At 41.0% G+C, this 72089-nt stretch overlaps 3 protein-coding genes across 3 annotated transcripts; all 3 read right to left on the reverse strand.

Moving 5' to 3' along the window:
* Nucleotides 1-8878: 8878 nt before the first annotated feature.
* LOC146983449 (scavenger receptor cysteine-rich domain-containing protein DMBT1-like) lies at nt 8879-17570 on the reverse strand. The gene is made up of 7 exons (XM_085785614.1): nt 17497-17570; nt 17356-17391; nt 16945-17259; nt 11028-11330; nt 10436-10750; nt 10007-10065; nt 8879-8890 (listed from the first exon to the last, which is right to left on the reverse strand). The coding sequence occupies exons 1-7, from the start codon at nt 17537-17539 to the stop codon at nt 8879-8881; spliced, it is 1083 nt and encodes a 360-aa protein (XP_085641740.1). The 5' UTR covers nt 17540-17570.
* LOC146983450 (uncharacterized) lies at nt 13941-15945 on the reverse strand. The gene is made up of 2 exons (XM_085785541.1): nt 15726-15945; nt 13941-15294 (listed from the first exon to the last, which is right to left on the reverse strand). The coding sequence occupies exons 1-2, from the start codon at nt 15943-15945 to the stop codon at nt 13955-13957; spliced, it is 1560 nt and encodes a 519-aa protein (XP_085641667.1). The 3' UTR covers nt 13941-13954.
* Nucleotides 17571-18408: 838 nt separating the features above from the next.
* LOC146983451 (scavenger receptor cysteine-rich domain-containing protein DMBT1-like) lies at nt 18409-59913 on the reverse strand. Its single transcript, XM_085785616.1, has 13 exons — nt 59905-59913; nt 54337-54691; nt 41649-41963; nt 40842-41156; nt 30628-30936; nt 28005-28319; nt 27147-27491; nt 24857-25171; nt 22388-22702; nt 21117-21431; nt 20461-20604; nt 18616-18695; nt 18409-18519 (listed from the first exon to the last, which is right to left on the reverse strand). Exons 1-13 carry the CDS (start codon nt 59911-59913, stop codon nt 18409-18411), a joined length of 3243 nt encoding a protein of 1080 aa, XP_085641742.1.
* Nucleotides 59914-72089: the final 12176 nt, after the last annotated feature.

Genomic DNA, 72089 nt, shown 5'->3' on the forward strand with positions numbered 1-72089 from the left:
ATATAATTAACACTTTAGTCAACTAACAAAAACGAGATGCAAATGTTAGGGAGGGATGAATGGAGAAGAGGTCCATTCATGTTGGTTTCTCTGGAAACAGAGCCACAGCCGCGGCACAGGAAAAGTTTCAAAACAAAACTGGCCTCACTCGTTAGCGTCCTGTGGTGCATCCGCTCCGAGTGCGACAGCATGTTTCATGAACAACACAGAAATATCAGCGCTGGGTTCAGGACGGAAATGAAGAATTGACACCTAGTCAGACTTCACATATGACAACAAAGACAATGCCCAGGACCCTTTGTAAACTGCATCACCAACTTGAAGCATCATCTACAGACAGCTCTGTAGGCAGGCACCATACCAAGATATACATCAATTTGAAACAGGCCACTGCTTGTAATCCAAAAAAGTTCACACTCAAGTTTCCACATGTGTTTCCTGTCCTCCTGTGATTATTGATGATGATTTGATCAGATCTGATCCAGGAACATTTTGGTTTGAGTCCACCTCCCTCACATACCTTGTGTGTGTTTAAAGTACAGTAGTACGTAATTTATCGGTCCCAGACCGGAGTCAACTATATTTTGTTGTCCAGGTAATGTGTCGTGAGAGTGGGTAAGTGCTGTTCCATTCATGTTTACAGCATCTGGACCCTCACACTCTGTCACTAAGAGCTGACGTCACTTCAGTCAGCGAGGGCTCAGGGCCTGAGTCTTTAGGGGGCGGATTGGAATTGGGCCACACAAGTAAACAGCCAGGGCTCCAGACTAACATTTTTCATTAGGAGCACAGTGGCCCCTAATTTAAAATTTTAGGAGAGCAAGCAGAACATTTAGGGGCACACACTTGTAAAGCAAGTATTCATGATACTCACACACAATGACCTGCCACCTGTAATGACAAACATCAGATTTTTTGAGTCTCCCCTTTCATGTTTCACCAGTGTTACAAAACAAAAAGACAGGCATATTCACTGATTGCACATGTGCACCAGTAGGCTAGGTGAAAAATGTACTTGCACTGTCCCAAATTTTAGGGGCAAAATGCACCCATTTAGGGGCAGTCTGGACTGTCTAACAGTGAAACACAATAATCAATAGTGTTATTTAAAAATTACTTTGTATGAGTTTATTTTGTACAATTAACCTTCATTTTTGGCTCTTCACTGAGAACAATTTGGGCACCCCTGTTCTAGAGAGTGAAGCAGAGTTGCAGGGCATGAGAGAAAAAAACAGTCGGGCTGGGCAGGGCAAAACTGTGGGCAGGCAGGTGTAGAGATGTTATGACGGACGGTTCGACACAGTGTCGATCTTTCAAAACAGAAGTAATTGCGGTAAGATGTTTTGAAGCCTTTCTTCACCTACAGGCTACTGATTTACATACTAACTAACACACACACATTATCACATTAGCTGAACAGTTCAGTTAGAATTTAAGTGTAAAGTGTGTGTGTGTGTGTGTGTGTGTGTGTGTGTGTGTGTGTGTGTGTGTGTGTGTGTGTGTGTGTGAAGGCTCCTCGGTGTGTGACGGAGGGTCCAGCCTGTCCCCCCGTGGTGACTGATGTTTATCACGGTGTGATTACGCGGGCCGGTCGGGGAAGCGGGCTGTGAGCCAAACTGAAAACTGTCGGAGTAACGTCAGGTTGTTGTCGGTTGATCCGGTGAATTATCAACTTTCAGGGTTGATCAGAATTTTCCTCTGGATGTAAACATGCTGCAGACTTCCATTTGTAAGCAAATCAGGCAGTGCCCTAATGAATTTTGTCTATTATTATTTTTTAATGTATTATTAGTTTAACAGCTCTGGGCCGTTAAAGTAACTTAAAAAAAAACTTATTTGTGCAATTTTTTGCACTAATATTGTCCATTTGGAATAACATTCTGTTTTTGAATAAAGTTAGGGAGAAAGAAAGAAATGATACCAGTGACATGCTGGATCAAACTGAGAAACAACTCCTCCTCTCGTTCTTCTCTTCCGTACAATGTAAATCAAATTTTTGCCTATTTTTATCCGATTAATCGAAGATCAAAATAATCGTCAGTTGCAGCCCTAATGGTCACGCGAACAGACCTCCACGGGCCGATGATGCAAAAGTAGCCTGGGAGGAGGTTACAGCTATTGTGAATAATGTTTGCCCTGATACACTAGAACCGTTGCCCAGTGTAAAAAACGGTTCAATGATGTAAGAAGAAGGGCCAAACAAAAGCTCTCAGAGCACCGGAGGCAGACGGTGGCCACTGGGGGCGGCCCCTCCACCAGCGTGACCATGAGCTCCGCGGAGGATATAGCATCTTCCACCCTCTCAGCTATAAGCATCGAGGGCTTTGGTGGGATTGAAGTTGGCGCTACTGGTAAGGCAAACATATTATTCCACTAATAAACACAGTCCGTTCAATAAATTTGACTAATGTGCACAACAAATATACCATGCGTAACGACATAATCAGAAGCACCTGTGCGTAAAAGACGCACGTGGGTGGTCTGGCCTTTGTCATGTGAAATCAACTTGTTTTACCCAATATAATTATGATCATTACTCTGGATTACACAAAAATGTGGACACGTTTGATTAACTGTGCATTTACACTCATCTTTATTATATTTATTCATGTAGAGCCAGTGGCAACCCAGCAGGAGGAGGAGGTGGTGGTGGGCGAGTTGGGGGGGGGGGAGTGAGCGAGCCGGGGACACAGGAGGTCGGGCCTCACGACGGCGCCCCACGGGAAGACGCGGGCAGGGACGGGCCCGCGTTCAAGACCATGACCAGCCCTTCCTGGACGTCCAGCAGGGGGGATTCGGGATGCTGGAGAGGGCGCTGGGAACAATGAATTCCTGGCTCCAGGGGCTGGAAACCCGGCTCCAGGGGCTGGAGTCCCACCACCCTCTGCCAACGACCAGCGCGCGAGGAAGAGGAGGAAGCAGGCTGTTCCCAGGGTTCCCCTCTGCCAACGACCAGCGCACAGCATCCCCGCGCGCCAGGAAGAGGAGGAAGCAGGGGAGATTAATTAATAAAAATATGGATAACACCATTTGTTTCATGAGTGATTTTGTTTCTTTAATGCGATTGAGTAAATTGTGACCAAGAATGTATGAACGGAAATACTCACATTTAAGGACAGAGCTGTGCAGCCAGGTGGTCTCTCCTTTCCCGTGCACTCTGCTGCTCTCCCTGCTGATACGGCACATGCAGTTCAGCCTCTCTCCGTCTTAAGTCCTGTAATGTCTCCTCCGTGAGGTCAAAGTGGCATCCATGGCGAAAAGCTATGTTGTGTAGCACGCAACATGTCACAAAGAATGCACTGACACTCTAGGGGCTGTATGATAATGAACCACCCGTACGGTCCATCTGAAACGCATTTTGAGTATTCCAAAAGTACGCTCAATGACTGACCTGGCACTACTTTAAACACGGTTAAAACCACGCTGCCTTCTTGTTGTGGGTGTAATGTATGGCGTTATCAACCACGTTTTAAGTGGATATCCATTGTCACCTAGCAGCCACCCATCCAGAGGGGTGTCCCCCTGAAAGACTGTAGGGACGACAGAATTCGCCAAGATGAATGAGTCGTGCGCAGACCCAGGGAAATTGGCAAACACGTGTGTCACCAGGCAATTTGAGTCACAAATCACCTGCATATTAATGGAGTGTACTCCCTTACGGTTCACTTAAGTGATGGCTTGGGTAACTGGTGCGCGCAACTGCACATGTGTGCAGTCGATGGCTCCCAGCACCCCAGGGAATCCACATTTCAACAAGAAGCCTCGCTTCGTTTCCAGCTGGCTCTCAGGTGTTGATGGAAAAATAATGTGCTCACTTGCATGTCGGACTAGACTGGAAGACACTGCATGTATAGCCGATAGTGATGTGTCGGTCGCGAACGATCCGGCTCTAAGAGCCGGCTCTTTGAAGTGAACGACGGGAGCCGGCTCCTCATTGGGAGCCGTTTTAGTTTTTTTTTTTCTCCTCTGCTTGTTGTAGTGAAAGCCACAGATCGACGGGGGAAGGGGGTAAAAACGAAACTAATCAACCAGCACATCCAGCACGAGCCTGTGGCAGCACCTCTCTCTCCCCCTCTCTCTCTCTCTCTAGCTGGTGCGGGCACTCACGCAGGCACATGGACAGGTAGGGTAGTGACAGTAATAAACAAATGCGCTAAATCGCGCTAATGCGTTCAAATTGCTATCCTCCCCCCATCTGACAGTCTGACCGTCCGACGGAGGAGGGGGGGCATTTGGGCATTTAAATAAGCAGTAAGCAGTTCAAAGGCAGAGTGTAGATTGTGCAAGGTGAAAATCTCATGGAGCAGGCTCCACAAACACATGCACAGGCACATATGTATGCAGGATGTACAGCATTGACAATTTTGATTGATTATTTTGATTTTGATTTTCATCCATAAGTGCAAAAGAAAAGTTAGTCTGGAGCCCTGGACTTTGTTTTTTATAGGCCTACTTTATCATTTATTTTTGTAACACTCTATTCAAGGTTGAGTGTATTCAGTAAATAAAGGCATAAATGAAAATATTTGATATAATGTTTGTTTTTTTACATTAGTAATTAATTTTACACATAGTTTTGCATTATTTTGGTGATAAGCAACATAAAATCTGAAGAGCCACTTGGGAGCCGAAAGAGCCGGCTCTTTTTAGTGAGCCGAGCCGAAAGAACTGGCTCTCCAAAAAGAGCCGGAATTCCCATCACTAATAGCCGAGCTGACAGCGGCCTGACTTATCCCCGCCACCGAGGCCACGGTGTGCTGGAAAGACCCGGTGGCGAAGAAGGCCAGAGCCGCTGTCACCTTTACAGCAACTGGGAGAGTGCACGGGCCACCGGGATGCGCATCAGAGGCCACGATGCGTGTCACTATGTTGACCACCTCGCGGGACAGATGTAATTTGTTCCTGTTACATGAATAGAGTACACAATTAAGTGACAATTACATTTGACTGCAGGCTATTTAATGCATCATTTGTGTGGTCCACCTGCATTCCTGCTCTGACATGCCCAAATAGGTGGATCTTTGGTGATAGATTCGCTCCCTGTACCTCCTCCTCCTCCTTGCAACAATGTACTCCATCTTTGTAGATCACATTAAGCATACAAATTAAATTAAGGGGTAATCACATGAAACAGGTGATTTAAGGCACTGAAGGCACCGAACGTGACTTACATTTTGTTAGTGGCGTCTCTCTCTCTTTTTTTTTTTTGAATTTTCTTTGAAGATGAGAGATGTCGAATATATACTCACTACCTGAAGGCGTGTCTGTTTGTGGTTGGCTGAGAGGTAGTTTGCGCCACAGTTTCAGCTGTGTTAATTAAGTCAGGTCTAGTTTCCATTACGCATGCCGACAGCCTTTGATCTTTCATCAGTGTGACGGGACAATCGATGTAGATATAGATAGATATACGTGTATGTGCTGATTCAGATAGTTACAATAAATAGGGGTTATTGTGATTATTAATTGCATTTAAATGTGCCTGGAACTGTGGAAACCTGCCTGTGAGGTCTTGGTGACGTGTGCGCACTGCGAGCTGGGCAATCAAATTACCACTCTGCGCGGTCTATTGGTAACAAATTGTCACTGCGCCAAGGTGAATCTGTCGACACCTCCCCCTGCTGCGCGACCACTCCCATCTCGGCGCACAGCAGTCTACCAATTTATCAAATCCGCTGTGCACGTTGTTGCACTGGAGGAAAATGCCACTGCGCCGGCTGCGCCAGGGTTCGCCTCGCTGCGCCCCCCTGAGTTGCGCCAGGAAAATAGAGCCCTCTGTGTCCTCCAGCCCACAAGATTTTTACTGAGGTTAAAATGTTCTAAAAGCCTCTGCGTTAAAATGTGCAACTGGATTGTATTAAAAGCAGAGGAGAAATCAATAAATAAAAGCCGGGCATGACACCTACTTCCTTCAAGATGTTTAAAGAGCAAATTAAGCAGAGTGAGTGTGGCATCCTCCACTCCTCTTTTGGGCCTGTAGGCAAATTGCAGTTGATCTATTTCACTCTGTATTTTTCAAGATTTCCAGCCGTACAAGTTTTTCAAAAAAATTCATAATAATTGAGGTCAAAGCCACCGGTCTGAAGTAATTTTGTGTTCCGGGGCGACTGGATTTGGGGGCCGAGACAACCACAGCGTCCTTCTAAATCCTGGGGACCTGCTGTGCGTCTAAAGATCTATTAAAAATCTTGGAGTCAGTTCTCTTGCGCAGCTTTTGAGTAACCGACCACAGATGTTATCAGGTCCGTGACTTTTATTGACCCTTGTGCAATAAAAGGCTTTTTCAACATCCTCTTGTTTTACAGAGAAGTGCTGATTGTCACACAGTTCACGCTTTAGTTCCTGTGTTTCTTTGCTAAAATCGAACATATCAAAACGATTATAAAAACAGTTAAGAGCATTGGCAAAAACAGTATCTGAGCTGAAGGCGTGTAAAGTGACACATGCTCTCTCTTGAGTTCTGGAGGCTGGTGATAGTTTTCATACTGGACCAGGCTGAACCCAGGCTGTTAGAAGCCATTTTGTTCCAGCGTGCATTTATAGCTCTGTTTTGCCTTTAAGATCTCTACTTTGTTGTGTGTAGATCTGATGCTCCCCCTTGTTGAAATGCCCTTTTTTTCATTATAACAGACTTAACAGATTTGTTTACCCATGGCTTATTATTTGGGTATATTTTGACCCTCTTATAGTGGGTATAAGCATGTCTCTGCAGAAAGCTGAGCATGAACAGACAACATCAGTTAATACGTCCAAGTCCTCACATGATTCTTCAAACATTCCCCAGTCTGGACAGTCAAAGCATCCCGAGCTCACAGCGTTATTTGTAGACTCACATCTGTCAGTTACTTTTTTCCCCCATTCCTGTCTTTCTTCTCAGATTAAAATGCAAACAAGTGATCTATGAGTAACTTGAAATAGAAATAAAACACATAGTACAGATAAAGTTAGATATTACACACAGTTTATTTACAGATTTTGATTGACAGAGGAGGTCCGAGATTTAATCAAACAGACAGTACCGACTGGCAAGGTGCTAGATCTTGTTCCAGCAGTATCTGGCAAAGATTAAGCCCTGACCTGAGTCATTTTAGGCTAATTTAAGGAACTTAGACAACAATTCTAAAAATGTTTTAAAATGAATATCCTTTGGTAAATTTGAGCTATGTTAATTCAACACAGCCAAAGAGAAGAAAATAGAAAAAAAAAAACCCCAAATGGTCTAAGTCTAAGTAAGTCTAAAATCTAAAAAATAAGTCTAAAAGTCTAAAATCTGTCCTAGAAGTGCAGATACGTATACAAATGACTTTATTAATCCCCAAAGGGAAATTAATTTGTCTGTCATCACCATTTGCAGATGTCAATTATATATTTTATACTCAAACCTCTTAAATATAAAATTCAAGAGTATATCTGTTCATTGTTAATATTATATAGGCCTACATACAGTATAACTGGGCAGGAGTGTATGAAGCTATTAGATTTTGTATACTCGCCAGGCCTTGCCTTTAAAACATCACAATTTCAGTTATTTATCAGTTTTCCAGCCTGGTATAACTCCTGACCTCCTGAGTGAAAACAAAAGGGTGCGTCTAATAAAAGCTAATATCAGAGAGGTAAAAGAATAACTAAACACTACAGCCAAACAAAAAACACATTAATGTATATCTAACACACATCTAATCCTCCATTGACTATACATGATATTTTATATTGATAATGAACTGCCAAGCCAACACTGGAAATAAAAGGATGCCCTATCGGCTAGCTAGAATTAGAAACATCTGTGTCCAATGTCAAATCTTTGACTGAGCTGATGGACAGTGCTTCCTCAGAGATCCTACTCCGTTCTGTGAACTTCTTAAGCCAGACCTCCTTCAACTCTGGAAACTCTGAGGTTATAATAATCCATCTCTATGCTCTCCTTTGGTTTTGGTTTCTGCCTCCTGGTGGCCTGGAGAGTCATGGCAACACACAGATATGAGATACTGAATCATTTCTCGTTCCAGTTCAATCTACACAAACTTAATGCTTCTTGTCAGATGATCTTCTGGTCAACAACAAAGATGTGTACGGTACCTTATAGATGGAACAGGTGACAGTGATCATCAAGAGCAAACCAAGCAGCAGGGCAGCCTGTCTGATGATGAAAGCTGTTGGATATGACGAAACACAGTCACTCATCATACTAGATCAGACTCCATCAGCAGTGGAGAAATGGTGTTGGAAGAGCATCACATTGTTACAGCATTAACTTTGTATCCTTTCAACTGAGCTACAATGATTCTAGCTTCTCATTACAGTAAATTTCTACCATTTAACGAAACTGTAACTGATTTTCTGGCTACATCTGATCAACTGGAGCTGAAAGTTTGACCTGAAATGTTTTTCTCATGCTGACACAAATCCATCATCTTCAAAATCCACAATGGAGAAAGTGAATGCAGCAGAGTTACTTGACATTTGTGTTTTTCTGAATGAGCCTAAATAATCTTTCAGAATAAATGTTTCAACCACAAACTCAGCAGAAGTTGAAAAAATTATGCTGACTTTCTGATGCCAGACGACCTTACCCGGAGTAATGGAGATACTGGCTTTTGAGAGACTCCCTGAAAAAAAAAAGATAATAAAATAAAAATCAGGTTGAGGCACAAATGTATGCTTTCCGAAACTCCTCGTAGTCCCTTTACTTCAGTGCATGGGATGGAAAGATGAACAATAATTAAATGACAAAGGTACATAGTTTAGGCAGTACTTCTTTTTGAGCTTTACTTATTCGGTTCTAAATCAGGTGTGTCCTTATGAGGCTGATATTGGGCTGAGATTGTTCCCCAGGTGTTGTTGTGATAGATTTAAACTCTTCCAGAGCACCGAGTAGATCCAGCTAATCTGACACCTACAGTATAGGATGCATACAATCTTAGTTTTTTATACTTGTCGTCAGTTTGTGGCAGTAACTTTATTCTTAATGAGGTCAATGTCAGCACTGATACTGATCAGGTGGGTTGAGGTTTAAATCTAAACCAGGCACAATACCAAGCTACAGTACATATTTACAGTGTTTGAAATAGGCCACTGCTTGTAATTACAGTTTTTCTCAGTCACTTTCTCACATCACTATTAACATTTACACAGCAGTTAGTGCATCTCTCAAAACAATTAGTGCAAACTGCAAAACCTAGTGGATAACCTGCAAAAGCGCATCACTTGCTCAAAATGGATAGTTCATTCCTCAAAAGCAAGTATTTATGTAAATGAAGCTGTCAGTGTCGTCAAAATGAGAAGTATTAACAACATCGTTTATGAACAAGATAGTCAAATGGCTTTGTCATGTTTTCATTATGACAGTTTATTCTCTAAGTGTTTTTCAATGCAAAAAAGTCAGATCTTGGTGACACTACCTGAAAATGCTCAAGACAGCACTACACACTACAGTCATTTGAAAGCTACACTAAAGTTACACGTTACTGTATTAGTGGAGTAACTGATACTGAATACATATGTTTCACATTTCTACTGCATATGCTCTTTGCAATTCTAATTTGTTCACAGCATTGTGCAAAAGAAAAATACACTACAGTCATCTATTTACAACAAACATAAGACACCCTTGTGCACAACTGTAAACAATATTGTAGTATTGTAACTGAACATAGAGTACTGTAAATCATTCCTGCACATCCAGATGTTCCTGTCTGTCTGGCCACATGTTTTCATCTACATCACTCTGTCAATTGTAACGATGATTCTAGCTTCTCATTACAGTAAATTTCTACCATTTAACAAAACTGTAACTGATTTTCTGGCTACATCTGATCAACTGGAGCTGAAAGTTTGACTTGAAATGTTTTTCTCATGCTGACACAAATCCATCATCTTCAAAATCCACAATGGAGAAAGTGAATGCAGCAGAGTTACTTGACATTTGTGTTTTTCTGAATGAGCCTAAATAATCTTTCAGAATAAATGTTTCAACCACAAACTCAGCAGAAGTTGAAAAAATTATGCTGACTTTCTGATGCCAGACGACCTTACCCGGAGTAATGGAGATACTGGCTTTTGAGAGACTCCCTGAAAAAAAAAGATAATAAAATAAAAATCAGGTTGAGGCACAAATGTATGCTTTCCGAAACTCCTCGTAGTCCCTTTACTTCAGTGCATGGGATGGAAAGATGAACAATAATTAAATGACAAAGGTACATAGTTTAGGCAGTACTTCTTTTTGAGCTTTACTTATTGGGTTCTAAGTCAGGGGTGTCCTTATGAGGCTGAAAGGCCAATTGCATCACTATGGCAAAACATACAGACATGTCCCTTTACAAAGGCTCCTTCAAATGCAGAAAGTAATGTCATCTCTGCTTTTAGATTCATTGAAAAAAGAAAAGACACATGTGGTAGAATCATTTCAATCAGTCAAAAGTCACCTCTGTATCAGTCTCACCTGAACAGACGACACCAGCGTCCTCACCATGTTTACAGTTGTGTGTCCCAAATCCTCTGTGCTGACAATCACTTAGAGACCTTTCACTTCCATTACAGGCCACATCATCAAACCAGATTTGCCCAGTTCCTTCACCAAAACGGGCTGATTTAGGGGCACTGTGTGCTCTACCACAGCCCAACTCTCTGCACACCACCATGGCATCTTTTAAGTCCCAGTTGTCATCACAGACTGTTCCCCAGGTGTTGTTGTGATAGACTTCAACTCTTCCAGAGCACCGAGTAGATCCAGATCCAGCCAGTCTGACCTGTACACCTGTCGGGCACAAGACAGAACAAAATGTCTAAATTAGTTGCCACTTCTGACTGAATTAATATACTTATGGATTAAATTTCATGCTCCCATGATTTCAAATACAATAAGTGAGTCAATATATCTGACACCTGAACATCCTCACTATGTTCACAGTTGTGTGTCTCAAATCCTCTGTGCTGCTGACACTCACTTAGATCTTTATTCATTGGATTAGTTACATTTTTAGTTTAACACTCCTATGATTCAAATACAGTGAGTGAGTTAACATTTCTCTCACCTGAACAGACGACACCAGCGTCCTCTCTGTGTTTACAGTCATGTTTCCCATATCCGCTGTGCTGACACTCACTTAGAGAATCTTCACTTCCTGTACAGGCCACTTGATGGAGCCAGATTTGCTCAGTTCCTTCACCAAAATGGGCTGATTGAGGGACACTCAGTGCTGTACCACAGTCCAGCTGTCTGCACACCACCATGGCATCATTTAAGTCCCAGCCGTCATCACAGACTGTTCCCCAGGTGTTGTTGTGATAGATTTCAACTCTTCCAGAGCACCGAGTAGATCCAGCTAATCTGACACCTATAGGATGCATTCAATCTTAGTTTTTTATACTTGTCGTCAGTTTGTGGCAGTAACTTTATTCTTAATGAGGTCAGTGTCAGCACTGATACTGATCAGGTGGGTTCAGGTTTAAATCTAAACCAGGCACCATACCAAGCTACAGTACATATTTACAGTGTTTGAAATAGGCCACTGCTTGTAATTACAGTTTTTCTCAGTCACTTTGGTGCTTTTCTCACATCACTATTAACATTTACACAGCAGTTAGTGCATCTCTCAAAACAATTAGTGCAAATTGCAAAACCTAGTGGATAACCTGCAAAAGCGCATCACTTGCTCAAAATGGATAGTTCATTCCTCAAAAGCAAGTATTTATGTAAATGAAGCTGTCAGTGTCGTCAAAATGAGAAGTATTAACAACATCATTTATGAACAAGATAGTCAAATGGCTTTGTCATGTTTTCATTATGACAGTTTATTCTCTAAGTGTTTTTTAAAGCTTCAGTTGGTAACAATTATTCAGTCATATTTGCTGGAATTGTCACTATATTCTGATGGTCAGACATTAAATGAGTAATTTAGGACAAAATCCAACTCCTCTGGCTCCACCTACAGCCTGTAATCGTATTTGCCAAAATCCACCGCGCCCGACGATTCTCCACCAGTCAGGTAGAGGGAGCAGGAGGAGCAGCCAATCGCCGCTCCTACACGTCGTGCTATGGATACGGTACATCTTTTTTTTTTTTTTTTTTTTCTCTGTGGGTGCGTTCATGGCTACTTTGTGTGTGTCTGTGTGTGTGTGGGGCGCTTGGCAGAGGTTCATAAAGGGACCTGACGGAGTATTGTCTTGAAATTTCCGACCAAGTCGCGGAGTTTACTTTCACTTTCGTCAACTTACCAACTGGAGCTTTAATGCAAAAAAGTCAGATATTGGTGACACTACCTGAAAATGCTCAAGACAGCACTACAGTCATTTGAAAGCTACACTAAAGTTACACGTTACTGTATTAGTGGAGTAACTGATACTGAATACATATGTTTCACATTTCTACTGCATCTTATGCTCTTTGCAATTCTAATTTGTTCACAGCATTGTGCAAAAGAAAAATACACTACAGTCATCTGTTGTAAAACAAACATAAGAAACACCCTTTGGGTAGAGCCGTGCACAACTGTAAACAATATTGTAGTATTGTAACTGAACATAGAGTACTGTAAATCATTCCTGCATGTTCCTGTCTGTCTGGCCACATGTTTTCATCTACATCACTCTGTCAATTGTAACGATTGAAACGGATTAAATATTCCCAAAGATATTGTCCTCCTCACTTTGTATCTCTCTCAACCTTATATCATTGTTTGCAGTCACCATTGCACAAATGGCTTCTTCTTGTTGCAGAGTAAAAAAGGGGCTCTCTTCCACCTCTGCAAAGTTGTCTTGCAATCCTATGTGGTGCAGAGTAAAATTACAGTAATGTGCAGTAAGTTACCATGAGATATATATAGGTGTGTATATGTGTGTATATATATGTGTGTGTGTATATATATGAGGAGTTCTTTTCCAAAACGCTATAAATCCATTTTAATAGTTTTCAAGAAAATTACATTTTTTACCTAGACCCACCCATTTTGGTAATATTCAATTTATCCTGTTATAATGATTTGTTGGGTCAGTCTGAACATGTTGAACAATGAATATTAAATAAAACAACAATATTGTTGATTATAAATTCAAAGTTTATTTTATTTTTTTTCAAAACGCTATAAATCCACTTTTTTTTTTAAAGAAACTGATGGTTTATGCAAGCGAAACAAGAGAAAATGCAACACATTATATAAGGGACTCATACTTAAACTGTATATAAATTAAATAAGTGCAAATGCATACAATAAATAAAAGCCAAATAATAATATAAACTAAATAGTAATTAATTACATGTTTCAATATTGTCAACCACAAAACGATCATTTAAAAATAGCATACAAAACCATTAATTAAATACAACAATATAAAAAATACATTTAAATACATTACTTAATAACACATTTAGGCTAATAGACATTTAGTGCTGAACCTGTAAAGTAATGATAGTAATGATAACAATCTTCAATAGGCAAGTTAATTATTAATACATTCAAAGTCATTTTTTTAGTAAAGTGTCTAACGTGTAACAAGTAAACATACAGTATGTCTGAATAATTAAAAACATTCAATAACACATTCATTAAGTCATTCAGTAAAATGTAAATCGTAAAAAGTAGGACCAATGTCCGCTATTATACAAGTCACGTGTGTGAGATGTACTTTGAGTGTGTGAGGACAGAGAGAGATAGTGAGACAGTCAGTGTGTGTGTGTGAGAGAGAGACAGAGCGAGACCTTCACACTTTAGTATAAAAAGTAATGATAAAAATGATAACAATAAAGGCAAGTCATTCAAAATACATTCAAAGTAGTTTTAGTCAATCCAAAAACAAGTAGGACCAATTTGTCCACCACAAAAAAACTATTTATATTCAAGTCATAGGACCATTGTGAGGTGTGGTTTGAGTGTGTGAGAGGACAGAGAGAGAGAGACAGAGACAGAAAGAGTGTGTGAGCGTGTGTGTGTGTGTGTGAGAGAGACTACTGATGCAGGCCAGATTACTCTTCATCACTTAGGCCTGCATTGTCAGTGACCTGACCGAGTGCATCATCATAATAAGCCTGCACGACATCAGAGACACCTATTGCTCCTAACAGTGACAGCACATCGCACTTCTTTGCGGCCTTCACAGAGGTCTGCTTTGGAAGAACCACTGGCTTCAGGTTAGCCCACCGCTTGCCCTGCTTTAACACACTGTGGAAACAATACTCGCCATTGTATGATGTCTTACAGCCAATCTTGTTGGTGCTCAAGTCAAGCATGCGTGCCTCACTGATTTTAAAGCCCCTCTGAGCCTTGACACACTCCTTTGTGGCTGACCTATAATCATATGCCTCCCAGTCTTTGCCATAGACATGAACATGGCCGAATTGCTCCAGGATGGTGTGGTATTCCTGAGGTAGTAGAATTGTGTCCATTTTCTTGATCTTCTGCTCAATTCTGCCGAAGACACGGTCAGCAGGGAGATAACTGTGGCCCCGTACAGGAAAGGTGTGCTCAATGCCCAGGTTTGGAAATAGCTGCCTAAGTTGCATGAGCATGGACACCATGCTCATGTTTTTGTTCTGCCCATAACAAGAGTCACTGAACAGCCGAAGCCCTCTCGAACTGCTAACTCTGTCCTGAAGTTGAACCTTGAGGCAGTCACACAGCGCAGACGCGATCATATTGCTGTCCTTTCTATTTTCGTTCTCCTGCCACACATACAGATGGACGTCATCTTTTACTTGCATACTCTTCTCTCCATTATGCACAACGACACCAAACAGGTAGAGGTACAGCTGCCGCGAGTAATAGGCCTGCCCTACTGGGGTTTTTGGAAGGACCATGTTTTGCATCATATCAAAACAGAGGGTCAAATGATCTTCTGCAACCCTGCCTAACATGTCATAAAACACACGTGCTCTGCGGCGATGCAACATGAAGAATGCAGATTCCCTCCTCTTCTCCATCTCGGTTAGGTTTGGATCGGTAAACCTGATTTTGTACTTGGTACAATCGGAGCATGCATCTGCAGCAGGGTGACCAAAGCCAAGGTTGAAATTTTGTGAGAAGACAGAGTAGTAGAGGGAGTAGCTGGTGTGCTCATGGTTCTGAGCCTCAAAGAGCTCATGCATCTTTTGCACATTCAAGTCACTGGGGAGATACTTGCGGCCCGGTGCTCCTCTCCGCCCATAATGGCTGGCCCTGCAGGTGAAAGACTTGATGTGCTCAACAATGAGCTCCCTTCTCTGTGCCTGCTCCTCACTGTGCCGTGCACCACCTCTTCTCTCTGGGCGAGCCTCTGCAGTCTGGGCATAATATTGAGCCACCCGGGACACACGGTCCTTGCTGATGCCTGTGAAAGTAAATTATTATTAGATTGTCACATACATTGTTTGGAGCCAGTATTAAATAAATAGAAACTACACACAACTATAACTACACATTACTCCTTCCCCCATTCCAGTTTTCTCCTTAGCAGTGGTTAGGAACCTCTTTTCCTTAACATATCACCTTATACAGCTCTATCTCTCTCTTTCCCTCTCTCTTTTTACAGACAACCTACAGTCTCTGGTGATACAGATGCCTATGTGATACAGTTTGTTTGTTTAACCTCAAAGCCATCAACACACACACACACACACACACACACACACACACACACACACACACACACACACACACACACACACACACACACACACACACACACACACACACAAATCTTCGTCACAATGGAGAAACCTACAAGATGATATTTCATTCTTAAACTTAAGTTGTACTCACCAAAAACTTTGATGAAGGTCGCCTTACAAACAGGCACCTTCTCCGGGTGGTTGTTACACAAGAGCCGGTACTTCACCGTCACACTCCGGTTCTTGTGTTTGTTAACGTCCTGGACCTTCGGACGTTTCCTTTTGACATGGCTGATGTCCAGGAGATCAAGTATTGCCCTGTCCTGTGCTACTTTGTCTGGTTTGTTATAAAACAAATCAAAATTCCTCATCAGGTCCTCCGGCGACAGCTTCTCGGCCTGACAGAAACTTTCCGCTGTGGCTTTGTGCTGACATCCGACTGTCGGGAATAACGCCCCGCCGGAGTGACGAGCCTTCTTCTCCTGGTTTTTTTTTGTGGCTTTCTCTGTCCAGTCGGCGTTTTCGACCCCTCGGTGTCGGCCTCACTGGTTCTTCAAGGCCATCAAAATTGTTGAAAGAGCTCATTTTCGGAAAGACTGAATCAGAATCTGAATCGCTCGGGACTGAATGAAAACAAACACCGGCTCAGAGCACCGCCATGTTGGATTGCGTAGAGCGCTAATCGAATTCTGATTGGTCGAGAGAGGACATATCGCGTTTAGGTTAAAAATAGGTTTGGCGCTTATCGCGGTTTGGAGGGGAACTGCATCTTGCGGTGCCTTTTAAACAGGGAAATGTAGCGATTTGACGTGAGACGTTGATGGAGCAGTGAATAGGCTCACTACACAACAAAATGGCGTGACAAACTCATTTTTTTTAAAATTGGCGTTTATCGCGTTTTGGAAAAGAGCTCCTCATATATATATATATATATATATATATATATATATAATGTATATATATGTGTGTGTATATGTGTGTATGTATGTATGTATGTATGTATGTGTATATATATGTGTGTGTGTGTGTATGTACGTATATGTGTGTTTCCCATTAATTAACGAATCTGTGGCGGCCCGCCACAGTCTCTCACAGAAAAGAAAAAAATATTATTGGTTATTTAAAACACCATCTGCACGCAAAATGCGCTATATCGCTCTAATTGCTCCTCTGCAGCGCTATATCGCCCCCCCCCCTTTGGACCAACGACAAAGTTGACACTCAAACTTCCTCATTGTGTTTCCTGTCCAAAATCTACTGCACTGACACTCACTTACAGATCTTTATTTATTGGATTACTCTTACTTATTTATGTTCACACTCCTATGATTCCAGATACTATAACTTAATTGAGTCCATGTTTTTCTCACCTGAACAGACGACACCAGCGTCCTCATGATGTTTACAATTGTGTTTCCCAAATCCTCTGTGCGGACACTCACTAAGAGACCCTTCACTTCCTGTACAGGCCACTTCATCAAGCCAGATTTGCCCAGTTCCTTCACCAAAATGGGCAGATAGAGGGGCACCCACTGCAATACCACACTCCAACTGTCTGCACACCACTTTGGCATCATTTAAACCCCAGTTGTCACCACAGACTGTTCCCCAGGTGTTGTTGTGATAGATTTCAACTCTTCCAGAGCACCAAGATGAGTCATCCCCAGCCAATCTGACCTGGACACCTGTCCGTCACAAGAAATAAAACCCCATAATTTAATGATTTCCTCAAAAAATATAATATACAGTATATAATGTCCATCACAGGAAAATGGACTGACCTCCAACAGGTGCAGGTTGAATCAGCAGAAAACAGACTAAAGGAGAAAAACTGTGCAGATCAGCGCATGAAAACCTAAACAAAATTTGAAGATTATTAAGCACTAAAATTGTTAATTATTAAGGATTAAAACTGATCTTACCAAAGACCACACAATGAAGGTTTCTCTGTTTTCTGCTCATCATGGTTCAGAGAAAAATACTGCGTCATTTATCACTGAACAAAATCAGAGGACAGGAAACTTAAGAACAGCAGAAGAGCAGCAGAGGCAGTTATTTCCCTGAAACCCCAAACGAACACACACACACACAGGCTATATATAGGCTATGTGTGTTTGTATGATTGGTATAGTTCCCATAGCACTCGCATATAGAAGAAAAAAAGACGTTCAAATGAAGCTGAACATTAAAGCTAATGTAAATGTTTTCAGGACCCAAACATAGACAAACTCAAGCACAAGTGATCGAGCACAATAAGATTTATTTAATCTAAGAAAACTGTTTATTACGTAACTGAACTGAGGAACAAGCTAGAACATAGTCATCAGGAAGGAACAAGAATAAGGCAGGAAATGGACCAAGAGACACTCAAAACCTCTGAAACGTACACATAATATCTATTTGGGAAGGAGTGTATAACATTACTAGAGTTTGTATACTCTCCAAGCCTCACTTTTAAAACATCTGGATTTCAGTAATTTATCAGTTTTCCAGCCTGGTAAAACTCCTGACCTCCTGAGTGAAAACAAAAGGGTGTCATAAAAGCTAATATCAGAGAGGTAAAAGAATAACTAAACACTACAACCAAACAATAAACACATCATTAATGTATCTCTAACACATCTAATCCTATTGGTAATAAACTGCCAAGCCAACACGGAAAATAAAAGGATGCCCTATCAGCTAGCCAGAATTACACCTTCAAATTAAAACAAGTTTTTTATTAAAGCAGATGAAACCAAGGAAGATTCCTCCCTGCAGTGATAATCAAAAGGAAACATCTCTGTCAAATGTCAAATCTTTGACTGAGCTGATGGACAGTGAGATTAGCTTCCTCAGAGATTTGACTCCTCTTCAGCTGGACCTCCTTCAGATCTGGAAACACTGAGGTTATAATAATCCATCTCCATGCTCTGCTGTGGTTTTGGTTTCTGCCTCCTGGTGGCCTGGAGAGTCATGGAAACACAAACAACAGTTTGATCTACAAACACAGAGTGCTTCATGTCAGATGATCTTCTGGTCAACAAAGATGTGTACCATACCTTATAGATGAAACAGATGACAGTGAATACCCAGAGCACAAGCAATGGCAGGATGACCACTCTGATGAAAACTTTTGGATCTGATAAAACACACAGTCACTCATCAAATTAGATCACATATCAACCTTAAGATGCTGGAATAGGTCATTGAAAGAGCAACAGCATTAAATCTGTTTCCTTTGAAATGAGCTATAATGATTCTGACTTATCATTAATTTTCTACCTTTGAATGAATGACACAGGGAAATGTAACTGATTTTCTTAGCAGTAACAGTGAGACTGGCTAAATCAGATCAGGTTTGAGCTGCAATCTGACTTAAAATGTGTCTCATACTGACACTGGTACAATCCTTCATCGTCAAAAACCTGTCAGAATAAATGTTTCACCTATAAACTCAGCAGAAGTTGAACAAATGAGCAACATTACCAAGAGAACTGGAGATACTGAACTTTGAGAGACTCTCTGAAAAACAAACACAATAATCAATAATCAATAATGGATGCACACCTTCTCAATTCAAACTCAACTAAAATGGTATTTATGTAGGACATTTAAAACAACCCCAGTTGCCCAAAGTGCTGCACAACATAATACATACAGTAATATACAATCCAGTGCCAGCAAAATAAATAACAGTAGGAAAACAACATAAATTACCAACATAGATTAACAATAAAAGTTAAGACAATACAAAATTAAAATGAGGAAAAAAACAAATAAAAGCTACAGTATGCTACTAACAGGATAAAAGTCAAGATGTCCATGTCAACTTGAGTTGAAAGCCAGTGAGAAGAGGGATGTCTTTAAAATTGATTTAAAATGCTCCAGGGTTTGAACTTCTCTTATGTGGAATGGTAGGTTGTTCCATGAATTTTGGGCCACAACTGAAACGGCTGTGTCACCTTTACTTTTTCATTTGGTTCCGGGGCAGGCCAGCAGCAGCTCGTTGCTTGACCTCATTGCTGGTGGTGAGGCTGGACAAGCTCAGATAAAGTGGAGCTAATCCATTTAGGCTTTTCAAAACAAAAATTTGGAATTTAACCTTAAACTGGGCAGGGAGCCAGTGTAGAGAGGTAATGATGGGGGTAATTACTAATCAAAGCAACCCTTTCTGGCATTCCACACAGCACAGCTCAAAAATGAGAAAATCGACAACTCCTCCTCCTGCCTTACCTCCACTCCCCCCTCCTCCCCCTGCATGCGTTGGCAAGGTCGGTAAACAGAAGAGGAAAGCAAGTGAAAGGAGTCTGAGTCAGAGGTTACTGCACAACCAACAAAGTCAAACACGACCCCACAGTTTTAAAACTCAAATGGGGTCAGTGATGAGTTTTATAATGAGGTGTTGGATAGGAAAATTTCCAGTAACTGGAAACTTTTTTTAATGTGACTCATGAGTGATTTGTTAGTTGTACAATAATTAATTTAAGTTATTGAAATATTTATTTGGTGTTTTGGTTGGTGCTTTGGTATGACTTCCAGGATCTTTTACTTTTGATCTACAGTTAGATAGGTAAGGTTTATGGTTAACCCAAACCCAAGCTTCCTCATTGTGTTTCCTGTCCCCTGCAAAAATCTACTGCACTGACACACTTTTTATCTGTTGGATTACTTACAGATTTAGTTTGACACACCTATGATTGCAAATACAGTGAGTAAGTCAATATTTCTCTCACCTGAACAGACGACACCAGCGTCATCTCTGTGTGTGCAGTCATGTGTCCCAAATTCTCTGTGCCGACACTCACTTAGAGACTCTTCACTTCCTGTACAGGCCACATCATCCAGCCAGATATGCCTAGTTCCTTCACCAAAACGGGCTGATTGACGGGCACTGTGTGCTGTACCGCAGTCCAACTCTCTACACACCACATTGGCATCATTTAAGTCCCAGTCGTCATCACAGACTGTTCCCCAGGTGTTGTTGTGATAGATTTCAACTCTTCCAGAGCAGCGAGTAGATCCAGATCCTGCCAGTCTGACCTGTACACCTATCAGGCACAAGACAGAACAAACTGTACTATAAACATTTCCTCAAAATTAATTATATTTTTTTTAATGTCTCAAATATGATTCATGTTTGTGTCAGCAAATAATTACAGACACAAAAACAAAAATGTATAAATTGGTTGCCACTTCTGACTTAATGACTATAAATTACAGAAAATTACAAAAAAAAATGATATGTAATGTGGATCAGCTATGTCATGTCCAACACCTGACCAGCTTCATCAGGTCAGTGTCAGCACTGATACTGATCAGGTGGGTTCATGTTTCTGTAGCTTTTTAACATTTGTAAGTGTTTCATCAAATCTCAAACTATAGGCACCATACCAAGATATACATTGACTTGAAACAGGTCACCGCTTGTAATCCAAAAAACTTCACACTCAAGCTTCCACATTGTGTTTCCTGTCCCCTCCCAAAATCTACTACACTGACACTCACTTACAGATTAAGTTTTACACTCCAGATAAAGTGAGTCAGTCAATATTTCTCTCACCTGAACAGACGACACCAGCGTCCTCTCCATGTTGACAGTTGTGTGTCCCAAATCCGCTGTGCTGACACTTACTTAGAGACCTTTCACTTCCATTACAGGCCACATCATCAAGCCAGATTTGGCCAGTTCCTTCACCAAAATGGTCTGATTGAGTTGCATTCTGTGCTCTACCACAATCCAACTCTCTGCACACCACCATGGCATCGTTAAAGTCCCAGTTGTCATCACAGACTGTTCCCCAGCTGTTGTTGTGATAGATTTCAACTCTTCCAGAGCACCGAGTAGATCCAGAACCAACCAGTCTGACCTGAGCACCTGTCAGGCACAAGATATAACAAACTACACTTAAATCATGTCCACAAAAATATTAATATTTTATGTCAAAGATGATTCATGTTTATGTAAGCAAATAACTGCAAACACATAAAAACCTGAAATCTGTCTAAATTGGTTGCCACTTGTGACTGAATGAATATAAATATCAGAGGAAACACAGAACTTTTTTTTGACACTGGCGAAGAAATAGTATATACTGTAATGTGGATCAGTTATGTCATGTCCAACACCTGACCAGCTTCATCAGGTCAGTGTCAGCACTGATACTGATCAGGTGGGTTCATGTTTCTGTAGCTCTACGACATTTGGTTCATCAAATTTAAAGGGGAACGATGCAAGTCCGCTGGCTTTTCCACTGTGCATTTGTTTACAATGAAGCTGGCGAAAATCAATACATGGTGTGGCGGATAACGTTACATAATACGATGTTACAACGTGTGTATTTGTGTAGTTTTAACCGTCCTAAACAAAAGATTACCGGTTACGGGGCGCGTTTGTGTCACGGCCCGCAGAGACGAGAGCTGGGACACCGGGGCGGCGACCAGGTAACTACACTGATGTCGCAAGGTTGGTTTTCAGCCGTGTGACACCAGGTGGAAGACAGAGAGCCTCCATTCTCACAAGTCATGTAGTTAACAATCACAACTATCACAATTAGTCCTGAGCTTTTTAATTAAGGTAAAAATGTAGCAGAGCCATAGGAGAAATCCTGCTTAGTTCCTCTTTACAACCAGGCACCACACCAATGTATTTATTGTATTGTATTTAACAGGCCACTGCTTGTTATTCAAGAGAGTTCACATTCAAACTTCCTTGTCCTAGAGCTGCCAAAATGTGCTGCACTGACACTCACATCTAGATCTTTATTTATTAGATTACTTACGGATTTAGTTTTACACTCCTATGATTCCAAATAAAGTCAATGTTTATCTTACCTGAACAGATGACACCAGCATCCTCGCTATGTGTACATTTGTGTGTCCCAAATCCTTTGTGCAGACACTCACTTAGAAAGCCTTCACTTCCTGTACAGGTCACTTCATCAAGCCAGATTTGCTCAGTTCCTTCACCAAAATGGGCTGATTTAGGGGCACTGTGTGCTGTACCACAGCCCAACTCTCTGCACACCACCATGGCATCTTTTAAGTCCCAGTTGTCATCACAGACTGTTCCCCAGGTGTTGTTGTGATAGATTTCAACTCTTCCAGAGCACTGAGTAGATCCAGATCCAGCCAGTCTAACCTGAGCACCTATCAGGTACAAGATATAACAAATTATAAAACAAAAAGGTGAATTCAAGCCATTGTTTTCTAACTGTGGTATAATGAGGGTATATCACAGCTGCTCCTGTTAACAACATATCACCAGGGGTGGAAAGAGTACCAAAAAAATCTACTCAAGTAAAAGTACAGTTACCTTGATGAAATTTTACTCAAGTAAAAGTAAAAGTACTGGTGTAAAAATCTACTCAAGTAAAAGTAAAAAGTAGTTCATTTAAAATTTACTCAGAGTAAAAGTTACTTAGTTACTTTTTTATTTTCTTTTGGGGGGGGGGGGGTATAATGGCCAGAGATTGGCCTCACATTCTCCGTGCATGTCTCTGTGTTCCAAATTTGTCCCTTCTCCATCGATACACTGGTCTCCATCATCTTTTAGCTCCTGTGGCACCAACTTGATTCTGACCTTCTGACACTGCAGTTGTCCAGAGCCAATCAGATGGACAGTTACAGTTACTGGCACTAAGGTTGTCACGATCATGATCATGATACTAAAATTTTCAACTCAATATCGATATTAAGGAAAATATTCGATACTCAATACCATTTTCAATACGGATAAAAAAAGAAAAGAAAAATCTCTCTCTCCCTCTTTCACTCACACACACCTGTTTTTTTACTGTCTTTCCTGTCTGCTCTCAAGGAGGAGGAGGAGGAGGAGGGGGGGGGGTTACTGTAGGTTCTCTCTCTCTTGCCTCTTTACTGTAACTGCTCTGAAGCAGTGGGCTGCTTGTCTGTTCCTCTGAGCATGGCCATGGATCTGACTGGGCTCCTACGTTTAACTCAACGGACCGCCGGTCCGGCCTTCAGCCCCGGTGTGTCTGGCACGGTCACCATAAACGTAGCCGAATAGATGGACATGCCTGATAACGTTGTCTTTAATCATTAACGTCACCTTTTAACCGCTAGCTGTGGCTAATGGCTAATATAAGACGACAACATAGCGACGAGCCCTGTTATGCACAAACTCACGTAGCGGTGAGGGGGAAAGAGGTGTGTACCTGCCTGCATAGATGACCTGCCTGCTGCTGTGTGCGTCTGTGAGAGAGGCGGCAGCGGCGTAGCTACTTTTGACAACCCACACAGAGTTATATATTTTTTACTTTGTAACTTAAGCTATTTAAAATGTAACTAAGTAAATTTCTTCCAACAATATGTACTCAAGTAAAAGTAAAAGTACTGATTTTAAAAATTACTCAAAAAAGTACAAGTACACAAAAAAGCTACTTAATTACAGTAACTTGAGTAAATGTAACTAGTTACTTTCCACCCCTGCATATCACTCCTAGCTTAAGGCGGGGCCTACTTGTGCTCTGTCACTGGCTGGAGAGAAAATACCGACTCCCGCCCTGAAACGTCAACGGCAACAACAAACAAAGAAGTCCCTGTGTTTTTAATGTGTTCCCCATGGTTTCCGCTCAAATAAACACAACTTGAGATTGTTTGTGTATTCTTATTTCATATTTTCATTATTGGTAACTGTTTTATGAAAGCAATACACCACTCCAGACCGTGTCATACACTCATACTACCACGCTTAGGGGTTTTTCGTACAATGAGCGCATACCCCGTCCTGTCGTGATGTATTGCTTAACTACACATCAACATTTTCCTCAAAAATAAAAAATATTTGATGTTGCATTGCATATGTATGTCAAATATGATGTTATGTTTGTATTTTTTTTTTTTTTTTTTTATACGAGCCTGTCAAAGACGAATTTCTGTCACTCGTGACAGACAATAAAGTTTATCTTATCTTATCTTATCTTATCTAAAACAAATTGCAAACACAAAAACCTATAGAATGCACAAGTGGGTTGCCACTTCTGACTGAATGAATATGAAATACAGCGGAAACACAGACTTGCATTCTGGGAGCAAAATGTTCTAGGAGGACAATAAGGAATGATGAGGTCTTCCAGATACGTTTAAGCTTTGTAATAATTATAATATTTATAATATTATAAGCCTTATAAATCAATAGAATTATTATTACTATCTATTCTATCCTACAGGAAGCCAATGGAGTCAGAGATGTGCTCTCTCTTACTAATTTGTGTCAATATCCTCAGTACAGCATTCTGGATCAGTTGGAGACTCTTCAGAGTGAGTTACTCTTTCTCTCACCTGAACAGACGACACCAGCATCCTCTCTGTGTTTACAGTCAATTTTCCCAAATCCGTTGTGCCGACACCCACTTAGAGAATCTTCACTTCCTGTACAGGCCACGTGATCAAGCCAGATCTTCCCAGTTCCTTCACCAAAATGGGATGATTGAGTTGCACTCAGTGGTGTACCACAGTCCAACTGTCTGCACACCACCATGGCATCATTTAAGTCCCAGCCCTCATTACAGACTGTTCCCCAGATGTAGTTGTGATAGATTTCAACTCTTCCAGAGCACCGAGTAGATCCAGATCCAGCCAGTCTGATCTGAGCACCTATCAGGCACAAAACATAACAAACTATAGCTCAATAATAAAAGTATTTAATGTGACATGTCCTTGTCCTTTGTTTGCCTTGTGTCAGTTCTGTTTTGTTGAGGCCTTAGTTTTTAAACTTTCATCTGGGAACCAGGCACTAGGTTTAGTCTTTTGTCCTTTTGTTTGGGGATCGTTCCCTCTCTGTTTTTTCTGTGGTTTTCTTTTGGGTTATGGGTGGAGTCCCATTTTGTTTCCGTAAAGTATCTATTTAGTTATAGTTACTTTGTGTTGATTATTCAGGAGTTTCCTAGCAACTCTTTTTATTTTGTTTGTTGATTTGACGCCACCCACTGCCCTCCCATTGTGTTGTTCCCAACACTTGTTTATTTTAATTGTTTTCCAAATAAACCTAAATAGAGCTCTAGCCTTTCCTGGCTGCCTTTTGTTGCTTCCCTCTCACCCCTAGACACAGTGGGTTGTAACACTCAGAATTTTAGAAATGTTTGCTAATTCGTTAAAAAGGAAAAACTGAAATATCATATGAACATAAGTATTCAGACCCTTTGCTGTGTCACTCGTGTAGGTCATTCAGGTGCCTCCAGTTTCTTTTTTTCATCTTTGAAATGCTTCTACACCTTCATTTGTGTCCAGCTGTATTGAATTAAATAGTTTGGATGTGATATTGAAGCTACACATGTCACACACATGAAAAAAGATTTTTGAAAACCGGATCAAAACCACCTTTGGGAGGTAGTTTCAAATCGCATTTGGACAGCTACGTCTCAGTCATTGACGACCACAGCCTCAACACATGGGGCGGGTGCTCCACCAACCGAGCCAAACACCGCCCCATTGGTTTTGACTGTCTGTGACGTCACTCTACGCCGCGCCAGACCGCCCGCCTATTTCGAGTTGTGGAGCGGAATGGAGCGGTCAATGGAAGACGTTGAAAACGTCAGTCCTTGGACAGAGGACAAAACGAAATGCTTCATTAATCTGTGGGGAGATGGCTCATGGATGTTTCTTGTTGCTGTCAGAATTATATGACGTCACACAATACACGCGCTGGATGACGCCTCAGCTCGACGCCGTTGCTACAGCAACCTGTCAGATCGGTCAATAATGTGGCCCTGTCTGAACAGAGCCAAATCCGATTTGGACACTTGCTAAAAACAGTGTGGATAGTCAGCCCTAAAGATCTGATTTGAATCAGATTCGCCTGCAGTCTGAACGCGGCCTTAGAGCTGCAGCCGTCAGACGGTTCCTGTCACTATGCCTCCAATTGATAATACGCCCTGGCTACTTGGCCAAGGGGATGTCCCTTTGGGTGACTGTTAAGCACGCATGACTATTACCCGGGAGGTGTGGGTTCAATCCCCGCCCAGGCCCTCTTCACCTTGCCACATTCTGGCGTTGTTGGCAGGATCCAGGTAGCACTAGGGGTGGGTCCATGGAATGTGTGGCAGCCTGCGCGGAACAGGAACCGTCAACTGTCAAAAGAGGGGGAGAGATGTGACAGTTGACGGTCAATTGGAGGCATAGTGACAGGAACTGTCAACTGTCACATCTCTCCCCCTCTTTTCACAAGCACATCCTCATGCTTCCTTCCTCGTGCTTCCTGTCACTATGCCTCCAATTGATCATGCGCCCTGGCTACTTGGCCAAGGGGATGTCCCTTTGGATGACAGCTAAGCACGCATGACTATAACCTGGAAGTGTGGGTTCAATCCCCGCCCGGGCCCTCTTCACCTTGCCACAGTAACTTGTTCAACAAATCTAAAATGCACCATACAAAGACATACATTTATTTGAAATAGGCCACTGCTTGTAATTTGAAAAAGTTCACCCTCAAGCTTCCACATTGTGCTTCCCTGTCTCCTGCCACAACCTATGGCACCGATACTCATTTCAAGATTTTAATTTATTGGATTACTTAGATTCAGTTTTACACTGCCACAATTCTACATACAGTGAATGAGCCTTTTTCTCTCACCTGAACAGTTGACGCCAGCGTCCTCACCATGTCCACAGTTGTTTGCCCCAAATTCTCTGTGCTGACACTCATTTAATGATTCTTCACTTCCAGAACAGGCCACATCATTAAGCCAGATTTGCCCAGTTCCTTCACCAAAATGAGCTGATTTAGGGGAACTTAGTGCTGTACCACAGTCCAACTGTCTGCACACCACCGTGGCATCATTTAAGTCCCAGTTATCATCGCAGACTGTTCCCCAGGTGTTGTTGTGATAGATTTCAACTCTTCCAGAGCACGGAGTAGATCCAGATCCAGCCAGTCTGATCTGAACACCTGTCAGGCACAAAATATAACAAACTATAGCTCAATAATAAATAAAAGTGTGATGTGTGATGTGATTAATGTGACACTATGTCAAATATGATTCATGTTTGTATTTACAACCAATTGCAGGCACATAAAAACAAAAATGGCTGATTGCCACTTCTGACTTAATGACTATAAATATCAGAGGAAACACAGAACTTTGTTTGACAATGACAAAGAAATGATATGTGGATCAGTTGTGTCATGTCCAACACCTGACCAGCTTCATCAGGTCAGTGTCAGCGCTGATACTGATCAGGTTGGTTCATGTTTATATAGCTCTTTATAGGCTATGTGTAACCGGTTCATCACATTTAAAACTAGGCACCATACCAAGATATACATTTCTTTGAAATAGGCTACTGCTTGTTATTAAAAACAATTTACACTTTGGCCAAAATCTATTGCACTTACAATCACTTGGAGATCTTTATTTATTGGATTACTTACAGATTTAGTTTCACACTCTTATGATTCGAAATACAACAAATGAGTCAACGTTTCTCTTACCTGAACAGACGACACCAGCATCCTCACCATGTTTACAGTCATGTGTCCCAAATCCTCTGTGCCGACACTGAGTTAGAGACTCCTCACTTCCTGAACAGTCCACATCATCAAGCCAGATTTGCCCAGTTCCTTCACCAAAATGGGCTGACTGAAGGGCTTTCAGTGCTGTACCACAGTCCAACTCTCTGCACACCACCATGACATCATTAAAGTCCCAGTTGTCATCACAGACTGTTCCCCAGGTGTTGTTATGATAGATTTCAACTCTTCCAGAGCACCGAGTAGATCCAGATCCTGCCAGTCTGATCTGGGTACCTAACAGGCACAAGATATAACAAACTATACTTTAATCATTTCCACAAAAATATAAATATTTTATATTACGTCAAAGATGATTCATGTTTATGTAAGCAAACAACTGCAGACAGTAAGCTCAAGGAAATTTAAATCAAATGCAACTGGACTTGGTTATTTGTCTAGGAAGACGTTTCACCTCTCAGAGCCTTCATCAGTTCATGTACACATCTGACCAGGCTAGGACTGGTCCAACTGCAGACAGTAAAAACCTGTAATCTGTATAAATTGGTTGCCACTTGTGAGACTGAATGAATCTAAATTACAGAGGGAACACAGCTTTTTTTTTTTTGACACTGACAAAGACATAGTATGTAATGTGGATCAGTTATTAACACCTGACCAGCTTCATCAGGTCAGTGTCAGCACTGATACTGATCAGGTGGGTTCATGTTTCTGTAGCTCTACAACATTTGTAACTGGTTCATCAAATTTAAAGAGGAACTATGCAAGTCCACTGGCTTTTCCACTGTTTTGGTTACAATCCTCTCGTCCATGTGCATTTGTTTACAACGAAGCCGGCGAAAAATCAATACATGGTGTGGCGGATAACGTTACATAATAAGATGTTACCATGTGTGTATTTGTGTAGTTTTAACCATCCTAAACAAGATTGCCGGTTACGGGGCGCGTTTGTGTCACGGCCCGCAGAGACGAGAGCTGGGACACCGGGGTGGCGACCAAGTAACTACACTGATGTCGCAAGGTTGGTTTTCAGCCGTGTGACACCAGGTGGAAGACAGAGAGCCTCCATTCTCACTCGTAACAAGTCACAAGTCATGTAGTTAACAATCACAACTATCACAATTAGTCCGGAGCTTTTTAACCCTTTGATGCACAACATGGGTCTAAATAGACCCGAGTGAGTTTTTTTGTGCTATATCTTTGCGAAAAATTTATTTCATCATATAGTATTCCAGGTATTCCTCAATTAACTTGTTTTTGATCATAATACATCCTTATTTTATTTTTTACTTTTTCACTTTTTTAATAAAAACACATTTTGTACCACTACCCCTCTAATGCGCAACATGGGTCTAAAATGTCTATCTATTTTATGATTGGAGGTTCCAAGTATTATTTAATATCTTGTTTTTTATCAGTGGGGTCAATATTTCATTTTTTCATTTCTTACTTTGTGAACAAAAATGAACAAAAATGTCTCAGTGAGTGGACCAGTTGAAAAAACAAGCATAGCAAAAATACTTTAATTTTAGCATTCCCTCACTATCTATACCAACAGCAGACCATTGTTTCCTTGATTACAATAATGACTAGTCATTACTTGTCCTTTTTCCCCATTAATAGCTCTGTTGACATATTCTACTGTGGTCAACAGCTAGCCATAGTTTATTCTATCTGAGTAGGCTATTTCAATGTTATATCTTTGAAATCACTGCACAGTATTTATCATTTACTTAAGTAAATATTCTTTTTTAAGCACATATAATCATATTTACTTGTTTTACAATTATTCCAATTTATCTAAAGAAACATTTGATGACTCATTAAAGATAACTGTGCATAATTGATAAGGTTTTAGTTACCTTGAATAAGTAGCTACATTACTTGTCATAAAGGGAAATACCTTAATATTAGCAAGCTAGCTAACTGTTAACATGATGACATGTTCTAGCTGGTGACAACAATAGAATAATATTCTATTGTAGACACCAGCTAGAACATGTCAACAGCTACCTAGCTAGCTAGCTGGTGACATGTTCTACTGTAGTTAACTAATACAGTAGAATGTAGAAATGTCAACTGCTAGCTAACTAACTGGTCCACTCTCTCAGACTTTTTGTCTATTTGTTCATAAAATAAGAAAGTAAAAATGGGAATAACACCCTGTAGGCTACTAATTAAAAACAAGATATTCAAATGATACTTGGAGGATTCAATCATAAAATATATTGATTTTAAAAGATACCGCAAAGAAACACTCACCCAGCATGAATTCACATGGAAAATGAATGCGGGTCATTTTAGACCCATGTTGCGCATTAGAGGGGGTGTGCATATGTTGTGCATCAAAGGGTTAATGAAGGTAAAAATGTAGCAGAGCCACGGGAGAAATCCTGCTTAGTTCCTCTTTACAACCAGGCACCACACCAATGTATTTATTTTTAACAGGCCACTGCTTGTTATTCAAGAGAGTTCACATTCAAACTTCCTCCGAGTGATTCTTGTCCTCTGCCAAAATTTGCTGCACTAACATATCTTTTTCATACTCTTATCCAAATACAGTGAGGGAGTCTCTTTCTCTCACCTGAACAGACAACACCAGCGTCCTCACTATGTCCACAGTTGTGTGTCCCAAATCCTCTGTGCCGACAATCACCTAGAGACTTTTCACTTCCTGTACAGGCAACTTCATCAAGCCAGATTTGTTCAGTTCCCAAATGGGCTGATACAGGGACACTGAGTGCTGTACCACAGTCCAACTGTCTGCACACCACCATGGCATCATTTAAATCCCAGCCGTCATCACAGACTGTTCCCCAGGTGTTGTTGTGATAGACTTCAACTCTTCCCGAGCACCGAGTAGATCCAGATCCAGTCAATCTGACCTGAACACCTATCAGGCACATAAGACATAACAAACGATAATTTAATATTTTTCTCAAAATTACAATTGTTTTACATCTGTAACAGAAGAATGGACTGACCTCCGGGTGGTACAGATGAAGCCAACAGAAAAGAGACTAAAGGAGGGGGAGGGAGTCCTGGATCAGTAAATTTGCATTGTTTCTCATTTACATTATTTATTGAACATAACTGAACTACATATGTTTAATTTATCTCACCGAGGGTCAAAAAGTGTAGAATTCTCTGTTGTTTGCTTGCCATGGTTCGGAGGAAGAAGCTGCTCTGCATCACTTACCTATCACTGAGAAAATAGGGGACAGGAAATTGAACGACTGATAGGTAATGTTACAGAATCACTCACACTTCCTCAGTACAGTTTCTCAAAAACGTCCCTCCTTACTACTTAAGTACTACGTACGTACTGTGGTTAGCACTGTTGCCTTAGCAGCCTCAGAGTGTGACTGCATGAGTTCTCTGAGTTCATGCACACTAGGTGGATTGTCGACGATAAGTGTGAGCGTGTGAGGTTGTTTGTTTCTGAATGACCTGTCCAGGGTGAACCCACCCTTGTCTTCTGTCAGCTGTTTGCAGGTTGCATGGGAGCGGGGTTTCGGTACTGAAAGACACATAACAAACCCATAGTGTGTCCAAGTTCAATTTATGTCATCGGAAACAAAGTCTTAGAAATACTTCTTCAAATATTACATTTAATTTATCTACATTTAAATTTAGATTTACAGTATATACAGTATATAGTATATAAACTATGGAAGCCCATTTCCGCCACTTGAGAAAAAGAATTATGAGCTACTAAGTCGAAATTATGAGATCCTAAGTCATAATTATGAGATACTAAATCGAAATTATGAGATAGCTTAGTCATAATTATGAGATACTAAGTCGAAATTATGAGATAGCTAAGTCATAATTATGAGATACTAAGTCATAATTATGAGATACTAAGTCGAAATTATGAGATAGCTAAGTCATAATTATGAGATACTAAGTCAAAATTATGAGATACTAAGTCGAAATTATCAGATAGCTATGTCGAAAATGTATTAAATCTGATCCCTGATGTAAGTCATTTGTGATTCACATGGAATGTTACTTTGAGTCTTGATTCCTTTGTATTGGAACTGGTGTGTCTGATCAAATCGGTTCGATAGAAAATAAATAGGCTATATGATTTCCGTTGTATTATGCAGCCATAGACATAGCTTAAATTAAATTTCACAGTCACAATATGAAAAGTCAAATACCCTGATATCATGACCATGGTGAACAGCAAAACAATGTTTTCATGTTTTATCTTAGTACTGAATCCTGAAAATATAACTTGATGAATACTTCCTTTTTTATCACTGTCTTAATGCATCACACAAGGTGCACCCTGTCTGAACTTAACATCAAAGCAATGAGGAGGAAGTTATAGGGTGCAGGAATTCACACCATAGATTTTGACACCTGTGTTTAGAAACAGAGGAAAGGGGGCCATATGTGTGACTGAACTTCTTGTACTGATGTGCGGATCGATGTTGAAGTATCTGTACTTCCAATACCAAACCTGTCCTTTTTTTTTCTTAAGTCTAGACACTACCTCATAATCTGAGTTTGAAATCTCCACTTCAGTGGATTTACAAAAGATTTTGTTGATATATCATTCAAAGCTTGATTTATACAACATTTAATTCCTAAAAACATGGCAAATTAGATTTTTTTTTTTTTTTTTTTTTAGGGCTGGTGACAGTAGTTTCTGAATTACAACGTGATAAAAAGAGGTATTCAAAATCCCCTCTGTAAAAGACTCTAATATGTCAACAAAATAAAACAATAATTTTGAAAGTGGCTTTATGCATCTATAATCATTCAGATTTCTGTTCTGGAAATGTATGCAAATTAGCACATAGCATTATGCAAGTTATCTGATCTGAACTTGGTCTGGCCAGGTGCACACTTCCTCGCCTGTTAAATTAGGTAAACTGCTGTAGTATTGAGTACCGCCCACTAGAGGTCACCACAATTCAGGTTTTCATTAAGGATAACACTTAATCATGGCACAGGTCTTTTAGTGTGTGTGTGTGTGTGTGTGTGGGGTGGGGGGTGTTAGGCAGCAAGTAAACGTTTTATCCTCAAAGTTTATGTGTTAGAAGCCAGAATAATTGACAGTGTAAGGATTTCATCCAGTTTTACAAAGACAACTGGGTCAGAGCATCTGAGAACTTTCAGCTCTTGTGGGGTGTTCCCGGTCTGCTGTGGTCAGGATCTATCAAAAGTGTCCAAGGAAGGAACAGTGGTGAACCAACCACATGGTCATCAGCAAAAGGGACCAACACGATCGTGGGCAGGTGGTTATAATTGTATATTGCAGAAGAATGCTTTATAATGATGGATTGTATTTAACAATGATTAACTTAATAGTGTGAAATTATTACAGTACATACTCATAAAATAATCTTTGTACAGTGTCCTGCTTTGCTTTTGCTCTGTACATTTGTGCATATTTTAAAATAAACCAGCTCACATAATTTAATAACATGTCACTTCATTAATAGATTTGTGTGATCATAATAACCAACCTTATTGATGAAACAAATAGCTTATTTTTCTAACACAATTATGAAAGCTCCACTATGTAGGATTTGTGGTGGTACTATGGTTAAGAAGAGCAACTGTCTGCTACCTGTGTCTTTCCCAGAGAAGCACAGTAGCCTATGAATTTGTTGCCGTTGCTGGTACTGGCACCATTACAGTTGCCACCGTCATTACCGGAACCGCCGCCGTCACCGTTGGCATCACCACTGTCATTACTGGTATTGGTGCCATTGCCATAATTCATAACCAGTGCTGGTACCAGCAACGGTGACTGGTTCAGTACCGGCACTGTTGCCAGTAGCCGCCATCATTGCCGGTACCATACCAGTGCCGAGCAAAGCTCCGGAGCTGGAGGGAGGCTGGCCGGCCGTGCGGCCCATCACAGGGTGCTTGTGTGTGTGGAGCAGGGAGACTCGGGCTCTGGAGCTCAGCGGAGCTGCGATGTACCAGGACCACTGTGATCCTACCCGCATCGGAAAGTTACATAGTGCAGTTGCAGCTGACGCGACACCACTCAGGCTGCAGAGGCTGCACCATTCATCATATTAACCATTTTTCTCCCACTTCAGTGAGTTTAGAAACATTATTTTAAGGTTAAAAAAAAAAACTACATAGTGGGTCTTTAAGTTAATAGCTGTTTTATATGTCCATCCCCACAATTCTATATGGAAGCTAGCTCTTTAATTTAATAGCCGAGATTAAAGGATTTTGAAAGGTTATTGTCTAGAAAGTTATCTGATGAAAATCATCACCCTTCCATACAGTGTTTGCCTGCAAATCTTGTCAAAAGATACTAAATTAATGTTAGCAAGCTAGCGCTAGCGAGTAGGGTTATTAGCTACAATGACAACTCTTCAGCAAAATCTACAAAGAAAGAGGGGGTGAAAGATACACCCCCTGTTGTTGTTCATTCTGTTATGTTTTCCTGCATTCACTGGGTAGTGCAGGACAGAACAAAAAGAATCTGAACCTGAACCTGGTCCTGTTAGATCCCCGGTATTAGGCTCCTGTAAAGAAAGGCCTATACTAGACCAGCTCTCCAATTAAAGGGTAAGTTCTTAAGTTCTAATGGTCATGGACCAGAGTAGAATTTCTAAAGAATGTTTAAGCTGGTGATGAGGAAACTCGCCTAGCTTCTAACTGCCTTCGTCCTGACGTCTGTCCCGCTTCCCCAAGCCTGATAGAGCAGCCCCCCACCCAGAAGTAGTAACCCGGCACGCCTGTTAACGGCAGCTTTCCTCTTTGATCCTTGCACTTGTTATTGGCTAGGTTTAATTTAATGGTTTGGAGAAACAACCCTAGGGACCTGTTTATCTTTTTAAGTGGACACAATACTAGATTAACCTTTAAGAGTCTTAAAGATGTCGTGCACACTATGGCTTAACTTTTTATGATCATGAATAGCAATATAGTGATAATTGAATTACCGTATTTCCTCTAATAGTAGCCGGTATCTATTTAATAGCCGGGTCTGTTATAATGGCCGGGGGCGTGGTTTACACGAACAAATAAAGGCCGGCCCCAAATACAGGCCGGGTCAATGGGAAAAAAACAAACAAACAGAAAAAACCTGAATTTCAGTCACTGTGGATGCACTGGTCTCAGGCGGCCAAACACGGATGCAGTAACCCACAAGTGCCAGCAGATGGCAGTAGCTAGATCTGAAGTGCCACATGAACCCACGCTTCAAGGAAACAGTCACTGACAACTCGACCGAAGAGAGCTTTAGCAGCATGGCGTGTCACTACCCGATTTGCGACGCTACCCGATCTGTGACAAAACTGGTCACTTGTGCTCCAGCGTTTATTAGCCTAATCCTGTCCAGCTGATCGCTGCTGTTGCGGTACCTGCTACAGTAATGTGTAAAAAAATATAATTAATTGTAGGCAGAATGAAAACTGAGCACGGTAACTGTCAAATTTGAGCACCAGCATGAAACAGAGGAAGAAATAATAGCCTCTCTCAAATATAAGCCGGTCTCCAATACAGGCCGGTTCCCCTGGGCAGCTAAAGTAAATAAAGGCCTCGGCCTCTATTAGAGGAAATACGGTAAAACCTCTGACAAAAAAGATGAGGATAACAGTTCTCTTGTCTTTTATGTTGTATATTTATTTGCAGGAATTTAGCAGGGACAAAGCAGCATCAGAGCATAAAATAAAAATCAAAGAAATTAATTAAAATCAAATTCTGACCCTATTAATCAACCCTACCTCTGATGGATAGTTGCCTGATTCGAATTTCTAGAGTATAAGGACGCAGGTTTCGGCCGGCTTCGAATTTCCTGAACCTGTTCTGCTGGGGATGATGATCGGGGGCCTAAGCCCCTTGGAGCGGACCAGCAGAGAGTGTGGAGATCACCCGAGATCAAATTGCTATGCGCAGTCTTCTTGTTTGATGGCTTTGTTCTGTAGATGCACCAGTCTTCGGAGTCTTCGCAGGAGTAGGATCTGAATAGCTCGCTCTCGCACCCAGTCCCGACGCACACTCCCTTTATTTCGACCGGATAACCTTTTTATATGTCTGGACCGCCAACACCCTTCCTTTGTGTCATGGAATAATTTTTCCACCATTCTGCACCGGTCCGTGCCCTTATTTGGTCAACGCACACTTCTCTATTTCTCTAAATCTCTGCAATCTACCTGACCTTGTGGCCTTCTCACCTCGACCTGTCCCGGCTTGTCCCGGGACAGGCCACAGGTTCCTCATTTTAGTGACCTCTGTCCTGCCCATCCCATTCTACTTCTCTTTTTCAATAGATTACAGCAACTATTCCATCAGCTCGGGTTTCATCATATTATGTAATACTTTCCCTGAGTCACATACAGTAAACACTTAAAAATAGTAAAAACATTAAAAATAGCAAAAAACACAGTATACATCAAAAGGCCTGGGACCATCAACTCTCCTTGACAGTCCTCTTATTTGTATTTCAAGTGTTGATTGGCTGATGTGGTATATTGATGTGTTGATGAAGAGAAGGGATCACCGCCGACACGTCTTTTCTTGCATTCAAAAAGAGTTTATTACAAGAAGAAGAACAGTGTACAAAAATGCCGAATCGTGGAGCATCTCTGGTGCCAAGAATTGAGATGACTCTCTCTTGGCCTGAAACCTCAAACCTTATATACGTTTTCTAAAACTCCACCTTCTCCCACAGAAGGACATAACTGACCAAGATGGTCAGACAAAGACAGGATCTAAAAACAGAATTTATCCTTAGCTTTCTGACATTTAACCTCTTGACCAAGCTAACTTAAGAATAGATAGTGTCCAGTATCCCCAGAAACTATGACCCACTAAAAAAGGGTAAAAGACAAGGAACACATGTCTCTGAATACATGACACGACAGGTTCTTTCTGGGCCAAATATAGAACCTGTGAAGCAGGGCATTAGTCTACACATTTCTTTACTCTAGAAAATACACAAAGAAGAACATAAGATAATACAAGACAATAAAGAAAAGAGTTTAGGTGGATAATATACTACATATTCCCCCCTTCGAGGCACGTAGGGTCTCGACAAAATAAAAGATAGTATAAACCTTAACAACTATCATAAGAAAATTAACAAAGATTAATATATTAAATCTATGGAGTGTGAGAGCGAAAACCTGCCAGGCAGCCAATCTTTCTTAAATTTCCATCAAACAATCAAGACAGGAAATTCTCTCACGGTCCCTCTGCCTTAGGCAACCACTTTGTAGCACTCCAAATCAAAAAAAGAAGGAATTCTTAAAACTTATAAGGAATAACTCTAGTAGATACATATGAAGACTACACTGACAGATAGATCAAGACAGAGTTTGAGTTTGCAGATAGAACCTTTATGTTTACCAGATTAAATGACCAAAAATGTATAAAACTTGAAAAGACACCCAGAAATATGTCAATAACTCATTTCAACACTGAAAATGAAAGGATAGGTGGCTGAAATTAGACTTTAGGATTAAAACTTTCTCCCTCCCTACTTAAAGATTTCTCCCACAATAATAATAACAGTAATAATAATACACTTAATTTATAGAGTGCTTTTCAGGGAAGTCCCTTTACAGACAATAAAAAACAGCAGATAATCCAAGTAAAATAGAAAAAATTGAAAACTCATTAAGATATAGAAAAAATTTGAATAAAGATTAAAACAAATAAGACAATATATCAACTACATGTTAAAAGCAGAGCAGAATAGGTTTTGAGTAGTGACTTAAATTATGTGGGTGGTATCTCGGATGTGTGAAGTTCCAGAGGGTGGGGGCAGCAACGGAGAAGGCTCTGTCCCTCCAGGTTGTGTGCTTGGTCTTAGGGACAGTGAGAAGAATGGCCTCAGAAGAGCGGAAGGGATGTGGAGGCGTGCAGCAGAGCTTTGAATGTACTGGAGTTTATTGAGGACTTTGGAGGTTGTACCATGAAGGATACTGTTGCAGTAATCAAGGCGGGATGTGATGAAGGCGTGGATCAGAGTTTCAGTGGCAGTGAAAGGAGAGTGAAGGGCAAAGGCGAGAGGTGTTCTTTAGGTGAAGGAAGGCTGATTTGAATGAATGAATGATAAATGATTTAGTGATGTGTTTGATGTGGTTTAAAGGAGAGATTGCTGTTGAAGATGATACCAAGGTTGCAGCAGTAGAGGGAGGGTGACTGAGTGGAGGTACTGATAGTGAGGTGAAAGTCTGTAGCTGTTTGGGTGAGGGTTTTTGGACCAATTACAAACATGTCTGATTTGTCACAGTTGAGTTTGAGAAAATTAAATTGCATCCAGAATTTAATTTCAGACAGACAGTTTGAAAGGGTGGAGTGGGTTGAGGGGGTGATGGATTTGGTGGAGATGTACAGCTGGATGTCGTCAGCATAGCAGTGGAAACGGAGACTATGACGACAGATAATTTGGCCAAGGAGGTAGAGGATGAAGAGGAGAGGACCAACCACAGAACCCTGGGGGACACCTTAGGACAAGGGGTTGGTTGAGGAGGAGCAGTTGTTGTTGGAGATGAATTGTTGTCTGTCAGAGAGATAGGAGTGTAACCAGGTGAGGGCAGCGTCGGTGATGTTGAGCAGGGAGTTCAGCCGGGAAAGTAGGATGGAATGGTTGATGGTGTTAAAGGCGGCGGTGAGGTCCAGGAGGATGAGGATGGAGACTGCGCCGTAACGTAAACGTGCGGGGCAAAAGGGAGGTTGGAGATGGGCCGGAAATTGTTCATAATATCAGGGTTGAGACTGATGGGGGTGATAACAGCAAGTTTCAGTGAAGATGGGACGGAGACAGAGCTGAGGGAGGAGTTGATGATTTTGGAGACAAGTGGGGAGATGGTGGGGAAGCAGTCCTTGGCTATTAGTGGACGGGATGGAATCTAGATGGTTGTAGTTCTCCCCGCAGTGATGCTCTAAAGGAAACACGTCAAATGTTAAATCTTTGACTGAGCTGATGGACAGTGAGATGAACTTCCTCAAATATCCTAATCCTCTCTGGGAACTTCCTCTTCAGCTGGACCTCCTTCAGCTAGAGAAACACTGAGGTTATGATAATCCATCTCTATGCTCTCCTGTGGTTCCGGTTTCTGTCTCCTGGTGGCCTGGAGAGTCATGGCAAAACAAAGATATGAGATACTGAATAATTTCTCTCTCCAGTTCAGTCTACACAAGCTGAGTGCTTCTTGTCAGATGATCTTTTGGTCAACTAAGATGTGTACGATACCTTATGGATGAAACAGATGACAGCGATCAAGAGCAAACCAAGAGCAAACCAGACAACATGTCTGATGATGGAAGCTGTTGGATCTAATGAAACACAGTCACTCATCATATTAGAGCTCATGACTCCATCAGCAGTGGAGAAATTGTGCTGAAAGAGGTCGCTGAAAGAGCATTATAATATAAAGGGTATGCGTTTACATCACGTCGCCCTGGGACACGCCCCTTTTGTTCGGACTGAGTGGCAAAACAAACCTCCCTCAACATGGTGAAGGAGCGGTGGACACATAAACCGGGTAAAACATGTAGTTTAAAAACAAATTGAGGTCAGAAGGACTCTACAATGATCCGTACCAGCTCCCCAAAACCGTCTCGTCCACGGAAAAACCTGTTGCCAGAAATCATTTAATCATTTCAAAAGTGTGTTAGAGGACTAATTTATCTGTCTAACCATCATAATTATGACACCTGAAACGGTAAACACAGCTGATCGATCGAAAAAAAATTAGCGCTCGAGTGAATTTTCTTCCTGTCATTGAAAACAGGTTCTTGAATGTAACTCGGTAAGTAAGACGTATCCTCAAGATTTTTTTTGCAGTTCTGTTAGGTCATGCTGTTGTACATGCTGACATCATGCTGTACATCAGACTCAAAGGAAATCGCCCCGTTACTTTGCTTGATTTTAAACTTAAAAAAGCGGCTCTGCCACTCGTCTTTTTGCCACTCAGTGAGCATTCCACAGCGACTTCCGAGTACCGTGATGTCACGTGCATACCCTCTATTGCAGCAATAAATGTGTTTGCTTTGCACTGTTTCTAGCTTTTCATTGATTTCCTACCCTTTAATGAACTTGACAGGAAAATGTAACAGATATTCTTACCAGAAACAGTGAGTTTGGCTACATCAGATCGTCTGGATTTCAAAGTTTCCCCTGAAATATTTCTTGCATGTTGACACTGGTACAATCCCTCATTGTTAAAATCCACATTAGGGAAACTGAATGCAACAGAGCTGTTGCTTGATGTTTCGGTCTTTCTGAAAGAGCCTGAAGAATCTGTCAGAATAAATGTTCCACCTGCAAACTCAGCAGAAGTTGAACAAATGATGCTGACTTTCTGACCCCTTGTAACCACACCAGCAGGCATAATAGAGATTCTGGGCCTTGAGAGATCCTCTGAAAAATAACATAATAATCAGGTTGAGACTCAATAAAACACATGGATGTATCTTTGTTTTCTGAGATCGTTGAGCATGTAGTTGTGAAACAATCTTATGTCAAGGACAGACATTTTTAAAATTGAGTATCCAACACCATCCTTAATTCAAAACAAAATAATAAATCATTTCAAATAGAGAAATGACAAAGATACATAGTTTATGTATTGTATGCATATTGTATCCTTTGCTTTGATCTTTATTTGGTTATAGATAGATAGATAGATAGATAGATAGATAGATAGATAGATAGATAGATAGATAGATAGATAGATAGATAGATAGATAGATAGATAGATAGATAGATAGATAGATAGATAGATAGATAGATAGATAGATAGATAGATAGATAGATAGATAGATAGTTTCTAAATACAGTGAGTGAGTCTATGTTTCTCTCACCTGAACAGACGACACCAGCATCCTCACCATGTTTGCAATTGTGTGTCCCAAACCCTCTGTGCTGACACTCACTTAGAGAATCTTCCATTCCATTACAGGCCACTTCATCAAGCCAGATTTGCCCAGTTCCTTCACCAAAATGGGCTGATTGACTTGCATTCTTTACTTTACCACAGTCCAACTGTCTGCACACCACCATGGCATCATTTAAGTCCCAGCTGTCATCACAGACTGTTCCCCAGGTGTTTTTGTGATAGATTTCAACTCTTCCAGAGCATTCAGTAGATCCAGATCCTGCCAGTCTGACCTGAACACCTATCAGGCACAAGACAACAAGAAAAACATGTTGGTTAGCACTGCTGACTGAATGGTTATAAATTACAGAGGAAACTTGTAAGTGGTTCATCAAATTTAAACTGGGCACCATACCAACCTATACGTTTATTTGAAATAGGCCACTGATTGTAATAAAAAAAAGGTTCACACCCAAGCTTCCTCATTGTGTCCCTTGCCTATCCCCCAATTTCCACACACTCTGTCTCTGCTCTATTCTGTCTCCATTGTGGTTTAGCTCCAACTGACAGATTAAACCCTCACCTACTACATGCATTGCATCTCCTATCCATCCCCAGAGCCCATAGCAGATGGAAACCAAAGACCCAAATTTCTCCAGCGTGCGCGACGGACAGAGCAGAGTATGTGGAAATTGGGGGTCACTTAGAGATCTTTATCCATTGAATTACTCACAGATTTAGTTTTGCACTCCAATGATTCCAAATACAGCCAATGAGTCAACGTTTCACCTACCTGAACAGATGACAACAGCATCCTCACTATGTCCACAGTTGTGTGTCCCAAATCCTCTGTGCTGACACTCACTTAATGATTCTTCACTTCCTGTACAGGCCACATCATCAAGCCAGATTTGCCCAGTTCCTTCACCAAAATGGGCTGATAGAGGGACACTCAATGCTGTACCGCACTCCAGCTCTCTGCACACCACCATGGCATCATTTAAGTCCCAGTTGTCATCACAGACTGTTCCCCAGGTGTCGTTGTGATAGACTTCAACTCTTCCAGAGCACCGACTAGATCCAGATCCAGCCAGTCTGATCTGTACACCTATCGGGCATAAGACATTACAAACTACACTTTAACAATTTCTCAGAAATAAAAATATTTGATTTCACAAACTTGACTGTTGAATTTTTTTTATTGTTTAATTGGAGCTTTTATTTAAATCCGCCAAGTTACAGGATGCAGTAAGTAAACAGTGGGGAAAAATGTGTAGGCATGTGTGTATCTTCTCACGGCTGATTCAGTGAACTCCTTTCTGTGACACTGCACATCCAGACGCGAGCCTCTCACTAGCAGTGTCATATGCAAGCTCTCAGTCTAGACATAGAGCAGCAAAACAACCAACCTCCAGAGATAACTTCAAGGTGCACTGAGGTCTGTGGAGAAGGCCTCCCAACACTGCTTGGAGGAAGTTTTACCACACGTAAATCCATGCAAATCCATGGGCTCCACAATGCACCTTTTGCCAAGCATTTGAATTTAGAGTGTGTGGTAGTGGGGGAGGTCTACATCAACAGTGCTCACAAGCCCATGGTACAGGCCTTAAGACCAACATGCTGCAGAATGGACATCCATTTTGCCAGAAATAGATCTGCGTAAAAAAAAAAAAAGTGAGCTATGGCGGGGAGCACAGGTACAACATTTCTACCCATCCATCCCGCTATTCTGCCCTCAGTGTTTCAGTCACCCAGACCACACCTTCCAAATAACGATGCTCAAGCACTCTCCTGCCTCCACTCCTTGTGACATACATTAAACAAAGATCAAGGGTCAAAAGTGACAATAGCCATGTATAAAGTGAGATTAAAATGTAAAGACATCACTTTGCCTTTCTGAGGTTGATTTGCTGATTTGCCATCTTGATCCACCAAACTCAGTCATACAGGTCGGATTCACCAACTACATGTAAAGGATGGCACCTTGTAGCCCAGAGGAGCTGGCAGCAGCCAAGCTGCCATACTCAAGTCTGAAGAATATACTGCCTTGAAACAGAGCAATTTCGAGATCAAGCGTGACCCTGAATATTGATCATTTCATGTGCAATGGTCTCTTATGAACTTGTGGATGTCTGACGTCTCCATGTTCTGTGTTAGGCCAGTCACACACAGCGCCCTTCCCCTACACCCTACAGGTCACTGCAGCTGTGCCCCAATCCGCTCACACACATCACAGTGACAAGTTCTCTGTCAATTGTTCATTGCATTTTACTTAATTTATATGGTTGCACAGACACAGATCCAGATAATGATGTACTCGATCATCTTGCATGAGTACTAGAGCTGTGCATGTGGAAGTCGTAGCAAGATAAGCCTACCACACACACAGGGTTCAAACTTAACTTTTTTGCTCACTGGCCAACTGGCTAGTGAGCTTTAAAAATCTACTGGCCAGAAAGATTTTTTACTGGCCAAAAATTATGTATAGCTGTTATGTATATTTTTCATTGTGTTGAACTGTTATAATACACTATAAGCATTTTTAACACATATCATAGCTATTAGCATATTTTTGTGTGGAATAGTCAAAGTTTGCCTTTTTTCCCTAAAAGGTTTATTTTAGGGATGCACATGGTTAACCGTTTAACCATTAACCTATAACAAGAACTTGACTGAATAATACTATTTACTAAGATCTCAGATAGCGGACGCTATATTGTTTGCGCCCGCTATAATATTGCGAGTTTGGTTAGTGCACGCAAAACAGGTGATCTACTAAGAGTAACCCGCTAAATGAAAACACGTGCAAACTGCAATATGTAAATGAGGGTTTTGCGCGTGTAATCGTTTCCGCCATAGAGACTGTGGACAGAGAGCTGGACGGACGAAGGGACAGAATGACATTTGATCCGATGCAATGACAGCATGTGTGTTCATCTCTCTCGCGCTCTGTTTAGATAAATAAACACAAATCGCTACAGGGCCCAACTCGTCATAGTGACGAACAGGCAGCAGCTGCAGCGACAATCACACACCTGTAATATGTGTGTGTGTGTGTGCCGCCCATGATCGAGTGGATTAATAGAGAGCTCAGGTGGGACACACGGATCTAAACGCTCTGACCACTGACCAGAGGGATCAAACACGGGTGAAGGCAGTGGTGACGTGTCTCAGTCCGGGACCGGGACCGGGACCGAGAGTCGGAGCTGAGCAGCCAGGTGAGAGGAGAGGAAAGGAGAGGAGAGGAGAGGAGAGGAGCGCACTGCAGGACAGACGTGCCCCGTGCGTAACGGCGCGTAAATGACTTTTAACACGGCTGAAAAACTGTTACAGAATGACCCAGACGTGAGGAAATGCAGAGATGTAAGATCACGGGGCTCTGACAGGCATCAAATCAATAAACGCATACGTTTTGGCAAAGTTGTATCAGTTAGTACATGGTTTTCAGACGTGGTGAATAAAGACGCAAAAACAGCCACCGCAATCTCTTCCTGGTTTGGTAAATCACATTGCACGCGCTAAATAAATCTATTTGCATCTACTCCTCCCAGTATTTAGCACGTTCTGGCTGAAACGCCCATATTTACATATTCATCAGGGCAAACACGCTAAATGGATCGCACGTGCTATTCTGCCCGTGTGAGGGACGCAATCCTCGGTGCGTCCAGTTAGTAGATCAGGTTCCACATGTGTTTGCGCGTGCAATCACGTTTGCACACGTTTTAATACACGCAAACCTTTAGTAAATCCGGCCCTCAGTTGCTTATATAGATTTATTTATTAGCTCCTTATGTCGTCAACTCATGGGGGCGAGTCGACATGTGCAGACTTCCACTGCCTTCAGTCATATTATTTAGTGGCTAAAAGTTTCACAGGAGGACTGACACTGTGCACCATGAAGGAAGATCAGACAATAAATGTGCCTACACGGACATAGATGTGCATCACCTGTAATAACGGCGCTGCAATAAAAATAAAAAATAAAAAAAAAGACTTGGCAGCTCTCCTGCAGCTCCACAGAGGAGCTGTCAGAGGAGCTCTGCTGCTCCTCTCTCTTCAGTCTGGTGTTTGGCTGCACTTTCAATAAGAAAAGTCCCATATGAGCGCGATCAGCAGAGACAGAGCAGAATGGATGTGGCATTGATCAGATATCGCAGCGCACATGTTTATTTAACGGCAAAAAAAAAAAAAAAAAAAATTGGAGCGATGTTTTTTTTGGGCCGTTAAATAAACATGTGCGCTGCGATATCTGATCAATGCCACATCCATTGTGCTCTGTCTCAGCTGATCGCGCTCATATGGAACTTTTTTTATTGAAAGTGCAGCCAAACACCAGACTGAAGCACGTGCGCCGCGAGCGTTGTAATCGGTCACAAATCATTGCTATACGACATGTTGTGAGCTTTAAGATCTGAACGACACCGGCTCACAACCCAAGCGTCACAGCCGGGTCGGGAGCCATCACCACCGCTACATCAATAAATAAATGTTTTACAATGAAACGGTCAGTCAGTTGACATTAACAATGCAGGTCGTTTTCTCCCCTGGGAGGAGACCGCGGCTTAGCCGGCCGACCACCACAGCAGCCCGGCTGTAGCCTCTGTGATAGACCGCTCGTCCGGTGGTAGCCTAGTTAGCTTAGCTGCTCCACAGATGGAGCTTCAATAGAGAGCCTAAGCGGAAGCAGGAAGTAACGGCGCCATGGGACCTCAACTCTGAAAAACTCGCCATTCAAATGAATGAGACTGAAATTTTTATTTCGTGATCCGATTGAATTGCGCCATGAGAAAAAAATATGTCCTCTACCTGTTTAAAACATCACGTTTCATGAAGAGAAATCAGCCGTTCATCGTAAAACGGCAACAGAAGAATGTATTTTGTGTAAAGACCGCTCTACGGACTACAGATCTGTGTCCCACAGAAAATACGTCACCAACTGACACGGGAAAGGGCGGCATTTGGTGTGTGACGTCACCTACGCGACTTGTAGTCTTTCTGGTTACAGATTCTTCTGAATTTTATTCTACAATAGCTTTACAACAAACAGCTGATTTCTCTTCATGAAACGTGATGTTTTAAACAGGTAGAGGACATATTTTTTTCTCATGGCACAATTCAAACGGATCACGAAATAAAATTTTCAGTCCCGTTCATTTGAATGGCGAGTTTTTCAGAGTTGAGGTCCCATGGTGACCGTTACTTCCTGCTTCCGCTTAGGCTCTCTATGCTCCGCGAATGGCGGAGCAAACTTCCAAACAGGCGTCATTTGGATAAACTAACCGCATATTGGGGATCTAAACAGTTACTTTATCGCATGAAAAAACATTAAAACTTAAGAAAGTGACGCATTAACAGTGGGAATTAAAATAATTTCTCGAGATAAGCCAGTAGCAGTCTTCTTCGTTAGTTTTCATCCAGCTACTTGCCAACACTGCCCCTCCTGGTGAGGAGAGCGGCCCTTTGTGAATCTTTTTTTTTTTTTATTGAAGTAACTTCAGAATACAAACATTTAAGGCACATTGGTAGTGGATACATTCACAGTGCTGAATCAGCTATCTTGATCAATCAAGAACAAAAAGAAAAGAAAAGAGAACGTGAGGGTCTCAGTCCACAATAGTAAATAAGTCCAGCAAAGAAAATAGGGCATTTTTGCTTTTCATGTAATACAAAGATTTTTTATACATTCTGAGTTCGTTTATCCATCCATTGAAGTGGGGTTTCACTTTGAGGTATTTGCATCTGTGTTTCCCAAGGGAAATTAAAATGTTCACCAAAAAGTCCAAGTTCTTTTCCTTTAACTGTAGTCCAACCTTGATCGACATCCAATTTAGTGGGGGCAAAATAATGTGTTTAGATAACAACCAGTCTTTACTGAATTTAATAGAAAACTCTCTAATTTTATATTTAACATATTCCCATTTATTACAAAAACTATTTATGTTTTCATCTTTCTCAATTTTAATTATAATATCTTTTATTTTAGCACAATAACCTTTATTTTTTAGTAGGTTAGAATTAAATTTCCAATAAGCTTTGTTTTTTGTTTTCTTGTAATAAGTTGCAAAACAAAACCATGAACAAGTCCTCTTTGCTGTAACGATTTCTGTGGAATGGTTATGGTCGATTGTGTTGTTGTCCCTGAAGCCGTAATGTAGGTCAGACCTCCTTCAGCCAGTGTAACTCAACTGTACAATCTCCATGATGCACCAGTTTTGAAATAAAGTCCAAAATTGTACAACACACTCACATTCAAAGAAAATATGTTCTACTGTTTCGATATCATTCTCACAAAAACCACACATATTATTATCCAAATTAAATCTAATATGTAGGAAGTGGTTTGATGGATAAATGTCATTCAGTATTTTAAATGTGATCTCTTTTGTTTTCTGAGGGACAGGATAAGACAAATATCGCTTTCTAATCGTTCTTGCTTCCACAACATTGTAATCTTTCAAAATATATTTTCTTTTTAGTTGACAAGGGTAATACTGTTCAGTTAAAATATTTCTAATAAATTTATTAGAGAATATTTTACTACCTAGACTAATTCCTAACACACTTAGTGATCTCATTACAAAAGTATTAGAATGTATCAGCAGCTGTTGAGTCATATTTTTAAAAGGAACCGGAATGGCTTTGATTATTTTATTATAATCCTTAATTGAAAACTGAAAATTATATTTGACACAAAGGTTTTCATGAGTAAGGAAATCGCCATGATCATCCATCAAATGAGAAACAGCCCAAAGTCCTTTGTCAAACCAGGTCCCCCAAAACAATGATTTACGATTGGACAGTATATATCTATTATTCCACAAGGGTGAGTTGTGAGGGGTAAAATTGTGCTTATATATTAAGTTCCAGTAAAGGAGAACTTGTTGGTGATAATCTGAAAGTTTCACAGGCAGTTCAGACATATTATAGTCACAACGCAACAAAAAATCAATGCCTCCCATTTTTTGAAAAATTGCATTAGGAATGCTAAACCAAAATGAGTCTTTGTACAAAATAAATGAATTGAGCCATTTTAATTTTAAAACACCATTCATAACTGAGAAGTCTATAGCATTTAAGCCACCCTCTTCAATACTTTTAACCACATCAGCTCTTCTAATATACTGGCATTTGTTTTTCCAAATGAATTTAAAGTTTAAATTGATTATTGATAAGTTTAATAATTTTGTATGAAATTTCCAGTGAAAAAGCAGGATAAATAGCTCTTGACAAACTCTCCATTTTAGAGAGCAAAACCCTCCCAAATACAGTGATGTCCCTCTGTAACCAAGAGTTTAGAATGGTTTTACATTTATTCAGATTTTTAGAAACATTTTCACTCTCCCTTACTATTTTATTTCTAGTAATAACTATGCCTAAATATTTAACTTGTGTTTTAATTGCAATGTTACATATTGAGAGTGCCGACTGATCATGAAGGGCAAATATTTCACATTTATCAATATTACGTTTCAAGCCTGATGCTTTGGAGAATTGATTTATGATATCTAATACTTTGGGAATTTGTCCTTAATTTTTTAAAAATAAAGTCGTATCGTCAGCAAATTGACTAATTATAAATTGTTTTCCTAAAATGTCTATACCTTCAATATCACTATTTTTTTTATCATAATTGATAATAACTCAGCTACTAGAATAAATAGTAAGGGGGAGCTATTGCAACCTTGTCTAATACCCCTGTTGACTTGAAATCTTGTGCATGTACCATGTTCCAGAGCTACACAACTGTTAATGTCCCTATATAACATACCTATCAGGTTTATGAATTTTTGACCAAAACCAAAGTAATTTAAAGTATTTAAAATAAAGGGATGCTCCACAGAATTGAAAGCCTTATAAAAATCTAGGAAGAGAATAAACCCCTCGTCAGACAGTATATGACTATAATCAATTAGATCCAATACCAGTCGTATATTGTTATGAATAGATCGTCCACCCAGAAAGCCAGATTGTGTTTCATCAATAAGTTCTGATAAACCTGTTTTCATTCTAGCTGCTATACATCCAGAAAGAAATGTATAATCAGTATTAAGAAGAGTGATAGGTCATAAGTTGTCCAATATTCTTTTATCTTTGTTGTGCTTGGGAATAAGTGTTATCACACCTTGTTTCATACTAGGCATTAGTTCTTGTTTTTCAATGCATTCTTGGATTGCTTTGAACAACAAATTTCTGATATCTTTCCAAAAGAAATGGTAAAAATTGGCAGTAAGCCCATCAGAGCCAGGGGATTTGTTTTGAGCCAATTTCGAACTGACAGCATCTAATTCTTCTATTTTTAAGTCCGAATCACAAATTTCTTTAAATATATCGTTAATGTTTGGTTTGTAATTCGCAATTTGGTCAAAGAAGTTGGTTGAATCAATAGGAGAATATTTAGACGAGTATAGATTATTATAAAACATAAAAACTTATTTTTCAATCATTTGTTTCTCCTTGCATTCTCTTCCATTAATCAACAAACTTGTTACCGCCTTATTTTCCTGTCTTCTTTTCTCCAGCCTGCTGAAGTATGTCGTGTTTTTTTCTCCCTCCTCCATCCATTTTGCTCTTGACCTTACAAAAGCACCCTGGGCTCTCTTCAGAAAGATATCATCAAGTTTGGATTGTAGAAGCAGCAATTTTTCCTTGTCTTCACTAGTCAAATCTGGTCTGTTGCAGCATTGATTAATTTCAGAAAATAAATTGCTTTCTTCCCTTTTTCTTTCTTTGTTTAATTCTTTACTGAATTTAATAGAAAACTCTCTAATTTTATATTTAACATATTCCCATTTATTACAAAAACTATTTATGTTTTCATCTTTCTCAATTTTAATTATAATATATTTTATTTTAGCACAATAACCTTTATTTTTTAGTAGGTTAGAATTAAATTTCCAATAAGCTTTGTTTTTTGTTTTCTTGTAAATTGAATTTAATGTTATTTCAGTTATACAGTGGTCAGTTAGAGGAGCTTTGGAAATGACAGCTTCCGAGATTTGTCCTTCAAGCGTATCAGCAGCAAGCCAATAGTCAATTCTAGATTTAGCGTTACCATTAGGTTTATACCAGGAGTATTGTTTTTTCCCTGGGTTTTGATTTCTCCAAATATCTATCAAGCTATTATCTCTGATGAATTCTTCCATAAGGGGATTAAAATGATGATTATCAAATTTGGAGGGCCATCTATCTTCCCACTCATCAGGCACCATATTCCAGTCACCTCCCATTAAAATAAAATCAGTGGGGTGAAGTATTTTCAGCTCTGTTATCTTAGAAGTAATATTTTCAAGCATTTGTCTGTTTTGGGTGACAGATTTGTAGCCATATATATTAATTAGGATCAGAAAATGGCTTTCAACCTTCAAAACTGCTATTAACCAGTGACCTTCTCTATCTGCTCTGTGTGTAATTATATCACCTGGAAATCTATGAAAACAAATAGCAACACCAGCAGACCTGTTGCTTCCATGACTGAATAATATTTGGTCCCCCCACATATTAGTCCAAAAGTTCGCATCTTTGTCAGAAGAATGAGTTTCTTGTAGCAACAGACAATGTGCATTCCGCCCTTTGCAAAATAGAAATAAAGATTTTCTTTTAAGTCCCCTCACGTTTAAAGAAGCAAATGAAATAGTGCAATTGAACATTCTCGTCAAAATAAAAGAACAAATTTAACAAATTGACAGTATACTTTAAAGGGTTACACCCCGCCTTTCCGAAGCCCCGCCTTTCCGACAATAGACTTCCATTCATCGTAATAGCGGGGTTTTCTATTTTTTCTAAAGACCTCGCTACTCCGAAAAGGCTATTGGGGGAAACCCCCAGCGCGCAGTGCGCATTGATCCTTTTTGGGGTCGAAACGGATCATGTGCATAATTAACTGCAAAACAAGCAAATACTTAATATTAATCACTTATAATGTTCATTAGCTTCTAGCCTGTCTAGCCTCTACCTGGTCTTTTTACTAAACTTAACCAACTCCTTTCTTCATTGCCTAAGCCTAACCAAAGCATCTCCCTCAGTCAACTGTCAGCACGAGCGGCGGCTGCAGCAGCCTCGCGCCCCTGTGAGCTCAAGCCGGGTCCGGCCGCGCTCGAGCGGGGGGGAGTGTATTTCTTTTACTGTGTGGGAGATCTCCAACAACGAAGTCGGGGAGAAAGCAAGTGGGACAGATCTGCCCAGTCCCTGAGCAGCGCACGTTTCACAGACAAGCCACAACACAGAGTGTAAACAACGTCACGCGGTTCAGCACCTTGGACATTGGACAGCTGTGGGGGGTGTCGGAACAGCGGTGTTTCGAAGTGGGGGTATTTCGGAACAGCGGGGTGTCGAAGTAGAGGTGTGTCGAAATGGAGAGCTGTCCCCACTTTAAAGTGCTTAAAAGTGTAAAGCTTGACTTACTCTATTTAACAAGCAACTGCATCCCATGTTACCATCTTTCACTCATCTTGTGTATTTATGTATCAAAGCCTGCCTATCGTTAACCAATTTTTTGACCCTCTATGTATCCGTGTGGACCGCGGTAGTAGGCTCGTTTCCCTTCACGTCGAGCCTGCTCGATCTGCGGCCACAGCTTTTTCCTCGCCTCTCGGTCTTCCAACGGCAGCATCTCCGCGAAGCGGACGCCTCTCTCTTTGCACACCGGGGAATCCTTGCTTTTGCGCCAGATCTCTTCCTTGACCAGCCTCCGTACGAATAGCACCACCAGTGGTCTGCTGCTCCGGTTGTTTTCTTTCCGCCCGACTCTGTGTACGACGTCGACGGCATCTTCTATCTGGCGTATTTCTAAGTTAGGGGCGATTTTTTTGAAGAGCTGGATGGTGTCTGCTCGGATATTCTTGTCACTTTTCTCTTCCAAACCATTAAGCCTAAGGCACCACCGCATCTTGTATCTTTCCTGCTCCCTGATTCTCTCTTTCAGTTCTTCATTTTCCTTTTTAAGGACTTTGTGTTGTTTTTCCAGTTTCACTTTTCCTTTGCATTCCTTAACTTCTTCTGCGTTAAACTGCACCGCTTTTGTCAATGCAGCAAGCAAACAGCTAGTTTGCTTAGCTTGTTCCTTTAGCTCATCAAAGTTTTTTTCCATACCTCGAATGGCTTCAAGTATAGTCAGGTTGGAGACCTCCGTCTCGTCGTTTTGACCTTTACTTTTCTTGCCGGCTGGAGGCTTGTTCGGAGTCGCTGGAGCGGACCCGACATCTTTTCGTTTGGATTGATTAGCCATGCTAGCTTCCATAGCATACTCGTGGTCTTCGGCTAGCACCGAGTCATCCTCCCAATTGTTCGGTGTTTGAGACGTTGTGGCATTTCCACCTGTTAGTATCAGTTTAGCAGGCTTCAATACGTTACTTGGATTCATTTTGAGTTTTCTGAGTGTTCTTTGAATATATTTTGGGACGAATTCGTTGCAGCCTCCGATACGCGCTGCCGTTCAGCACGCCATCTTGCCGGAACTCGCCCTTTGTGAATCAACAGCTGTGAGTTTGTGGATCTGTGTGGATCTCGGCAGGAATGTCTCAGAAATACGTCATTGCGGAAAGAGATGCGTGTGTGTGATTGGTGATCCACAAATGCAGAGTCACACTTCACAAACAGAATTTTCGGTTTTACAAATGGCTTTTTTGTTTTTACAAATTGAAAATTATAAATTTACAAATACACAATATATTTACAAATACACATTTATTTGTAAAAACCAAAATACAAGTTACAAATTAGAAATTTGTAAAACACGTGTGCAAACCAAGGAACATTTGTAGATCACCCTTTGTGGATAGCAAAACACGTGTGCAAACCAAGGAACATTTGTAGATCACCTTCTGTGCGTTTACAGATATTTATGAGACAAAAATAACTCCATATGTTAAAGTGTCTATTTTCACAATCAAAAGTCATCTTGTGTGTGGAAAGCCAGTGTTGTGCGGAGAAGTGCCTGCTTGCTGAGCTCTGCTTGCCGAGAGACAAGAAACATGCTTGGCCACTGCAGGAAACATGCTTGGCCACTGCAGGCCGCCGGTGGGCCACCTTGCTTAACAGGTTTTCAGATTTTTTGGATTGGTATTTTTTGTTTGATTCAAATGTTGAAACTATGTAATGTTCATTAATGTTTTGTTAAACTGAAAATGTGGAAACTGCAATAATTTCACAGAAAATAAAAAGAAAGGTAACACTTTATAAGTAGACACTAAAGGGACAACGAGGAGTTTTGGAAAAGCGAAGCGTTTTCACACTACATTTATGAGCCTCCGCGCGCACCGTGAAATTCTTTGACCGGCGCAAGACAGACTCATGTTTTCATTCATCAATAATCAAAGTCAGACGTTCAAAGAGGTTCACATACCGTCGTAGTTCTGACCATAAACGGCGATTCAGCTGCGTTATTCTCATGACTCGCCACGAAAGGAAACGCTGGTCGGCTCGCCCAGCATTTCCGCCACCACTAACAATAACAAAATAACGATAGAGACAGAACGATATATTTATCGAAAATGGAGCCATTAACAAGTGTGGGTAGCGGAGATTCATCCACATTAACGTGAGACTTTTTTATAACTGAATAGAAACTCCTCCTGTCCCTTTAAGCATTAAATACTGAATTCATCATTTATAACACAGGAATACTCATTAGTATGTAGCTTATAAACACAGTTATAAATGTTTTACGCATCATTGATAAGCACTCACTGTCACTGTATTTATAAACTACATAGCCTACTAATGAGTATTCATGCGTTATAAATGAAGAATTCAGTATTTATTAATGCTTAACTAATGCTTAATAGTATGTACTTATTATAAAGTGTTACCAGAAGAAAAGAAAACCTGGGGAGGCAGAGAGGGGGAATGACATGCAGAAAAGGGCTACCCGATGCTGGATTCAAACTGGGGCCACCTGCAGTGACGACTGTAGCCTCAACATGGGGCGGCAGCTCTACCAAGTGAGCTAAACGCTGCCCCTTATCATTACTTTTTTTAACACACGTGCAGACTTGCACTTGTGCCTTCAGTCATACTTCACAGCAAAAAGTTTCACAGGAGGACTTACAGGATGTGCCAGTTATGCAGTGCGGTCCCATAAGTAAGATCAGAGGACAAACATACTCGGACATAGATACGGTATGATCAGCAAAAGAGAGGAAAAAAAAGGAACGTGGGTCGCTGTGCTCTCCAGCCGGTTGAGCTGCAGCTCAACAGCTGTCAGAAGAGCCTCTGCTGTCCCTCTCTCTTCAGCCTGGTGTTTGGCTGCACTTTGTATCAGAACAGTTCAACATTGTAAGATGTAGCTGCTAATACTACTCAGCTGTAGAACCGTGTGTGTTTTATAATGGCAGAAAAAACAAAAGCAACAACGTCGATCATCCTCCGGGCACAAGCCTATAGTCACAGACAAGTTTGTCTGCTTTTGCGTAGAAAATAAAAAAGGGAAAGGGATTCAAAGGAATCCTTCAAATACAGTGAATCAATATTTCTCTCACCTGAACAGTTGACACCAGCGTCCTCATTATGTTCACAGTTATGTTGTATCTCGAATCCGTCATGCTGACACTCACTTACAGACTCTTCATTTCCTTTACAGGCCACATGATCAAGCCAGATTTGCTCAGTTCCTTCACCAAAATGGGCTGATTGAGGGGCACTCAATGCTTTACCACAGCCCAGCTGTCTGCACACCACTATGGCATCATTTAAGCCCCAGCCATCATCACAGACTGTTCCCCAGGTGTTGTTGTGATAGACTTCAACTCTTCCAGAGCACCGAGTAGATCCAGATCCAGCCAGTCTGATCTGAATACCTGTTAGGTACAAGACATAACAAAACTTGTTTTTAATGTGTTGCTCAAAATGAAAAAAAAGAAAGAAAAATGATTTGACATCTGTTAAAGAAGAATGGACCAACCTCCAGCAGGTATAGATGAAGCCAACAGAAAAGAAACTACATGGGGGAAACAGGCTGAATCAGTATATTTGCATTTTTTTTTTTTGCATTTCCCATTTGCTGAATATAAATGAACTATTAATTTATCTTACCAAGGGTCAAAAAGCACAGGTGTCTCTGTCGTCTGCTCGCCATGGTTCTGGCTCTGCATCATTTATCACTGAGAAAATAGACACACTTCCTCAGCACAGTTTTTCAAACACTTCCTCTTTTTTCTTTTGTGGGTAGTTGTGTGGTACCATTTTAAGCACAGTTTTCATTCTCAGAAATAGTGTGAATGCATGTGTAGCAGACTTTTAAGACTGCTGAATATGATTTGAACAGGTTTAGATTCCTGGCCGCACCAACACAGACAGAAGAAGATTAATTTAGTTAGAATCAATGTTCTTTTTTTCTTTTTTTCCCCCTCTGTAAAGTCCACCATAAAATGAGGTTATGATACAACACAGTCCAGTCCCGGGACATGCACATGATTAGCCTGTTTTTTTCAGGCCCTAATATAACAATATGTAGCTTAATGTGAAATGAATAAACAAAGTAGACATAAATAGCTAACTACTGAGCTGTGTATCCTATTTAGCTGTGAGTGAAATGCCATTGCTGTTTGACAAATTATTGTCAACATGAGTTTATTCCTACTGAGGTTTGGAAGACATGCAAAAAAAAAAAAATCATGTGCAAGTGCAAACAAGTATAGGTTACATAAAATAGACTAAACAATCAAAAAACACTACTTTGACTGCTACTGTGAACAGTGGCGGCTTTAGACATCTGGGGGCCCGTTTCAATATTTCATATGAGGCCCTACCCTGTTAAACATAACATTATTTGCCAGCTATGTGCCCATGTGTCGCTGATGCTTTAAACCCTGAAAGGACGCAGTAAACGCACTATCCATGCATCCCAGGTACGCACAACACATTAAGTGTTAAAATCACTATAAGGGCAAGAAACCAGGGATCTTAACACAATCAAAAACTTTAACAATATTCTGAATTTAAATTGGCAACAAAAGTAATGAGAGTAAAGTGCTCCGTGTTATTTCAGCACCACGACCACGGACAAGGAAAGGACGAGACATGCGGACAGACAGACGTCTACAGGCGCTGATCCTGTCGGTGCTGCCGTGCTGGAGCAGCTGACAGACAGCAGCTGTCTCCTCCATTATTAAAATCTGTAAATAAGCTGCCAATAATGTCACATTTTAGTTGTGCTCTCGCTGTGTTTTATTTCTCTGTTAAGTTAGGACGTACTCATAGATCGCCTGTTTGGAGGCATTTTAACCCGAGGAAAAAAAGAAAAGAGGAGGAAAGTGATTGACAGACTTCAATCATCAGGTTACGCAACTGGGCGCACGTCAGGAGGAAAGCAGGAAAAACAAAAGGACATTAGAAACGCTAAGAGAAAAGGAATAATACTGGGAGAAGGAAAACGAGGGTCTATTGGTAGTTTGCGGGCCGTTTTCAAAGCTACGTTGTTATTGATATTTCCTGCCGTATTATTAATTAGGAGCGACTAGTAGGCTACAGTCGCGGTGTGGCATGACACGCGCATCAGTGGTTGTAGAGCGGATCAGGGGTCGAGTGTGTGACCGCACGGTGGACAGAGCTGTTTGTGTGTGTGGTGGATGTAGGCCTCTGTGTGTGTGTGTGTGTGTGTGTGTGTGTGTGTGTGTGTGTGTGTGTGTGTGTGTGTGTTAAGGTGAAACCTAGGTGATGAATTATTGTGCTGTCTTTTACTTGGTGGCTGGCAGCTGGGGGCCCCCCTGGTGGCTGGGGCCCGTTTCAATTGAAACGGTTGAAACATAGGTAAGGCCGCCTATGACTGTGAATGTTTCAGTAGTAGGCGAACAGCAATGTTTGAAACAGCAGTCACAATAAATTCAGTATCTGGAAACAAATTCAAATTGTCAATAAAATCAAGCGAGTGAGTGATCCTTCTTGTTGCTGCTGTAATCAATACAATCAATACATCAAAAAGTTTGAGATTGTGGCAAGATAAACAGCCTACACAGACAGCTTTAATTTTAGATTAGCTAAACAAGCACAAATCGGCACTTTTCCGAAATATGACTCATATGACTCATATTTAAGCATGTTAAAGTCGCTCCACTGTCACATCTTATCTATGCGCTGCACACGCTATCGTGCCAGTGTGTCAATTAGTGAGCAGTTCAGTTCACACAAAATTAATCGCTATTCAATGACACATGCAAGACATGCACACTGCGGCTCAGACCACCCAAACTTCCTTTTTGCCCACCAAATCAAAACTCAAGGGGAAAAATGTTTATACAATGGCACAATAGAACACACTTCACCAGTACTTTTTCTTACTGATAATTCTTACTCGTAATTCATCAACCCATATTATGAATCCCTGGTGGTTTCAGCCTGTGATTGGTTTTCATCGTTGTTTGTGATCTCTAAGCTTCTCTCAAACAGCCAGCTCCCACAGCATCCCTGTGTGTTAGCTGTTGATCTTTGCTGCACCTGTCGGGAAATTGTTCCGCCGGTCAGTGCAAATCACACGAGATTTGTACTGACACAGGAAGAGCAGTGAACTGAGACACTGGGAGCTTCCGCTACAAACAAGCTTAAAATATAGACTTATTGAATTTTTTTTCGGAACAGTTTCTCATGTCGGGGCTTCAATACAAGAGGGACATTACAGACGAGCAGTATGGAGGTATTTGGATGTTTTTTGGTGTGTCTTTTTGGATGAAGAAAAGTGGTATCCATTCACAACCATTATATGGACAAATACTGCTGCGTGGACCCCCCCGTAACTCAGAGAAGGCACGGAGGCCTTCTCACAGCTCTTAGTTGACATGAGGGTGAGTAGATAATGAGTGAAATTTGAATTTTGGGTGAACTATCCCTTTAATAATACTGCCAGTGCCACATGTTAGCTTATTCAATGGTTGTTAGTTGCTCCTATTGTATGAAATCATAGAAAGATAAAACAACACATGTGATTCTATTGAAAAGAAAGATTTTATCACTCATTTTGAATGTAAAGATAGCAATTTACACAACCCTCAGTTTTTCATAAAGTAACATTTCTTCAATCTGCCCTATATTAGGGCTGTTGTGTGTTGGAATGTATTGTTTCTATGTTGAATCTGTGAATCGTTATTCACGTGCGTTAATGGTGTGTCTAATGAAGTCAGTTGGATTTATTTTATTCTATTATGCAGCTATAAAAAATCATTTAATTTCACAGTCTTGTGAATAGTCACTTATTAGAGACAGGCCCACATGGTGACCAGTACAACAATGTTTTCATGTTTTATTTAAGTACTCAATCTTGAAAATGTCACTTAATGATAAATACTTCTTATTCTTTTTTTTCACTGGCTTAACCCATCACATAAGGTGCATCCACTGTCTGAACTTTACAACTTTCTCAACTTAAAGCAATGCGGAGGAAGTTGTAGGCTGCAGGAATTCACACTATAGCTTTTCACGTCTGTGTTTAGAAACCACATAGATGAGTGGGGTAATGTGTGACTGAACTCTGCACTGAATGTAACTTGTTGTGCCTCAGGGTCACCTCGGAGATACAGTATATCATTAATAGAAATGCTGTTACTTTTTATTGTACAGCCTGATATACCTTAGTGTTGGTCCCATAGAATTTCTTCTTTTTTTTCTTAGCAATTTTACTCAGGCCCAATCTATTTTATTGTTATAAAAAAATCAAGTTATTTTGTAAATGGTTGATCATCATTTGTTATCTCATTGCCCTGGCACTTCGTTTTCACAAGTTAATTTAGAGAGTGGTATTATAACACTACATTTATTATGCAAATTGTTTCCTCTGATCAAAGTCTGACCTAGTTCACATTTCCTCTTCTGATAAATTGCAACAGATTCTCCTGTAGTATTTAGTACCACCCACTAGAGGTCACCACAATTCATGTTTTCATAAGAAGCACCACTCCGATGAACCTGTCTCCGAACAGGATGGTTTTTTTTTCAGGCTGTATGAACCACACCTTGTCACTGTCCCTGTGGTAACTTGAGGCTCATTTCTGTCCTGAGAACTGATCAGCTTCATGTAAAACTGTATGCTCTATTTTTCTTACATCATTTACACTTTTTTTTTTCTTCTATATTTTCCATATAAGAATTAGAATAAGTAAACAATAATGGTGACATGTATTACAATTCTCAGGTGTGGGCAATTTTTTTTTTTTTAAAGCTGTTATGTAATTTTACATCTCGGCCTTTTCTCTGAAACTCTACTCTCCAATTAATCAGACTACAGTCAGCCAATCAGAGAGAAGAGAGAAGACTCTCCTATGATTCACTGACTGTTGTCCGAATGTTCAAACAAAATATACCAGATTATATCCAATAAGTGACCACTGCAGGATTTTATAGTGTAACTACTGTAGGCTATGTTACACATGACTAAGAGTGGTGTCTGCTTTGTTGTGACATCACAAAGTTGCAGAGGTTCTGACAGCTGGTTTAAGGCTGAGTGTCTGGTCTGAATACAGGCTGTGTGTGTTTCTCTGTGGCCTGACGCTTTGATACTTAAACACTATTTATGTAGAACCTAAACCTGTTGTATAGTCAAACTACACCTGGACATCTCACTTAGTGAGAATAAATTTGATCTTCAACAGAAATGAGTGCCACTGATCAGTAACAATATATATTTAGTTAATCTGCTTGTTACCATCTCAAAATACAAGGCTGTGTCTGAAGCTTTCATAAACACACAGTACACGCTCCAGTGTGCAGTGAGCAATAGTGAACCTCATAGCGTGAGAAGGCTGAGGAAGTGACTGGTGTGAGAACACTGCCACCGCAGCCCTGTGGCAGCTCTGCCTGAAGCCTGCGGTAGTCTGATTCACCCTCCAGTCCTCTAAACCCCACTTCAGCCTGCTTTCAGTTTTCACTGCACTTCAGACCTTTATAGAGCATTAAGCTTCTCTATTTTGCTGTGCACAAATTATATTAGTATTAGCTCCGACTCATCCTTTATTATCAATATTATTATTATTATGTTTCTGTCTCACAATTCCCCCATTGTCGTCATTCATATGATTACTCATTTTTCTTAAATGTTAGAAACTTTTAAAAAATGTTCTTTTTCCTACCATCACCATGATTTATCTGATTTTCATTATATTATAAGGTTAACTGGAGTGTTGTGCCTGACCTGTAAATGCACTGATGCTGTGTAAAGGGGATGTAATGCTCTCTGATCAGCATCCTCCTCTGCTACTGGAGCGCTAAAGCACACAAGTTAATTTTCTCCTGGACGCTTTTATTCCCCCTCTCTCTCCATCACACACAAGTACACACAGGGCAGTAGGCAGCCTAAAGGTTACCATGGGTCATGTCTGAGCAGCGGAACTGAAAAACAGGAAGAAGTGCGAGGTGTAAGGATGGCAGTGAAGTGTGTCTGTTGCGTGCATGTCTGTGTAGCTGGGTGAAAGAAGTGGTTAGTTTAATGCATCTTGTGCAATGCAGATGGGAAGTGTGTGCGCGTGTGCGTGATGTAGAGGTGATTAAGAGGCAGCAGCGACAGCCGGGAAAGATAGAGATCACTTCATTTTGTTTTACAGCATTTGGGGCCCTGCTCCATGACACACACGTGCACGCACACACACACACATACACATACAGAGTGCTCAACAACTGAAAGTAATATGGACTGACAGCTAGCCTTCACGCTCTGACGCACCCCTCCTCCCAAAATGGACGCAGAAGAACCGTTTTACACACGCATGCACACACACATACACACGCGCACACACACACAGTGCCTAAATGGGCTCTCTGTCCACAGCAGCTGAAAACCCAAAACATTAAGTGGAAGAGGGGGAGGTGGGAGAAGAATATAGGGTGGGATGGGTTGGGGGGCATTGAGATAGCTAGCCAGACCAGCAAGTTAGCAGGTCAGTTAGTGTCATAAATGGGCTTCAGGCTACATTAGCTGCTGCTAAAGTAACACATCCAGATCTCCACTCCTTCAGTAGCATCTTTTATTAGATAAGTGTTTTTCAACCTTGGGGTCGGGACCCCAGGTTGGGTCGCCTGAAATTCAAATGGGGTCCCCTGAAATGTCTAGTAATTGAAAAAAAAAAGTTACTGCTAAAAATATTTTTTCAACTATGAAGAGCACTAATGGTTTTACTAAAATAATGATTTAAACGGTAGGCATTTATAAGCTGGATAGCTTCAGCCTACACCTTTTTGATATGCAAACTAGTTGAACTAAGGATTGTATTATGGAAGGTTGACTGATTGTGATTGATGCTCAACTGTAAATAATTTGTGCACAAGGTCGAATAAACAAACTACTACTACTACTACTTTTTAAAATTATGATTAAAAACACCACACACAATCTTCACTTTCTCTAATATAAATAGAGTTCAAATAAAATGCAGCATTATAAAAATATCTGAGCTGGCACATCTTGGTTGATGGGGTCGCCAGAAATTTGTGGTGTCAAAATGGGGTCACAAACCAAAAAAGATTGGGAACCACTGCGGTAGATCCTTCTACCCCGGGAAATATCTCACACCATCAGATTGTACCACAGGCTTTGTGTTGGATTACATGACAGAATATCACAAGAAGAAGAAGAAGAAAAGAAAAAAGCTTTGCTATGATTAATATGTTTTTAACATCGTTTTCACACAAAACATTTAAAAAGAAATGAAGAGGCTGATCTGATTTCCAGATTGAGAAGTGTTTATGTTCTTCTCACCCTTACCACATGTGAACTATCAGAGCGCATCAAGGTGGTTTGTGTTATAGAAAACAGCAGAGAGACTCAACCACATGTTTGAACCTCAGTCAGAACCAGACAGATGAGGAATCACAGACGGGGACAGATCAGAGCGTTTAGTATGTTGTTTAGCTTAAAGGTATAGCGTGTAGGAATTACCCCCATCTAGCGGTGCGGTTGCATATTGGAACTTATTCTTGATGTTGCATTCACGTGAAAGCGGGCAGACGTCAGACAGACAACAGACGCTGCATGTAACAGGATAAACAAGCGTCTATGTAAACAAGTGGTCCACAGGCACGAGGCAAAACAATACAGGCGTGACAATATGTTGTCATGGTGATGTCGTATTGTTTACCTGACCCACGTTTTACCGTCTTTCTCTCGTCGAGTAAAATGACATCCAGTTAGTTTGCCGACAGCCGTCTGCCTGACTGCACCTGCATGCAACACCAGTGCCTCCGTCCTTCCTCACACTACACAGTGGTGACAGTTTTAACAGGCGCTACCTGGAAAACGTTCTCCCCGAGCCGACAGCTCCGGTGAGTTTCCGTGGTTACCTACGGTCACGCTGCCACTGAACGTAAAAAATGGCGATGCAACATAGCCATCTCGGTTCGGTGCGTCACCCATGTATTTGTAACGACTTGTAACAACTCATTCTAAGGTACGAGAAAGCTTTCATTTGTATGCAGGTGTGATTCGACTTCAGTGAAATACGTATTTATGAAAGCAATATTTGATTTTTGCTAATAAAAAGCCAAATAAGTTACATACTGGGGCTTTAAGTGGCAGTGGGTGACACAGTGTTAGTGCTTGTGTTAATGCAAACTCTTTCTTTCTGAACTGACAATTTTTTTGGCTTATTTAGCCCCACCCCATTTGTCCCCACAAGATGGCAGGACTGGTTCCTTAGGTTTATGATGTATGAAACGCTGGCTGTCTGAGTCTGTCTTTCTAAACACTCAGTCATGGTGTTATTTCAGTTGTCAACTGATTTTCCTCAGTGATTGACTTAATTGACTTTATTGTTTGTTTCTTATAAGTTCATGTTAAACAAAGTATTCATCATAGTAGAGTATTACATAGTTTGAGGAAACTTTAAGTGAAACTTTCATTTGATTTATTGTGAATAATTGTACGTTTATGGAGCTGCTACAGATTTCCATCTCTGGCACTATGGCATGTAGTAATTGTGAGTGAGTTGCAGATTTTCATTAACGGCACTGCCTTACCTTCTGTGGAGGTTCCTGAGCTTATGAAGAAAACTGAAGACACAGCTCCAACTCCACTCCATTCACAGGAAATTTAATCATTTTGCGGCTTTTATTTAAACATTGAAACACATCATCAAACAAATACAATGCAGTTAAATACTAGTTTGTATTTAAATGGAAATATGATTTACCATAATTAAAGCAGAAGTAAGTGATATATTTGTGTTAATATAAGTCTTAAATAGTTATATCTTCCGACAGCAATCACTTACATGGAGTGTTTGGACCGAAACACGGGTCTGTCAGTCACTCTGCTCTGCTCTGAGCCGAGGAGAAAACATTTATCGTATCCTACAGTTTTTATCCAATGAGGAGAGAGAACGGCATGCAGGGCTGTGTGTGCAGCCAAGGGATGCGCCTGAATGTGGCGACGTAGGGACGAGGACTGTTATGGTGCGTTCAAGGCAACTCGTATTTTTCCGACCTGTGAAGTCGTACCAGTTCGATCTGGTACATAGACTGTAAAAAAAGACGTACTGGTACGAGTTCATGGGTCGGAAGTTACGAGTGGCCGTTATAGTGACTTTCACAGGTAAAACAGGTCGGGAAAACACGAGTGGGTTGCCTGGAACGCTACAAAGTCGTAAGTTGTGACTTGAAGCTGTAATTTACGGTTTCAAAAGCCTGCCTGGAACGCAGCATTAGCCAAAACGACCGGATCGCTTACTTCTGCTTTAAAGGTCTATTGGTGACATTGGAAGTATAAGGTCTCTGGGAAGAAAATTGCAGGTGATTATTAGAATTTATTCATAACTTATGAACACAATACACACTTTTATTTCATTGTAAATGTCACCAGGTCCCATCATATTTCTGAAACCAAACAGAACCATTCAATTCAACTCAAGAAAAATGTACAGTATTTATATCTGGGGCAAGTAGAGTAGACATTACAAACATTTAAATATAAACATGAAAGACAGTGATGTGAATAAATAACAACAGTGTAAAGTAACAATGGAAAATGACATTCACTGTGTATGGACAGTAAGTAGGGTGCCATTCTAATAAAAAGTTAGCTATGTGAGTGATAATCTTTGTGCGATTAAAAACTCATATACAGTTACATACATAGATCAGACATAACATTATGACCTGACAGGTGAAGTGAATAACACTGAACATCACTTCATATAGCACCTGTTAATGGGTGGGGTATATTAGGCAGCAAGTGAACATTTTCTCCTCAGAGAAGTGTTAAGGCTCAGGGTCAATGGATGGATCACAGTGCAGGCTCAGACTGATTGCAGGGGGAAAAGAAGGTTTATTGTAACTAAGGAAAACTAAAAGCATAACAAGAAAGAAAGGGGACTAGGATGAATGGACATGGATCCGTGGATCCCAACATGAAGCAGGAAGAATGGCAAAGTTTAACCCCCAATTTCCTCTGTCTCCGCACGTTCTGACTGATATGGTTTTTACAACAGATCGCTTTCTGAGGTTGATTTTCTGTAAAGGCTACTTACTCTGTGGTATTTTTTTTTACTTTCAGTTTGTATTCCTGTAGAACAGGTGTGTATCATAAAACATTGCTGTTTTCCACCTCCATGATCAATATTTCTTCCATCCATCCTGTTAGCTCTAGGTCCTTCAGATCAATTGATAAATTGTTGCTTGTGCCAGCAAGTGAAACTAATGTTAACACAATGATGATTCAGGTTCGGAAAGTTTGACTGGATTGATGCAAAAATAGATCTGTGTATTTCTGCTGTACCGCTGTAGCTAATGCTCTGATTGACTTGAATTGGAGAGAATTGCTCTGACGTTTGCAACGTAGTCGGAACAGAGCAGAGACGGATCCAGTGGAAATTAGGGGTAAGGATTTGATCCAGTTATACAAGGACGACTGGGTCTCTCTCATGTGAAAAGCTGCTGTTCCCGGTCTGCAGTAGGATCTATCAGAAGTTGGTCCAAGGAAGGAACAGTGGTCAAGCGGCCATAGGCTCATTGATACACGTGGGGCGTGGGGAGAGAAGGCTGGCCGGTGTGGAGCCATCCAACAGACCAGATACTGTTAAGAAAGCTGTCACAATACAATGCAGTGCAATTTGTTAATTATTTGGTACATGGCATTTGGTATATAAAAGCCTGTCTGAGCCCATGCATCCTCAAAACAAAGATATCTCTCAAAAGCGTCTTATGTTATTGACACTGTCTAACAGTTTCAAAGAGAGAAAGTTTGAGGGGTTTATGATTCACAGGAGAGAAGGAGGATGCGGTGAAGTAGAGGAGAAAAAGAACGTAGAGGGGAAAGTGATTTAGAGAGCGGCCGAGATATGTAATAGAGACAGTGAGGTGTGATTTAGTGCCGGGAGTAAAATGGAGAAGTAGGGGCGTGTCTTGGTGTAGACGGAGTGTCATTTAATACAGGAGCGAGCGGAGAAATTATTGCATGGCTGCTACGCTAGCTGACTGTCGATGTGACACATCGCTCATAAAGCTGCTATCCCAGCTGAATGGGAATTACCCCATTAACGCAGGCTGAATGCTAACTGCTGGGGCACATATTGGGCTGGCAGCAAAGAGCTGAGCTGGCTAATGACTGTATGTCACTGTAATGGTGTGTCTCTAACAAGTGGCTCTGCCTCTGTGGGACGTTTAGCTCTTCATCGCTCCGCCTTGGCCTCGGGTCTTCCTCACTTCGCTGCCGGATGACCTTCCAACAGGAGCTTGAGATGGAAAAGTCATTTCTGCAAAAAGGTTCCTTCCTCACTGTCTTCCACTTTCCAGCTACCTGACTTGTGGAGGGGCTGAGATTTTGTCTCGTATAAGGAGCACAAAAAAACACTCTGATTAACCCATTCACATGGCAGTTTGCTTTAATGATCAACAGCAGATGCCTCCCACACAGAAGGCAATTCTGCTCAGGCATCCTTCATTGAAATGTCTCACAGGATGTCATGGTTTAGGAAAATAAATGTGTGTATTCTGGGCTCAACACCCCCATGATTCTCCAGCTGGAATTTTTTTTTATATCATACATAGGCCTAGATAAATTTTGATACAACCCCCGGTGTTGGTCTTGATTGGAGCCGTTTTTGCAGGGTTGTAAAAATGAGCACACTTTCACACTTCTACTTGTCTTGACTCAGTGTGAAAAGGGATATTATGTTCAGAAGATGAAATAAAACACCTTTGGTAGCAGTTGTAGGCCTAAGGGAGGGAGTGATGAAGATGTCAGGGGACTGATTTAAGTAATGTAAGTTTCCCTCCTCTCTGGCACCAGTTCCCAACATCAATGTGAATGTGATGTTCAGAGGATTATTAAATTTAGCTAGAAATCGACCAGCCCTCCGCTGTCTAGTTCTACAAATAATCAGATTGAGTCTGAAATCTGATCATTTCAATAAAAGACAAAGAAAAAAATAGATATTCAGGGTTAGTGCTGTGTAAACGTGAACAGGCCACGTCCGCACTGTAACGTTGCACTGTATCTCTTCTGCTACTTTCCCACCTGGTTTCTACACATTTCCTCAGGTGCCTTAAGGCTACCACACACATAAAGATAATCTGGCTGATTTTGCCCCGATTTTCCCCCTTCCGACCAAAGACAAAAATCGCCCAATTATTTTAGGCTCTTAAGATTATTTTATGAGATTCTCCTGTGGTGTGTGGTGTGTTACGAGTGAAGTTCTCCCGACAATCGGGTCGGAAAACGGTCGGTGCCGACAATCGTAAATATTAAACATGTAGAATTGCCCCCATGGGTTAGCGTTGTCGCTATCCCGAGCGCGGGGTAGCCATGGTGTAACTCCGGTTTGCCTGCATCAATTTTAGTCGCATTTTTTGCACTGGGTGACCATCAGGAAAACGATTTAGGGGTCAAAAATGGCTGGAATTCTCCTTTAACAAAAGGCCCAGATAACCTGGCCAGAGTGTGATAAATGTGTTGTAATCTGTGTGTTTGCTCTGCTCTGTCCGGTGAAATGTAATGGTCATGTGAAAAAGAATTTCACTAAAGGGACAATAAAAGTCTAAAGTCTTACTGTCTCTCTAATGTTCTGAGCTAAATTCAGCATTTAAATACTTGAACTGTTCCTTAGGCAAACAGTCTGCATTCAGAAATTAAGCCATCAGATCTTCTTGTAACTGTTGTCAAAACAAGTCCCACCCACCTGGACCCGCCATCCAACACTTGCAGGATTTGATTTCCATGAGCATCTCACAGGAAATCTGCTACAAGAAACTTTGCATAAATTGCAACTTGTACTGAAGTTGTTTTGTGCCTGAACATTTACCATAGTCACACTTTTAAATTACTGTATGATTGACAAATGATGTTGTCCTGGCAACAGAAGCATCAGAAATCAAAAACGCTTCTTTATGTCACTGTACTTTACTGTATTTGTAGGTCTTATTGAGGATCATGCCTAGGGCAATGCACTACACAATAGTTTTTCTTTCATGATGTAATACAAGTTTGGTGTGACTGCCACACTTGGTGTGACATCCAACATTCTATTACGGCTTATCCGTGTTGGGTTGCAGGGGGCTGAAGCCATTCCCAGCTGGGTACACCCGGAACAGCATTCCAGTCTATCACCATTTGAGTCTCCTTTTTATTTTTCCCCACTTTGCTTCTTTCATTCCTCTTTTAGTTTTTACAAGCATGTGAGACACCATACATGTCTTTGTGGAGAACTGTCCAAACATGTGATTCACTCCATCCAGACAACAAAGGCGCAAAGCTTTAAGAGGGAGTTCAGAGGGGCAGTGGGAGGGGGTCAGGATGCTACATCTCTCACATGATATATGAAGAGAACAGATACAACACTTGACACAACAGATATTTAAAGCAGACTGAACTTTACTGTCTGACCTCTCTTCTTAAAAGACTGGACATGGACACCATGTGCTCAACCTAAACTGTGATTTAATTCCTATTTCAAAGGAAATAATAAGAAAGTTGTAAAAGACAGGCTTGTTGGCAGGGCCCAATCATAGTGAGAACTATTATTTCTAGCTGAAGTTAGCCTACATTATTATCACAAGTGGAAGCAGCATCTGTCTTCATTGTTTTTCAGCTGCCAACTTAAATCCACCTAACTTTAAGTTCTTCGCAGCCAAATCTATACATCATACTGAAAGGAACATTAACAACTTGTTCCATTTTGTTCCAATTACATTCTATCTGCACTTTTTACCTGCAGCTCAGCTATCCACAGAGGTGATATGCTTTCAATATGGAACAGACCAGTGGATTAAAAACTGGTTATAAAGTAGGTTCACTTCACTGGAGCTCTTTGTTGAACATGACAGCTGAGCTACCACTAAAATTTTCCAGCTTTTTCCTCTGAAAACTAAATTCCCAGATGTCTGGTGACAAAAATGCTCCATCTGGTTAAAATATGGACTGAAAAATAACCAAAGTATAAAAAGTGCATATGACTTAAAACTAGATTTACTGGTGATTAAACTAACATATTTCTTTGGTTTGAGAATTGATGGTAGCTTAATAGAATAAGAGTGAAAATAAGCTATTCTCTTCTATACTGTTTTGCTGAAGACCCCTCAGGAACCCCCTGTAGCTCTCCACATTAAGATATTACAGTTACTACATGAGTATCTAACAGTAACAAAGTACTAATGATTTCACACATGCAAAAACTCAAATGATGATGAGACAACACTAAGAACACTCTTTCTGGGTCCAGAGTGAAAACTTCCTGTATGCTGGTTGGTTGGTTTCTATAGAAATTCTTGTGGTGCCCAGACTATAAGTGATGGATTTCTATCTGGCACTTTAGCTGTACATTTTACCATTTACATCATATTCATCTTCATATCTAATCACAATAAAGATGGCTCCTCTGGGTATTATTGCTCTACTCAGGGGGTCCGGACTACCTAGTTGTTCCATTGAGACTATCTATCTATTCTTGATACTGAGCATGAGTCTGAAAGCAGTAGGCTATCTGTCATTCATGCTATTAGTTCATGGTTATCATCAGCGGTGGCCAAGGCCATTAGCCCAGATCCATTAGCAGCAGCCATCAGCAAAGCCATTAACTCCTCTCCCCGCTAAAACGCTACTGTCCCTCACAAAGACTCATTAAGGAGAGGAAGGCAGAGATAGGCATGGAGGGAGATGGAGAGATGTAGAGACAGAGGGGGAAGGAAGACAGAGAGGAGGGCAAAGGTGGGAGGAAAAAAAAAGAAATACAGAAAGACTGAAGGGGAGAAAGCGCAATGAGGAAGAAATGGGCAGACTTAGATCATCTTAATTGTTCTCACTGTCATTTCACTCCTCTACCAATCTGCAGTTGGTGTTAGACGCACACATGGTGTAACCATGGTCTTTTTATCAAATTGTCCCAAGTGCAGTTGGTATAGCTGTGAGAGGGGGAAATTCCTTGGATGTCTATTGATTTTGAAGCAATTGAAAGCAAACCGGTATGAATAGGTAACAGCAGATTTTGCAACCTCTAACAGCACATATAGCCTACCGTATTGACCCGAATATAAGAATAGATGGGTCATCTTACCATATATTTAGCACAGTAACATTTTTATGCTGTTGAATGTAGTCTCTTGCCTGATCAGGTGGTAGTGATTGTCACTTGACAAGAGCTTTGGTCATTATTACATTAACAAGGACAAGAAAGGTTCCACCGTCCTCTGAGCAGTGTCTTTAGGGCAGATTGGAGGCAACATGGGTCAGGAGATTGGCCACAGCTAGCCAGTTAGCATGCTAACTTAAGCAGCAGAAACGCTAACACTGGCTTTAAAGCAGTAGCATAAAATTGCATATACCTTATTTAATAGGAAGACAGTTGGTTTTAATGAGAAACTGGACCCACATGCAGAATCCAAAACAAAACTGTTACAGTGAAGCAAAAATATTAATTGAAACTCATGGAGATACCAGGAACACGCACGGGGGAAACCCCCCACAAAAACAGACAAACGGACGATTGGAAAGCACTGAGGTTAATACACAAGGGAACAAGACACAGGTGGTGCAATCAAACACAGGTGAGACACATGGGGTAATCACAGGAGGGAGAACACAGGAAGACAGGACAGGAACTCCGAAATAAAACAGGAACTAAACAGGTAATGAGACAAACCATGACAACAGTAGAGCAGGCTAACGGCTACAGTCAGCCTGTGCGTTTACATGCAAGCTAGTATGCTCATAGCTTGAATTGCGTTTCATTGGAATTCCGGTCTTGTCCCAGTTCACATGCAACAGGGAAAATTAATGTGTCGTTTTTTTGCAGGTTAATACGGACCCCTTTCTGTTGACTTTTTTGTCACCTAGTAAATAACTGGATATAAAAAATGTGGGGTTCGCAACTACAGTTCCCGACCGGACGCACCAGTCCAGGCTGGATTCAAGCTGAAAATATATAAAAATGACTTGGGTCGTGTCGGGCAATGAGTTTCCTTTTATTAAACATACAGTATATAAAACACATCTTCTCGCTAGTTGCACTGTATGAAATGCACTGAACCAGCGTGGATGGATCAAGCCAGGCGCTTGTTTTGTTTGGTCAAGTCTGAGCCGGCTTCTATGCTACACTTTGTGCTGTCTCTACTGTTGTGAAACATGCGCACATGCATTGTCCAGTTTCAGTCATCTGGGTGTCGTATCTGGAGAAGCCCTAGTCGGACTAACGCGTTTACATACTTAAAGCAGAAGTAAGTGGTCCGGTCGTTTTCGCTAATGCTGCGTTCCAGGCAGGCTTTTGAAATCGTAAATTACAGCTTCAAGTCACAACTTACGACTTTGTAGCGTTTCAGGCAACCCACTCGTGTTTTTCCGACCTGTTTTATCGGTGAAAGTCACTATACCGGCCACTCATAACTTCCGACCGGTGAACTCGTACCAGATCGAATTGGTACCACTTCACGGTCGGAAAAATACGAGTTTCCTTGAACGCACCATAACAGTCCTCGTCCCTACGTCGCCACATTCACGGCATCCCTTGGCTGCACACACAGCCCTGCATGCCGTTCTCTCTCCTCATTGGATAAAAACTGTAGGATACGATAAATGTTTTCTCTTCGGCTCAGAGCAGAGCAGAGGGACTGACAGACCCGTGTTTCAGTCCAAACACTCTATGTAAGTGATTGCTGTCGGAAGATATAACTATTTAAGACTTATATTAACACAAATATATCACTTACTTCTGCTTTAAGTTGTCCAGTTATAGTCGGGCTAAGGCTAATTCAGTTTTTTCAACTGTCATGTAAAAGTGGTGCAGGAGGCCTCTGAGCACACACAAACTTAACTCTACACAGCAGTGTCTCAAAATACTGCTCCCATCCTCTTCCTCATATGACCAGTTTGCAATGACAACCCACAGTGTTAACTATTTTAGCAAATCCTGCACATGCAATAACTAGATTTGCAACACTGCTGAGTAGGAAACTATGAAAATGATATCAGATATTGTATGCACGTTTCTGCACTGATCCAATACCATGTCTATGATAAAATCTAATAGTTTCAGATTCAAATAAACCAGCAGTTTTAAATATCAGTAACTTAAACAGGAAGAGACGCTGTGCAGCCACCTACAAATACTGCTATCAAGCAAAGAAGAGGTGATTTCCTGTCAATAGCAACATACAATAGCAATAGCGTTACTGTAGCTGTCAGTAATATATCAGCATGTTTCAATGGCAAATTACAACAGTAAAAAAGACATCAGCTCAGGAAATGATATCGGAGCATCTCTAGATGGATGTGAGAAGAAATTTAGACTATTTCACCTTTTATCTTTGTGTCTTCTATATTTCCTCAATCCACCCCCCACCCCCCCTCTCCCTCTCTCCATCTCTGTTGGTGGGGTTATTAACCAATTATGAAACACATAAAGGGAACAAGGGAACTTCTGCCTGAGCAAGCATGAAAGCGAGATGAAAGAGAGGGATGCACAGAAGCCATGGAAGAAGAAAAAAGGAAGGAAAGAGGGAGAGAGAAAAATGAGGGAGGTGAGTTTAGCCTTTGCCCCAACGTTCCGTTCTATCCCAGAATACTTTGGGGCCCCCTGACAGACGCTTAATGCCTCACATGGACGCACATGAATGTATATTAGCGCACGCGCACTCACACACACATACACATGCACACACATACACATGCACACACATTTCTGCAGCTAATCTCTGACATGCTTATGGGGGTGGTTGGTTTCATTAGCAGAAAGATCAGGGCACTAAACCGTTATCTCTCATCTCTGCCTCCTCGTACTTTTTTCCTCTTTTGTCTCGTTCTTGCTCCTCGTGAGTGTGTTGACTCAAAGAGATGAGACGA

Source organism: Trachurus japonicus, chromosome 8 (genome assembly GCF_045865225.1).
Source record: "Trachurus japonicus isolate A0001 chromosome 8, Traja_1.0".
Classification (NCBI taxonomy): domain Eukaryota; kingdom Metazoa; phylum Chordata; class Actinopteri; order Carangiformes; family Carangidae; genus Trachurus; species Trachurus japonicus.

Coding starts and splice junctions, on each gene's coding strand:
- LOC146983451 (XM_085785616.1), bottom strand. Junction 25,172..27,146: donor CGCTGGCGTCAACTGTTCAG/GTGAGAGAAAAA, acceptor TGTGCCTGATAG/GTGCTCAGATCAGACTGGCT. Junction 21,432..22,387: donor TGCTGGTGTCATCTGTTCAG/GTAAGATAAACA, acceptor TGTGCCTGACAG/GTGCTCAGGTCAGACTGGTT.
- LOC146983449 (XM_085785614.1), bottom strand. CDS start 17,539: ATGATGAGCAGAAAACAGAGAAACCTTCATTGTGTGGTCTTTG. Junction 17,260..17,355: donor TCAACCTGCACCTGTTGGAG/GTCAGTCCATTT, acceptor TGTGACGGACAG/GTGTCCAGGTCAGATTGGCT. Junction 10,751..11,027: donor CGCTGGTGTCGTCTGTTCAG/GTGAGAGAAATG, acceptor TGTGCCCGACAG/GTGTACAGGTCAGACTGGCT.
- LOC146983450 (XM_085785541.1), bottom strand. CDS start 15,945: ATGAGGAATTTTGATTTGTTTTATAACAAACCAGACAAAGTAGCACAG. Junction 15,295..15,725: donor GACCTTCATCAAAGTTTTTG/GTGAGTACAACT, acceptor TTACTTTCACAG/GCATCAGCAAGGACCGTGTG.